Source organism: Triticum urartu, chromosome 4A, assembly GCF_056163025.1.
Source record: "Triticum urartu cultivar PI428250 chromosome 4A, HENAU_Tu73, whole genome shotgun sequence".
NCBI classification, from domain to species: Eukaryota; Viridiplantae; Streptophyta; class Magnoliopsida; order Poales; family Poaceae; genus Triticum; species Triticum urartu.
The window spans coordinates 613,524,796-613,596,089 of NC_141876.1; the positions used below are offsets into that span (position 1 = coordinate 613,524,796).

Below are 71,294 nucleotides of genomic sequence, written 5' to 3' on the forward strand. Positions count from 1 at the left end.
AGGAGAGCATCTGCAGGATCTTCAGGCAGGGGGGCTGGGCAATCGAGTTGCTCCGTTGTCTTTATCCAGTCCTATTAATGGCATGGAAGCTTAGATCCCGTACATTATTTAACTGGGGCAAATAAATACCCTGTGAGATATAAAAACTTACCGGATTGGCATGGCACTTTGAGCTGAGTCCGTGGTCCTCGGTGAGGGAAGGAGGTACCTCGGCGCCCTTGAACAGCACCCTCCAAACGTCCTCGTGCATCATGTCGTAGAGCTCTCACAGCGTCTGGTGCTTGGCCGGGTTGAACTCCCACAAATTGAATGCCCGTCGTTGACACGGGAGAATCCGGCGGGAGAGCATGACCTGGACCACGTTGACGAGCTTGATTTTCTTGCTCATCATGTTCCTGATGCAGGTCTGGAGTCTGATCAGCTCTACCAGGGAACCCCAGGACATGCCCTTCTCTTTCCAGGAAGTGAGCCGCGTGGGGATTCCGGATTGAAATTTGGGGCCGCCGCCCAGTTGGTGTCGCGCGGCTCAGTGATGTGGAACCACCCCGATTGCCACCCCTTTATGGTCTCCACATAGGAGCTTTCGAGCCAGGTGACGTTAGGCATTTTTCCCACCATGGCGCCTCCGCACTCTGCTTGCTGGCCGACCACCACCTTCGGTTTAACATTGAAGGTCTTCAGCCACAGGCCGAAGTGGGGCCTGATGCGGAGGAAGGCCTCGCACACGACGATAAACGGCGAGATGTTGAGGATGAAATTGGCGGCCAAATCATGAAAATTCAGCCCGTAGTAGAACGTAAGCCCGCGGACAAACGGGTGGAGGGGAAATCCCAGTCCGCGGATGAAGTGGGTAAAAAAAACTACCCTCTCATGGGGTTCGCATGTAGGGATGATCTGCCCTGCATCTGCCAGCCGGTGCGCGATATCTGCAGCTAGATATCCGGCTTCCCGTAACTTTGTGATGTTCTCCTCCGTGACGGAGGAGACCATCCACTTGCCTCCCGCTCCGGACATGCTTGGAGTGGTTTGAGGAGAAAGACGCAAACTTGGGCGCTGGAGCTTGAGTGCGTGAGAATGGATAAGCAAGGAGGAATAAGGCATGGGTAAAAAGAGTGAATCCGTGTCCCTTTATAAGGGCGGAAGAGGCGATGCGCCTCCCCACTTGCCTGGTAAAATCACTTATTCCCCAAGCACCGTAATTGATGGCGCGGTTGGGTTACCCACGTCCGTATTGATGAGAATCCCGTAATAAGGGGACACGATCTCTGCTTTGACAAGGCGTGTCAAGAAAACCGCCTCGCGATATGTGCGGTGCTGGTTGAGAAAAACGATTCGAATAATGACCGGGCCATGACATGATGTCATGCTGTCAAAACGTGTCAGCAGATTAGATTTGTGGAAATATTATTCTCTCTACGGTGGTATGTGGAACTTGTTTTGCAGAGCCGGACACTATCCTTGTGTTCAAGATCTTCTATGGAGTATTCGGAGGAGGAACCCGCCTTGCAATGCCAAAGACAAAACTGCGCGCCGGATTCATTGTCATTGAAGCCTCGTTCAGGGGATACTGAGGGAGTCCTGGATTAGGGGGTCTCCGGACTGCCGGACTATATCATTTGGCCGGATGTTGGACTATGAAGATACAAGATTGAAGACTTCGTCCCGTGTCCGGATGGGACTTTCCTTGGCGTGGAAGGCAGACTTGGCAATATGGATATGTAGATCTCCTCCCTTGTAACCGACTCTGTGTAACCCTAGCCCCCTCCGGTGTCTATATAAACCGGAGGGTTTAGTCCGTAGGACAACATACAATCATACCATAGGCTAGCTTCTAGGGCTTAGCCTCTACGATCTCGTGGTAGATCAACTCTTGTAATACTCATATCACCAAGATCAATCAAGCAGGACGTAGGGTTTTACCTCCATCGAGAGGGCCAGGACCTGGGTAAACATCGTGTCTCATGCCTCCTGTTACCATCCACCTTAGACGCACAGTTCAGGATCCCCTACCCGAGATCCGCCGGTTTTGACACCGACAACTTTCCTTAGTGATAAGCTTTACGACAGTCTTATAGATATGGCGTTGAAAGCTATGTGCCTAAACATGGTGCACCATCAAAACGATGTCCATGTATCATAATGGAAAACTTGGACATATGTCACGAAACCTTCATTAAATATGAACACCAGATATCTCAAGTGGCACTAATACTTGCATTTTAATCACATTCCCATCATAAGATAAATTGCTCAATTTTCTTGCTTACTCAACTATCGTTGCTCTGTTATCTCCATTTGATATCGTATTAGCAGTTCCCATCGAAGCGAGGACCACAAAGTTGCTGGAGCCCAAAATACGAGTATTTAGAGGAAAAGCAATATTTTGTAGTGAGGAAAAATAATACAAAAAAGGAACTTTTGGAAAATGGGTCATTAGCTGTCGGGATATAGTTTTGGCTTTTCGAGAATGAGTTAATATACTAAGAAGGTAAGCTTTTAAACTTTCTTGATAAAATAGGTATCAACTTCTAGGATTTTTTTTTTGAACATTCAACTTTTCCTGACTAGCATCGTGGGCTTTGGATATGTGCTTCCTCGGCTACTAGAAAATGAGGCATTAAACTTTTAGAATGTGAGATTTAGGGAGGTACCAACTTTGAGAAAAATGGAATTTTCAACTTTCAGGATATGGATTTTGAACTTTTTGAAAATGCGTTGTTATACTTTTATGCGCTAATTTTGGGCTTTCATTTAGAAAAGTATGTATCAACTTTCAGAACAAAATGATAGAATCGTTCAGAATATAAGTCGTCAGCTTTCAGGATATCATTCCTAAAGTTTCCAAAAACGAGTTATAAAATTTTGGATTTTGAGCTTTTGGGATTTGTTTAAAAAAATGAGATTTTGATTTTGTGGGAAAATTTATGGATTTGCGATCTTATGTCCCAGAAAACTTTCTATTTATATAATATAAGCTTTTATGTTTTTGGCAAAATTTGTGATTTTCCAGATTATATGAGCTAGTGAATTACGAGTCACTTGGCTACCTTTTCAGAAAAAAACTTCCAACTTTCGGTGCGGAGGGGGCGAAAAATATATATGAAATGTTGGCTTCTTTACAAATAATATAGTGTTTTGCCTTTTTATGATATATATAAACCGAGCTCTTAGAAAATGAGGTATTAATTATCAAAGTCTGTGCTATTGGACTTTAATTAATAATGAGATTTTAACTTCCAAAAAGTTAGGAAAAAGTAACTTTCAGCTTCCAGAAATGGCTTTCAGGATAAAATCGCCATTATATTTGAGAATATGTTATCTAGGACATTATTAAAGAAAATTAGCTTTTGAATTTCAGTGAAAAACAAATAGGAAGATTTCATCTTTTGCTCACCAAATTTTGTATATGTTTTTATAGTTCATTGTAAACGAAATCTGAATTTATTTTAGGATTTCAGCGATGCACATGTGGCATCTTTTTTAATCTCAAGGACATGCCGACTTAGTCTCTCAGAAATACTTATAGGGTTAGGGTATGCGTGCGTGAATCCATAGAGGTGAGTGTATGTGTGTATGTGAGTGTCTGCCTCTATGTTGTTTTTTGTTAAAAAAAAACATTCAAGATGTGCGGGAAAGAAAGAAGTTGTTTGCTTTTGTAAAACATAATATGGGCTTTAACCTTCTAAAAAAATTGTCTACTAGGATTTTGGAAAAGGGGCCATGCATGCGGCGTGTGGCCTGGCATCCAGCAGCCGACCACGGTGCATGCAGCTCCTGGCACGATGCATGCATCTCCTGGGGCTATGCAGCAGGCCGCGGTGCATGCAGCTGGCGCCCAGCAGCAGGCCGCGATGCATGCATCTCCTGGCACCGCGGTGCACTTCCTCGGCGACGCAGCAACAGCGCACGGCTTGGCCTTGCTGCCCTCGCTGGCGTATGTCGCCGCCCCATTGCCGACGTCCCCCGATCAGTCCATTGTCGCCCCGTCGCTGGCACCTTCCGGCGCGGCTCCCTGCACGCTCGTTCTCACATACGGGGCGTACGGGGTTCCGTCCGTCTCTAGGTCTTCTGAGTACTGGTGAAAGTCGTTCGCGGGCCAGCACTTGCTCACTGGGCAGCATTCTGTCGGCGCTTAACACGTGCAGCATCTGTTAGCGGGCTCGCAGGGTCTTTCGGCGTACTATCCGGCCGGCCCTGTATTGCAGTTGCCGTCGGGGCTGCATCGCAGTTGCCGTATGGCGAGTACCCACCGCTGCAGCTGAGCGGCGGTTACGGCTTCCCCATGACATCTCCGCCCCGTTCGCCGGCCCTGCTGCCGGCGCACTGGGACCCGGTGCTTCCCACTGGACTGCATGCCGCTCCTGCACCGCACAACTTGACTGGAGATGGTGATTGGTACATGGACACCGGTGTCACGACTCATATGTTTGCTCACCCTGATAATCTTGCCTCTTTCACTTCCGTCACCACCGACCGCCGCATTATTATCGGCGACGGTTCCACACTCCCTATCACACATGTCGGGCACACTTCTTTCCTTCCAATTCCATGCATATTACTTTGTCTAACATACTTGTGTCACCTCATCTTATTAAAAACCTTATTTCTGTTCGTCGTTTAACTCGTGAAAATTCTGTTACCGTTGAATTCGATGAGCTTGGATTTTGTGTCAAGGACGCTCGAATCAGGATGGTACTTCACCGATGTGACAGCCTCGACAAGCTCTATCTGGTGCATTCGTCGTCCACCTCCACCACCGCACCGGTTGCTCTCTCCGCCGGCGTCGATCTCTGGCACGCTCGTTTGGGTCATCCCAACCCCGTCACCCTTCGTCATATTCTTAAGAGTTTCAGTTTCATTTGCCATAAGATAGAGGATCACACCTGTCATGTATGTCGTCTTGGCAAACATGTTCGCCTCCCGTTTAATACCTCCACCACCATCGCGTCTTTTTCTTTTCAGTTGATTCATGGCGATGTGTGGACCTCTCCGGTTCCTAGTAATTCGGGCTATTTATATTATCTGGTTATTCTTGATGACTATTCTCATTATGTGTGGACTTTTTCTTTGCGCAGAAAATCGGATGCACTCTCCACCTTGACATATTTTTACTCCTATGGCAGCACGCAGTTTGGGCGTCCCATCCTTACTCTTCCGATTGACAATGGAAAAGAGTTCGACAACCTTGCTGTCCGCATTTTTCTGTCGCATCACGGCACAGTTTTTCGTCTCACATGTCCGTATACTTCCCAGCAGAACGGTCGAGCCGAACGCGTCCTTCGCACTCTGAACAATTGCGTTCGCACGCTCCTGTTCCATGCTAACGTGCCGCCTCGTTTATGGCCGGACGCACTCGCTACTGCTTCACTTCTCCGTAACCTTCGCCCTTACCGCCCACGGTGGAACTATGCACCTCACATCTTCTCTTCGAACGCCCCCATCTTATGATGGCTTGCGTATTTTTGGGTGCCTTTTCTATGCTAGCATTGCCGACTCCGCTCCTCACAAACTCGCATCTCGTTCTGTCGCTTGCATCTTCATCGGCTATCCGTCCAACTCCAAGGGATATCGATGCTACTATCCCGTCTCCCATCGTGTGTTCATTTCCCAGCACGTTTACTTTGATGAGCATGTGTTTCCGTTTCACCAGGTACCCCCGGCTGCTCCTCCCACCACTGGTGATGCGAGCTCCTCGGCGCCTCTCACAGGACACTCGCACGCCTCTCTTGGCCCGCCCCTGGCTTTGAGGCGCGCCCCCCGCATGCGGCGCCTCCTCCAGCCGCGGCGTTGGCACCCCTGGCGCCCCTGACGTTGGCGCCCGCGGCGCCCTCGGCCTCCACGGCACCCCTGGCGCCCCCCCCCCCGGGCCCCTTCGGCGCCCCTGGCGCCTGTGGCCGGTCTGGTCACCCGCGCCCGTACGGGCGTCTTTCGCCCAATCTCGTGCTACGCCTCGGATGACTACGTCTATGCGGCGTCCACCTCTGAGACGTCGCCGTTGCCATCCTCCGTTCGACCCGCTCTTTGTGACCCGCTCTGGATGGCTGTGATGCAAGAGGAGTTTGACGCCCTGCTGCGCAACCAGGCGTGGCAGCTTGTTCCGCGTCCCCGGCACGCGAACGTGATTACCGGGAAGTGGGTCTTTAAACACAAGCTCCGTCCTGATGGTACCCTTGATCGCTACAAAGCGCGCTGGGTCGTTCGTGGCTTTCGACAGTGTAATGGCATCGACTTGACCGACAGCTTCCTTCCGGTCGTCAAGCCCGGCACGATACGCACGGTTCTCCACCTTGCGGTCTCCTGTGCTTGGCCGGTGCACCAGATGGATGTCTCCAATGCCTTCCTCCATGGTCACCTCGAGGAGCAGGTCTTCTGCCAGCAGTCCACTGGGTTTGTTGACCCGACGCTTCCCGACCACGTGTGCCTGCTTTCGCGGTCCCTGTACGGACTCAAGCAGGCTCCGCGCGCTTGGTACCAGCGCATCGCGGCGTTTCTCCACCAGCTTGGGTTCCGCTCTTCCCGCTCGGACGCCTCGCTCTTCATCTATCATCAGGGCTCTGACACGGCCTACTTGCTGCTCTATGTCGACGACATCATCTTGACGGCACGTACGGCTGGTCTCCTCAGTCAGCTCACGGCTCGTCTTTGCGATGAGTTCGCCATCAAGGACTTGGGTCCTTTGCACTACTTCCTCGGTGTTGAGGTGGTGCGCCGCCCGGATGGCTTCTTCCTTCATTAGCGAAAGTACGCTCACGAGCTCCTGGAGTGCGCCGGCATGCTTAACTGCAAGCCCGCCGCTACGCCTGTTGATACGAAGGCCAAGCTTTCTGCCATGGATGATTCTTCTGCTTCGGATGCTGCTTTCTATCGGTCTATCGTTGGTGCTCTCCAGTACCTCACCCTGACTCGACCGGAGATCCAGTATGCTGTGCAACAGGTTTGTCTTCATATGCATGCTCCTCGAGATGTTCACTGGGCTACCGTCAAGCAGATTCTCCGCTATATCTGTGGCGCTATGGATCTTGGCGTCACGCTTCACGCCTCCGCCGACACCGCCCTCACCGCCTACTCCGATGCAGACTGGGCGGGCTGCCCTGACACTCGTCTCTCCACTTCGGACTATTGTGTCGACATTGGACCCTCACTTATCTCATGGTCGTCCAAGCGGCAGCCTACTGTCTCTCGTTCCAGTGCTGAGTCTGAGTATCATGTGGTGGCCAACGCCGTCGCCGAGTCTTCGTGGCTTTGCCAGCTGCTTCAAGAGCTCTCTTGTCCTATTGATCATGCCACGGTGATCTACTGCGATAACGTCTCGGCGGTCTATCTCTCCACTAACCCGGTACATCATCGACGGACCAAGCATATTGAGTTGTATATTCATTTTTTTCGGGAACAGGTAGCCCTTGGCCATATTCGTGCTTTACACATCCCTATTTCCCAACAATTTGTAGATATCATGACCAAGGGCTTGCCTACGGCGTCATTTGAGGAGTTTCGGTCCAGTCTTTGCGTCAGTCGCGGTGCCGCTTCGACTGCGGCGGGGGGGGGGGGGGGTGTTGAGGATATTATTTGTGCGTGTATATTGTCTTTTGTGCATTAGGCCCACCTATCTAGTTTATTGTATAGATTGAGGTAGAGGCCCCACATTGTCCTCATATATACCGTGCACATTGCACTGAATCAATAAATTGTGCAATCCATACATCTTCAGCTGGAACTCATTGCCAAACCTACCCCTGCCGGCAGTGCATCGTTGCCCCGTTCGTAAAAGCGTCGATTGTCACTCGTAGCAGGCCGCCATCGCAGTATCGGCGACCCGTTGATGCTCTATCGCATCTCCGTCGTTGCATAGTGCGGTCCAGTAGTTCGGTGGTGCATCGTAGCATCGCATATCCGGTGACACCTCGTGACAAGTGTGATGCTGCAAATCCCCATTGCAACACCAGAAATGATCCGTCCGTCAGGCCGGTGAAGTTCCATTGTAGCATTTACAATGTTCTAGCCATCTGACGATGTTCCATTGCAGCTAGCACCGATGATGCTCCATTGCAGCATCGGCTATGCTCCCGGCAGTTCGGCGATTTTCCATAATAGCAACACTATCAAAGATCTGCCCCATCCGCTTTCAACAAAAGATATATGCCCGCAAAACTTTGTGAATACAAACCACTAGCTTCCGTGAGTTGCCGTCTACTACACTTTCAACTTCGGAGTTGTGCGGGAAAAAAATTAGTTGTTGCCTTTCATAAAAAATAATATGGGCTTTCACCTTTGATAATGAACAAAATTATCGAACGGGCTTTTGGAAAACGAGGTATTAATTAGTACACCATCCATTCCCATATGTAATACGTATTTGTTTTTTGCTAGAACTCACAATGTAGTGCCCGTGAGCTAAAAGACATTACCCTTAACTGTTTACGGGAGGTGCAGCCACATTCACATGCATGTGTACAAAGTGTGTGCATGCAAAGTTACTATGGTCCAAAAGTATTGAACTAGAGGGAGTGGTATAACTTTTCCCAAATGATAACGCCCACACGTGTGGCAAAAAGTAACATGGCCCAAAAGCCTCCATTACTATCCATTTTCCACATCAAAACAGATGACATCAGCAATTTTTTTTAATTTTTGGCTTAAAATGTTTTATCTCTTAATGAAAAATCAAATTAAAAATCCATTTTCACCATTAAATCCGGCTTGACGAGATCTTCAAAACTAGATCACATGTTGATATGTTTTGACGAATTTTTTTAGTCCAAAAGTTGCCATGATGTTTACACTGTAGTTGCCATAGTGTTTACACTAAAGTTGCCATGTGGCAATTTCAGTTTATAGATCATGGCAATTTTAGTATTTTGACCATGGCAATCCAGTACTTTGACCATGGAAATTACTTTTTGTATGAACCATGGCAATTCTAAGTGCATGTATCATGGCAATTTCATTTTATGGTTCATGACAAGTCTAGTTTCTTAATTCCCCATTTTATAATATGTCAAAATTTACTTTTAAAGGTAGGAGCAAAATAGCTAAAACATATCATGGCAATTCATGTGCAATAGACATGGCAACTTTTAACACCCCCCCCCCCCCTCCCCTAAAAAAAGTCGTTGAAACATATTGATATGAGATATAGTTTTGAAGATCTCGTCGCGATGGATTTAGTGGTGAAAACGGATCTTCAATCAGATTTTTCATTTAAGAGATAAAACATTTTAAAAACTGGAAATCCAAAAAGATTCACGCATGCATGTGTAGTGACGTGGCGCAATCTGTGTGTTATAGGACGTGTGGGCGATATTACTCCTACCGCACGTGTGGGCATTATCAGCGTCCTATTTTTAGGAGTCTTAGGGCTTGAAAATCGGTTGAGATCATCGACGTCAATGGGCGAGGAAGAGTTTTTTTGAACATCAGTACATACACAAGCGCTCATATACATGCGCATACACTCACCCCTATGAACGCACACACGCACATCCTACCCCTATGAGCACCTCCGAAAGACTAAGCCGACATATCAAATTGAGATTTACAAAGTCACTGTAGGCGCCTCGTCGTCGACGGGAACGTCTCCTCCCACTGAATGCGCATCGCCGGAAATTCTGAAATAAATCCAGAAATAAATGCGACCACCAGGATTTGAACCCTGATGGGCTGGGCATACCACAGTCCCTCTAACCATCAAATCACAGGTTGGTTCACATGTCGAGAAAGAGTTGTACTACGATCAAGACTGCTAGTACTCTCTCCGTCTAGATATGTAAGGGGGTGTTTGTTTCCAGGGACTTTTTTCTGTAGGGACTAGAAAAAGTCCCTCTTAGAGACTTTTTTATCAAACGGGAGGGACTTTTTAGGGACTAAATTAGGCATTTGGGACTAAATGAAGAAGACTCTTAAGGAAAGTCTTTTTGGGACTTTTTGAGACTTTTCCAACAATGCCCCTTCATGCACCCATTGGCCCGCCACCCCATGGTGTTGTTTGATTGTCATTTTTCAATATATTAGGGGTAACATGGTCATTTAATAACCTCTATGAAGGGACTAGGGACTTTTTAGTCCCTAGAAACAAACACGAATGACTTTTTAGGGACTAAGGACTTTTTAGTTGGGACTAGAAAAAGTCCTAAAACTAGAGAACCAAACACCACCTTAGGAGTATCAGTGCAACCTAGATGGCTTTAGATTGGGCAAAGAAGAGCAGCGGGACAAGGTAAACTTTCAATCAGAGCGCTGTTACAAAGAGAAATAAATCAGCATTTAACCGCTAGTTATTAGGATGCCTTTTCAGCTCTACATGCAGGCCCGCCTAATTGCATGCGAAACCGCTCTTGCCTAATCAACGCACAGGCTCGTTGCATGCAGGGGTTTTCACGGGGTAGGAACGAGGGAATTGAGGGGGAAGAGAACCCTCGTGAACGAGGCTGGGAGGGCATCAAAGAGAATTTAATGTTCCACGCCAATGTTTTGGAAAAATTTGAATTTTGTAAGATGATTTACACATCTACTAGACGGAGAGAGTACTAGTAGTACAAGGACTCCTTTGTTATTTATTTAGCTGACGGATTCCTTTCCTTCGATACATATATAGTAGTACTAGTATATATAATTAGGCTTATATGATTATACTTATCTATATTTATACCAATATAAAAAGACCCAAAGAGGCAGATCTAACTGATCTCGGCCATCGAACCAAGTCAATTCAACGACCTAGACTGCTCCAATGGCGAGCGTTAAACGTGTTTAACGTGTAATTAATAGCATGCCAAATATTACACTAATCACAAAATTAACACACAAATAATTGCATACCTAATATCCGCGTGCAATTAATATATTGCCTAAATATTAACGTGCATTGCACGTGCGCATTTACTAGTGAAAAAAGAAAAAAAACAACTTAATTTCCAGACACCACGTCCGATCGAATCTCGGAACCCTCGCCGCGGCCGCAGCTAGCCATGGCGAACAAGGAAAAGTGCGTGCGTGATCCAGCAAATTAGATCGTCCCTTTCCTTGTTTCCGATACGGGTTTTAGCCAGCAAGCTATATATATGTACACCCGCGTGTGAGTCTTCGTTCCTTCTCGTTCTCCCGAAAAGAAAAGAAAAAAACAGAGCCTTCGCTCGTTAGTTTCCGATCCATACACACCACGATCGATTGAATCTCGACCGGAACCCTCGCCGTCACGAGCCGTGGCGGGCCTATGGCGAACAAGGACCTCACCTTCCCACAGGTGGTCTTCAACCCCTCGACTCCGACCTACCGCCGGCACACTATCGCCTGGACTTCCACCTCGAACCCGCTGCTGCTCTTGGACGACGAGCCGCCGCTTCTCGATGAGCTGGACACCCCGACCGAATCTCTACCTCGCCGAGGCGGAACCGTCGCCGCCGCCGCAGCAGCCATGGTGAACAGATACCTCCCCTTCTTCCAAGGGGTGGTACTCAACCCGTCCACGCCGACCCACCACCCTGTCCCCGGGAACGGGAACGTCGCCGCCAACTTGGACGACGAGCCGCCGCTTCTAGAGGAGCTCGACATCGACACGGGTCTCATCTGGCGGAAGGCGGTCTCCATCCTCCACCCCCTCCGCTCCGTGGACCCGTCCCTCCACGCGGACGCCGACCTCTCCGGCCCCGTGCTGATCCTACTATCCTTGGCCCTCTTCCAGCTCATGGCCGGGAAGCTCCACTTCGGGATCGTCCTCGGCTGGGCCACCGCCGCGTCCTTCTTCCTCTACTTCATCTCCTCCATGCTGCTCTCGCCGGGACGAGGAGGCCGTGGCGACCTCAGCCTCTACAGGTGCGCCAGCCAGTTAGGCTACTGCATGCTCTCCATGACCATCTTCTCGGCGGTGTCTCTGTTCCTGCCGCGGGGCGGCGGGCTCATCTTCGCGGTGGGCATGGGGTTCGTGCTGTGGTCCACCAGGGTCTGCAGCAGGCTGCTGGTAGCTTCCGGCGGCCATGGCGATGAGCATCGGGGGCTCATTGCCTACCCGTGCTTCCTCGTCTTCATGCTCTTCTCCCTGCTTGTCATCTTTTGATGCTGTTTTTGGTTGGTATTATGCAAGAACATCATGATGATTATTATTATTATTATCCGATAATTGTTGTTCTTCAGGCGGCCGTTATTCAATTTGTTCCCTCTATTTGTGTGTAGGGGCTTGCTTCGGTAGACCACCCCCCCCCCCCCCCCCCCAACAAAACGTAGAAGGGTAGAATGGGCATACGGAAGAAACGTATGCCCACCTCGTATTGTACGGCTCTGCCGGGCATACGTATACGCGGTTGAAAAAAAAACTACCCATCTGGTCGCCCGCCCGCAAAAACTACCCACGATCTAGGCCCGCCCCCATCTTCTCGCCCGCCCATCTGGTTGCCCGCCCGCCGATCACGGTAGTTCCAAAGTGGCCGATCGCCGCCGCTGCGGATCGCCGCCGTCCGAACCCCGTCCGAGGCCACCCTCGCCATCCCAACGTCGCCTGTCGCCGTCCCAACGTCGCCCGTCGCCGCATCTCACCGTCGTCCGACGACGCGGACGTGAAGGGCCCGACGTCTGACACCGCCCTCGCCGCCCGAACCCCGTCCGACACCGCCCTCGCCGTCGTAACGTCGTCCGTCGCTGCATCTCACTGTCGTCGTCCTACGCCGGGGACGTGAAGGGCCCGACGTCTGACGCCGCCTCCGCAGCACTGTCGTCGAACGCCGGCGACGTCTACACCGCGGGCCAAGGTTTGTCATCTAAACCTAGCGGGCATGGGGCGGGCATGATGGATAGAAGTGAGGGCTAGTTCATGCATGTACTGATTTAGGGTTTAGGGTTCATCAAAACCTCCCGCCGCAGCGCCTCCTCTACGGACTAGGGCATGATTTACAGAACTAGCGTTGCTTTGGGCATGATGCATTGTACTAAACCTAACACACGATGTTTTGCAGTTCTGTGAGTTTGGCGTGTTGACATGGACAAAGAGTCAGCATTCGGGAGGGACGAGAATGGTACTGATAAGGTGACTAAGACCGATAACGATAATTTGAACGAAGATGATGACAGCAGCGACAACGATTCCGTCTCGTCATATGATATCTTACCTCCGAAAGATTTTGATAATAATGAACATGGCGCAAAGAGCGACAACGTAAGTGGCGTATATTTTGTTTTTATTTTTGAATTTGCAAAGTATGGCATGGCTAACTATATATTTTGTGTACAAATTTACAGGAAGATGTGGATGTTGACAATGTGCAATATAGTTGGCAGGAATCATTTGCAGATAACTTGAGCCAGGTTGGTTGTTAGATGTTGTACATCGATCAATAGTATGATTTAAATGATAGTAATTGACATATATATTTTCAAATGAATGTTGTAGGAGGAGTCAGATGGTCCTGTACTTGATGACGATGAGGGAAAGATTGATATTGAGGAGGCTCAAAGGGAGCAGAAGATGCTTGAGACACATTGGAAGGTCATGGCTATGACCTTTCGGTCGCAAGGGGATGCATACATATTCTACAACAATCACGCCAGAGAGCACGGGTTTAGTATCAGGAAACAGAAGGTGAAACGAGGTGCTTCGGGAATAATACGGTACCGGCGGTTTCTTTGCTCCAGAGCAGGGAGAAGGCAGAGCAAGTTCATAACCATGGAGGGCCGCAAGCGCAGGCTTAGACCGGAGACTCGTTGCGACTGCGGTGCACATATGGTGGTGAAGCTGGACAGAGAACGTGGTGTTTGGTTCGTCGCATCATTCGTGGATGATCACAACCACGCGATGGCTCGGCCCGACGAGGTTTGTTTTTTGTGGTCACACAGACGGATTGGAGATGGCCAGAGGGCGGAGATATTGGCGATGGAAGCAGCCGGGATAAGAAAGCATATTATAATGGACAACTTCATCAGCAGATATGGTTCGTACGATAAGTGCGGGCTTATCAGGAGGGACATTTACAATCTTTGTTGCAGAGAAAAAACGAAGCTCATTGCAAAGGGAGATGCAGAGACGGCAGTTGGCATTATGAGGAGCAGGAAGGAGAAGGACCCTGAGTTTTTTTGAGTATATGCGTGACAAGGAAGGGCGATTGAAGAGTATGTTCTGGTGCGATGCACAGTTGCGGAGGGACTATCAGGACTACGGAGATGTGGTCGTGTTTGATAGCACGTATAAGATGAACAGATATGGTATGCCGTTCGTCCCCTTTGTCGGAGTTAACAACCACCGTTGCACCACAGTGTTTGGTTGTGCCATCATTGCTGACGAGACGGAAGGGACATACGTGTGGCTGCTGCAGACATTTATGAAGGCAAACTATCAGGTGAAGCCAAAGTCAATAATCACAGACGGTGACGCTGCAATGATCCGGGCTATTCGGACTGTCCATTCAGATGTTTTCCATCGTCTTTGCTCCTGGCATATCGAGAAAAATATGCAAAGGCACCTGCATTACAAGTCACTGGATGAGTTCAGATCGCTCCTGTACTATGCCACCTCTCAAGCGAACTTTGAACAGAGATGGAAAGCTTTCTATGATAAGTGGAAGACGGATAGAACCGAAGAGTGGCTTGACAGGATGTACAGGAAGAGGAGACTTTGGATAGCTTCATATCTTTCCGATGGTTTTTTCCTTGGTATGCGAAGTAACCAGAGGAGTGAAAGCCTCAACTCCCGCCTTCACCTTCACCTGGACTACGGTATGACAATTGTTGATTTGGTGGTGCATTATGAGAACTGTATAGTTCGCCTGCGTGAGAACGAGGCGTACGATGACTGCGAGGCATTCCAGAAGGAACCACCGTCGGTTACTGAATGTAAGGCCCTTGAGGAGCATGCCGCCAAAGTATTCACACCTGCTAATTTCTACATCCTGCAAGATGATTTGCATAAGATGGGTCAGCTGGAGATATTTGAGACGCTCGTGGGAATTGGGCGTCAAACATTCATGGTGACATGGAAGGATAACCACAAGTTCAGGTACAATGTTGTTTATGAACCAGGTAACTCAAAACAAACTATTACATGCAGTTGTCTTATGATGGTTCGGAAAGGGCTGCCATGCAAACACATTCTGTTTGTTCTCCATCATCTAAACTTAACTGAAATACCAAAGTGTTGTGTCATGCATCGGTTGTCCAAACATGCGAGAGATGGGTTGCCTGTGCAGCGGAAGAGTGATATGTTTGGATGGGGTTGGTCAGGGCCATTGGAGAGAGAACGGTATAGTGCAATAACCATTAAAACCGCAGAAGCTGCTCATGTTGCAGCAAATGATCCCTTCTTGTACGACGAGTTGATGAAGTGTCTGGACAACATAATAGTGCAGAAAAAGATTTCAGAGGAGGAACTTATAGGAAGTAGAAGGTATGCTATGCTGAAGAAGGAGGCAAGTCAGGCGCAACAAGTTGAGCCTGGTATTGGTGATCCTCAGAAAGTTTCGACGAAGGGTGCACCTAAGAAGGGGCGATCGAAGGGGGGCCCCAACGTTACAAAGAATGGTAGGCCAAAAGATTTTACAGAGAAGAAAAGTGGTCCTTTGTGCAGTCTGTGTGGTCTCCCAGGTCATAACAAGGCTACATGCAATAAGAACGAGAAGTGAGTTGCAACCTTTTTATTTTTGTTATGTTGCTACTTTGATTTTACCAACTATATTTGCTCACCCATTTCTTTATGTTTTGTTCAGGAACTGGGCGTAGAGACGCAGCTTGGTTTGTAGGAAGAATAAAAGTGATCGCACGAGTCATGTCTGAATAACCTATGCTATTTTTATTCGCACATGTGTGCCAGGAAACTTGATTTGTACTGTTACGTGATGATTTGTACTGTTATGTCTGAATAACCTATGCTATTTTTATTCTCACATGTGTGCCAGAAAACTTGATTTGTACTGTTATGTGATGATTTGTACTGTTTCTATATGAAGTTTCAAAATTCTGTTTATTTGTACTGTTTGGAAATTATGTTTATTTGTACTGTTTGGAAATTATGTTTATTTGTACTGTTTCTATATGATTCCTAGGTGCATGCATGCAAAGATTGCGTACATTTTTTTAAATGAGTATATTTGTTCTGCACTTCCGTAAAAGTAAAATAATATTTTTTAAAAATATTCAGAAAAAAATATGCCCAACCACCATAGCCGGGCCCATAGTGGGGAACAAATCATACACCCAAATCAAGCCCGAAAGGGGCGACTCGGGCGGCTGATAGAGCCCACTAATGGGCCCGGCAACGGGGTCCGACGGGGCTGCGGGCAGTGTGATAAGAGAGGAGTTCGAAAGAGGGAGCGGAGGCAGCTATTTAAGTCGCTCCTCGCGCCCCTCCGCTTCCGAGGTGGGACTAAACTGGCGTGAGTTCGGCAGCGCGCGGGGGAGGGGAGTGGGCGTGGGCCGTGGGAGGGGGCGAGTGGCGCCCTACCTCTATGGGCCGAACTAGGCCGGCCGGTGACAGCGCCGAAAACGGCCTCATGAGCCCTGCGGCGGCCGCGTGCACTGAGGAAGGGGAGTGGGCGTGGGCCGGGGGAGGGGCCGAGTGGCGGCGTGCCTTCATTGGGCTGAACTGGGCCGGCCCGAGACAGTGCAAAATAGGCCTCCTGAGCCTTGCAGCGACCACGTGCAGTGTGGGGCACGATGGGGACGCCATTTTTAGTCCCACCTCGGAAGCCGGGGGGCGCGAGGAGCGGCTTAAATAGTTGCCTCCGCCCCCTCCACCGAGCTCCTCTCTTACGAAAGTGCAGAACAAATATACTCATATAAAAAAATATCATCACCCACAATGATGCAAATAAGAGTGTCACCGACAATGATGCAAATAAAAGTGACATTGAAAAATAGATATTGTAGCAAATACCGACCACGGCACATTTATTTAGTTGCGGAACATGCTAAACCATGACACATTACAATATAGAGATGATGTCTTAATATGAAAATTGTATTACAATATAGAGATGATGTCTTAATATGAAAATTGTATCAAGTACCGACAACGGCACGTTTATTTAGTGAAGATAATAGCCAACACCCCATCCTCCGACTCATTTCTTCTCCATGATCTTGAGGATCTTCTCTTTCACTACTTCCTTCGTGTTGCATTCTGAAAAAAGTATTTCAGCTAGAATGCGTCCCCTTGAAGCATTAACCTCATCTTGATCGAACTCAAATGTCCAATCATCTCCGTCCCAGCTTTGAACGCATTTCACCACGAAAAGACCACAAGAGACTCTGCAAGAAACCACAAGTCAATTATTGATGGATCATACAAGTACATACTAATTCAACATTTGCAACATACCTGTCTGTTTGTGATGGCATATCGTACTCCCTTATTGGCCAGGAAGATACGTCAGGATGTTTCGTTCCAATAAGAGCATTCACCTCGTTTGTATCATTAGCTATTTCTGCCCTCTGAAATAAAAATGAAAAATCCATATGAAGTACGTTTCGAATAACTATATATTGTTTTATGTATCGTTGTAAGCTTACCAGCTTAGCAATCTTTGCAAGAACTCTTTTGTTGCATTTACCAGTAGAGTTTAAAACTTGAAACTCTTTTTTCTTGTTGTGCATAAGAACTGTTATCCAATGACTTTCGTCCACATGAAAAGGAAAGTATGCCTACAACAAAGTTTATTCATGTTGGTGTACACACAGATGTATTACGAATGATCATACTAAACTGAAGTACCTTATCTTTGATGAAATACTCTTCAGTAACTCTAGACACCATTTTAGTTTGGTTTGTGAAATGATCCATAAAATGCCTCTTAGAGTTGTTAACCTTTCCATCACCACGAAGAATAAGCCAGTGGGACACCCAAGATGATAATATGTGACGGTCAGCACGAGGATTATGGGTCTGCATATGGTTGCAATAACTATTGATGACCTACAAAATAACATAACAGCAATACGCCTATTAGATAATTTATGTAAATGACATGTACAACTTAATAACTTAGTGCTAATACTTACACCGCCATGCAACCACTTTTTTGAAATGATGGCTTCAAGCATATCAGGTGTACATGTTTCCCTACCAATTCCCATCATGTGCACAACAGTTTTTCTGCAAAGCTTCTCCGACTCTGCCAGTGTCCGGATATAAACCTTCGCGGCCTCTATGTGATCCTCATTAATGTAATCAGTACTAATCATAGCAGCTCTTATACCAAATAGACCTAAAATAGTAAGAAACAATGAGTTAATAAAGTGTGCATGCAAGGACAGAAGTATGTTGCAAGAATAAATTACCTAGCACTTACTTTTCTTTGCACGTTTACGTCCACCGTTCTGAAGAAAAGGTGAAAGACAATATTTTGACCGTTTCCTCTTGCGTTTCCCATCATTCTCCTTTTCATCATTCTCCTTTTCATCATTCTCCTTTTCATCATTCTCCTTCCCATCATTCTCCTCAGTGCCATTTTCTTTCGCATTTTTAATACGGGTGTTCAGACTATCCATACTAAATTCCTCAGATTTATCGGCGCTAGACCCGTCTGACACTTCATTCATATTCTTGGGGGTTGAAGTAATAGCTGGAAAGTCATTCGTGTCTACCGTCGCAAGAGATGGGTTGGGAGAATTACCATTATCCTCAATAACGAAGGGGTCGCCTTCATCTCCTATACCAGGTGTGTTGTGATGCACACCTTTCTCACGCGCCAATTTATTCCCGTTCCCAGTGGTGAAGGATGCGTCCACCCTGTTGTCCATATCTTCTTTTGTAGGAGTTGATTGTACATCTGGCCAATATTTTGATGGACCATACTTCCCCACCCAGTCTTCACTATGCTCCACATACTCAATGTCATCATCAGACCCCTTGTTTGGCTTGAAGACAAGACCTTTCTTCTCCAGCTTCTCCACTACTATCTGCAATGACACATTAATTGCATTAACTACATGCATAAATTATGAATAATCCAATGTAAACTGAAGTACACATCACTCATATTACCTCAGCACATTTTTGAGGGAGAAGTCTAATTTCTTTTTGCATATCTTTGATGCATTTCATCACCTGATCTAATGTACTATCCCTGCTCGATGAAGCCTCATCTCTATTATCTTTCTTTTTGTGGGCACGATCTTCCTGCTCTAATTCTTGCTGTAATTCTTCCTCCGCCTTTCTTCCTTGTTGAGCAATTAATGTCTGCCTGTACTTCTCACTTATCACGTCATCAATCTGTAACAGGTAAAATCAATTAAAATTTCTCAACATATAAATAGTAACTTAAGTGCATGTAGTACGAAATAGTAACACATAAATAGTAACTTACCGTCCCATTACCACGGCCGTATGCCGTGTCGTACGCGTCACGCTTCTTAGCCTCATCTTCTGACCAATTAAGCATCAATGGATACTCATTAGCTAATGGATCAAATGCCTCATCATCCAGTGGCTGCACTTTCTCCCAAGACATGTACTGCATGAACATGAAGTATATTAGCAAAAAAAATTCACAAACTATAGTTCGAAAGAAACAAATATAACATAAGATTTAGCTGTAGGAGCGCAAGGTTTCCGATCGGCCAAGTAAATTTTGTAAGATCTGATAAGGTCTTTGTGATGCCTTCCACGCAAACGCGTAACGTAAATGCATTCCAATTATATGCTTTGATGGCCTCCACATCGTGCACTAACTTGTAATAAGCATTAGGAACTTCTATCGTGGACTGCGGTGCAAGAACCGTGCGTAGAAGAACCAGAACAATTCTACGGAGGAAATCATCATCGTATGTGCCACTGGCAACGATGTTCTCAATCAGGTCGTCTATCATCATTTCCCCCGTATTGGAATCTAAAAAGCGACTAGGCACCTTCACCTTCGCCTTTAACCCCCCTTTTCCTAGCGCTTTCATGGCATCTTTGCCCTTGTTCTGTAGCCCGAAAATGTCAAACACATCTTCGGTGCGCAATGATATCGCACCATTTTTTGATGGCATGATGAACCTTTTTCTGTCCAACGAATACGATTTAATAATGAACTTGAGCAAACATTTGCGCATGAGCACACTAGGTATCATCAGCATTTTTCCAAGACTAGTGCTTGCAAAACGCTTTTTCTGCCTAGAGTTTAGTTTGTTGACCAACAGACACCACTTCTCAACCGAAAAAAAATCTCTCCGTACTCCACCGTCGCTACGAATAGGAGCAAAAAAAATGTTAGCTACTTTATATGGGCACATGATAAACATGATGAATGCATAGTACCTCGTGCCATGGGATCAGGGTCGGCCCTGGGGGACGACGGCGCGGTGGCGTTGGTGGCAGATGGCGTCGGTCGCAACCTGTAAATAATTTTAAAGTTTTTTTAGAAACACTATGATTTCTGAAAAAATCTTTGGTATGTAATACTTTGAGGTGTTTGGACTAGAACAGGTACGTGTGGTTTAAGATGCCATACTATTTTTTATACCATGGTTTTTCTGCTGTATATACCTAGAAAAACTGAATTAGAATCAGCTGTCATGCATGCATAATTATGACCAAAACTATAGCAAAACTACACTATAGCCAAACACTTAGGTGGTTTTCACAGAACTAAGAAACACTATGGTATATACAGTGCATGTATCAGCCACTCATGCATGCATGTATTTACGCAGTATTTAGTGCACTAACTTAATGAGTGGCACATGCAGCACGCTCTCAATCAACTAACAAACTCTAACTACACACTCTACTGATCTAGGACAAAAAATTCTACAATCAAGGTTATACATGATAAAGCACATGAAACATAAAAGTAAGTCGGAATCTGTGTTCACCAACTTGGGGCATCGGCGTTACGTGGCAACGGGGGCGACGGCGTCGGCCGCAGATGGCGTCGGGGCAGATCGTGTTGGGGCAGTCGCTCTGTGGTGCGTCGGCGTGAGCTGGCGTCGGTGGCAGATGGCCTCAGGGCCGTCGCGGGCGTTGGGGCGGCGTCGGCGTGACTTGGCGTCGGGGGCGGCGGCGGCCGTAGATGGCGTCGGGGGAGGCGATCGTGGAGGCGGCGTGAGGCGGCGTCGGGGGCGGATGACGTCGGGGGAGGCGATCGTGGAGGCGGTGTGAGGTGGCGTCGGGGGCGGCGTTTGCCCTAGATGGCGTCGGGAGAGGCGCTCGTGGAGGCGGCGTGGACTGGAGATCGTGGAGGCGTGGAGGGGCTTTGACCCCCGATAGATATGCATGTATGCGGGCTTATCCATTTTTTTTCTAAGAACCCATTCATTAGTTTTTTTCCCAATCATTAGCTGCATCTTTTTTTTAAAACAACCATTATCGTAAATACATTGATTGATAGATAATTTTTTTTGACTCCGCCAAATGGCACGAAACTTTTTCCACACGTTGGCATCACCCTCGACAGCACCCACGCCAGTTTGCATATTTTTCCGACGCTCGATGCATTTCCTAGGATTTTCCCTGTGTTAATGCCGTAAAACACTGGCCGGACGTGACGCAATGTTCGTTTTGTGTCCGTTTGCGTTCCAACCTTGCGTGGGGCCCTACGTAGGCCGTGCCCGCATATCCGCCCACTTTGGTGCAATTGCATGCATGCGATCACGTACCCCCAGTGCAACGAGCTTCTTTTCTGTCTACCGGAGGGGGGTTCCCGACTACTTTTTTTTTGACTCCGCCAAATGGCACGAAACTTTTTCCGCACGTTGGCATCACCCTCGACAACACCCACGCCAGTTTGCATATTTTTCCGACGCTCGATGCATTTCCTAGGATTTTCCCTGTGTTAATGCCATAAAACACTGGCCGGACATGATGCAACGTTTGTTTTGTGTCCGTTTGCGTTCCAACCTTGCGTGGGGCCCTACGTAGGCCGTGCCCGCATGTCGGCCCACTTTGGTGCAATTGCATGCATGTGATCACGTACCCCAGTGCAACGAGCTTCTTTTCGGTCTACCGGAGGGGGTTCCCGACTACTTTTTTTCTTTGACTCCGCCAAATGGCACGAAACTTTTTCCGCACGTTGGCATCACCCTCGACAGCACCCATGCCAGTTTGCATATTTTTCCGACGCTCGATGCATTTCCTAGGATTTTCCCTGTGTTAATGTCATAAAACACTGGCCGGACGTGACGCAACGTTCGTTTTGTGTCCGTTTGCGTTCCAACCTTGCGTGGGGCCCTACGTAGGCCGTGCCCGCATATCCGCCCACTTTGGTGCAATTGCATGCATGCGATCACGTACCCCCAGTGCAACGAGCTTCTTTTCGGTCTACCGGAGGGGGGTTCCCGACTACTTTTTTTTGCTTTTACTCCGCCGAATGGCACGAGACTTTTTCCACACGTTGGCATCACCGTCGACAGCACCCACGCCGATTTGCATATTTTTTCGACGCTCGATGCATTTCCTAGGATTTTCCCGATGAAAATGCCCTAAAACACTGCCCGGACGTGACGCGACGTTCGTTTGGTGTCCGTTTTCGTTCGACCTTGCGTGGGCCCCTACGTAGGCGTGCCCACATGTACGCACACTTTGATGCAATTGCATGCATGCGATCACGTGGACCTTGTGCAACGAGCCCGGTTTCGGTCTACCAGAGGGGCGGTTCCCAACTACGATTTTTATTTTACTCCGCCGAATGGCACGAGACTTTTTCCACACGTTGGCATCATCGTCGCCAGCACCCACGCTGATTTGCATATTTTTCCGATGCTCGATGCATTTCCTAGGATTTTCCCGGTGAAAATGCCCTAAAACACTGCCCGGACGTGACGCGACGTTCGTTTTGTGTCCGTTTTTGTTACATCGGGAGCACGCACGACAATTTTCGCTACTTTTTGGCAGCCAATGCTTTTTTTATGGTTTTCCCGGCGAAATAACCCTAAAACACTGCGCGTTACTCCGTATTTTCTCAAACAAGCGTCTGGTGCCCTCCATTCTGGGTTCACCGATTTCTTTCATATTGCTATTTCATTTTTTCCTCTTTTGTAATTTTTGATGCACCATTTTTTTTAAAAAAATCAACTTGTTTCTACTGTTGTTTTTTAAGATTACGTCAACTTTTGTAAAATTCAAAAAATGTTTCAAAAATTCAGTTAACTTTCATAATATTCTATGATTTAATTTACAGCGAAACACCTTTTGAATGTTTTATGAAAAACTTCTTAGCTTTTTTTCTAACTTTTTTTACAAAACTGTTTACGTTATCAACTTTTTCTAGATTATTGCTTGTGTATTCTTTTGCAAATTTGATTATTACTTTTTTCATTAAAATTTTATGATTTTTTTAACAGGCGAAAGCGTTCTTAAACCTGGAATTTCTTTTTTTTCACCCAAATATTTCAACAACTCATAATAGTCAAACAAACAAACTTCATTCAAACTTAATTATATCATACATAGTTTCTTAACATAATAAAAAAAACACAAAATAAACCCTAAACTACGTCGTCGTCATCCGATACGACATCGATGACCACGCCCATTCCGCCGCCACCTTCGCCGCCACCGTTGCTGCTATCGCTGCTCATGTCGTCCAGAAACGCGAGGTCGTCGTCCTCCTCCTCAGCCGCCGCAGCAGACTTGCGGAGAGTCTCCATCAAGCCCGGAGTGTCCTCCGGGTCCTCCGGGTCTCTCAGCTCCGGCGGCGGCACGAGGCCGTCCTCCGTTGACGCGACGATGGCGAGGAGCAAACCCGGAGAGTCGTCGGGGTCCCCTTCCTGACGTAGCGCCTGCACCTCCGTCGGAATCTCCACGGCCGGAGCAGGCGGGGGAGGGGCCACCGGCGCGGGAGTGGGAGGTGGGGCAGGGGCAGGGGCGCCCGTCGCCGGTGGGGGAGGGAGGACCAGCCGCCCGGCGCGACAGTCGCGGAGGACGTCGTGCCAGTACCGGCCACTCCAGAATCGCCAGCGACCGAGCCGGTTCCACCTCCCACCGGCCTGGTTGACGACATCATCGTGGGGTGCGGCGGGGCCAGGCATGGCGTAGCCGGCGGCGCTGATGTGCCACGAGCCCGGAAGGCGGCTGGACGGCGGCACGAGGATGTTGTACCGCACCAACTCCATCGCCTCCGAGATCCCGATGTTCGATGGCCACCATCCGCGAGAGCTGCCGGCGCCGGACATGGCGAGCGCGGTGGGGGCAAGGGTTGAGGGAGCGGGTTCGGGGGTCGGTGGCGAGAGGGAAATGTCGAGGGGGTGGGGGAGCGGGTTCGGGGTTGTGCGACGAGGTATGCGGCCGGCCCGCGGTTTTTATAGCACAAGGGGATGTGGGGGGGGGGGGCGGCGGCCCCGTCATAATGGGGCGACGGGACGCGACGGCGGGGGCGGCAGGCCTACGCAGCCGCGCCGGTGGTAAATGGCGGCCAGGCGACGCGACGGTGGGGGCGACAGCCGCTTTGACCGCACGTGCGGATCCGCGCCGGTGCTTACAGCGGCCAGGAGACACGATGGGCCGGCAGGCGCGCAGGGCGCGGTTTGACCGCGCATGCGCATCCGCGCCGGAGATTATGGCGGTCAGGCGACACGACGGGGCCGGCAGGCAAGCAATTAGGGCCGCTGTTAATTGCGGTCAGGCGACGGGACGCGACTGCGGGGGCGGCAGGCGCGCAGTTACGCCGTAATTGACGGGGGGGCGTGGGGTGGGGTGGGCGCGCGCGCGACGGGACGACGGGTGGACTCTGCGTGCGCGCGTGATGACTGGTCGGGGAAAAAATCTGTATTCGTATACGTACACGTTTCAGGCGGGACAGCGGGCGGACGGCCTCTTTTCAAATTATGCCCATCATGCCCTTCGTTATGAAGGGGTACGAGACAATCTTGACCGTCCTTGTGTTGGAGGGGGTCTACCGAAGCGGAAGTGTTGTGTGTATAGGCTGCAGATCCATGCTCAGAAATCTTTTGCCATGTGGAGTGTACAATTGCCTTTGATCAGTCATTGGAGAGGTTTTGCTGTGATTCTACAAAACTATTGATGATCTACTCCGCTGGTTGTAATGACCTACTGGTTGCTATCCTTTATTAATTGTTCCGGTCCAATGGTACGGCACTGTATAGATCTAATTGGTAAAGAAATGAAAAGGCAAAATCAGGAGTTCATGCTAGTCAAAATATGTAAACAATCAGGTCTCGCTGATGTGTTGATGTGATATAGCAACTTTCAAAAGAGTACACCTCCGATCCGTTAAACTGCCTGCTTACCACGACTAGTTGTCTGTCAGAGAACATCTTCAAAGAGACCCTAAGAGCATCTCCAACAACTGCCTTACTTTAGGGCAAAAAAAGTTGGAAGTAAAAACATTTGGGCATGAAAACTGTTTTTTTTTGGGCATCAGAAAGCGCCATCTCCAACAGCTGCCCTAAAATAGGGCATCTACTGACCCGAACTGAACCTACTGTCAATTCGGAACTTAACAGCCGAAACTGAAGTACAGATTACCCTGCTCTTCTCCATCCAATAAGTAAGCACTAAGCACTACTCTCTATTTCGTCCAAATATTTTGGTTGGCTGATAACTTATTTGAGCTAATTTTTAACTAATTTGTGCTAGGGATTAATCATTTGATATACGTAGATGTTGCTTTGCAGTATACATATTTCACATCTGACATGCTATGTGTTTTGTTCTAGCACCAAGAGTTCTCTTGTGTGACTTGGAACAGAGTACTCGTTTGTGTGTATAAAAAGATGTTTAAACAAAGTGGATGCTTTCTGCATCGTCCTCGTCCGGCTGTGTCCCTTTTGCATGTGACCCTGGCCCGCCTGTCATCCTCTCTCCTCTCTCTCTCTCTCACGTGGCCCACCATGCCCACCTACCATCACCACTCTCCACCTTTTCCTTACTCTTCTCCTCCCCATGTCGATGCACACCACTGTGCTACAGGCATGGGCGAGCGCGGCGCGCGGCTTCGCGCGGGCACGGGAGAGCGGTGTGCGGCGCGGCTGCGAGCTAGGCGCGCGCGCAGGAGGCGGTGTGCGCGGGGACGACTACGGGCGTGGAGAGGTGAGGCAACCACGGGCGAGGTGGTGGGCGGCGGGGCGCGGCTTCGTGCGGCGTTGGGCGTCGAGGCGGGATGGGCCGACGGCTGTGGGGGAGTGCGGGGAGCGCGCGCGGGCGGGGGCGAGCCCGTGCGCGACGGCAGGCGGGACCGAGCCGCGGCGAGGTGGCCGCGCGCGGGGCGAGGCGGCCGCTAGCGGGGCTCGGCGCTGGCGGGGCGCGGCGCGGCGGGCTCGAGCGGGCGGGGCGAGCGCGCACGGCGGCAGGCGGGGGCGCGCGGGCAATGGTGAGCGCGCGGGGCGAGGCGTGGCGAGGCGCTGGCGGGGCGGGGCGTAGCGGGCTCGAGCGGGCGGGGCTAGGCTCGGCTGCTGCTGCAGCAGCAGCACGGAGCAGGCGCGGGCGCGGGATGAAGTCGTGGTGCGGCCCGGCGGCAAGCGCGGTGGGCGGGCAGGGCGAGCTTGGCAGTGTACCGGCAGAGCCAGAGCGCGAGCTCGTGGGCGGGTGACAGGCGCGGCCGAGACGGACATTTTGGGATTGGTTGGTGTGTTGGGCGCCTCCAACTATACCCGGACGTGCATGTCCGTTTTCCCACCCATTGCCACCAAAACGGATAGAATTCGGACAAAACGGACGTCCGTTTGGGGTCATGCGGTGGGGTTGGCCTCACCCCTGCGATGGACCCTCCCAACCGCATCGCTCCCTGGCACTTTAAACGGTGGGTCCATGACAGCCAGGTGCTCGACTGGCACAACGGTCGCGTCCTCGTCCAAATGCTAGAGCGGGAGCGGTCCAGGGTCATCGTGTGCGACCCCTTGAAGGGCCAGCAGCACCACCTTCCTGCCGTTCCTTCGGGGGTAGTAGACATTTCAACGGGGCGGTGCTCTGCACAGCAGGCAGTGATCGGGGCCATGTGCATGGCCACTGCCATTCTAACCCCTTCAAAGTTGTCCTGCTGTGTATGTTGTCAGTGTCAAAACCGGCGGATCTCGGGTAGGGGGTCCCGAACTGTGCGTTTAAGGAGGATGGTAACAGGAGGCAGGGAACACGATGTTTTACCCAGGTTCGGGCCCTCTTGATGGAGGTAAAACCCTACGTCCTGCTTGATTTATTCTTGATGATATGAGTATTACAAGAGTTGATCTACCACGAGATCGGAGAGGCTAAACCCTAGAAGCTAGCCTATGGTATGATTGTATGTTGTCCTACGGACTAAAACCCTCCGGTTTATATAGACACCGGAAAGGGCTAGGGTTACACAAGGTCAGCTACAAAGAAGGAGATATCCATATCCGTACTGCCTAGTTTGCCTTCCACGCCAAGTAGAGTCCCATCCGGACACGAGACGAAGTCTTCAATCTTGTATCTTCATAGTCCACCAGCCCGACCAAAGGATATAGTCCGGCTGTCCGGAGACCCCCTAATGCAGGACTCCCTCAATAGCCCCTGAACCAGGCTTCAGTGACGATGAGTCTGGCGCGCAGTATTGTCTTCGGCATTGCAAGGCGGGTTCCTCCTCCGAATACACCACGGAAGAATTTGAATACAAGGATAGTGTCCGACCCTGCAAAATAAGTTCCACATGCCACCGTAGAGAGAATAATATTTCCACAAGTCTAATCTGCTGACTCGTTTTGGCAACATGTTCGCGCGGGGCCGGATACTTGGCTGCGAACATCGCGCACCGGCTGCCCGCTGCGGGGCAGATCATTCCTACCCCTGAACCTCATGAGAGGGTAGTCTTCCTCCACCACTTCCTCCGCGGACTAGGGTTTCCCCTCCATCCATTCGTCTGTGGTCTCATGTTCTACTACGGGCTGGACTTCCATGATCTGGCCCCGAACTTCGTTCTCAACATTTCGGCGTTCATCTCGTGTGTGAGGCTTTCCTCTGCATCCGTCCCCACTTTGGCATGTGGCTAAAGACCTTTAATATCAAGCCAAAGGTGGTGGGCGGCCAACAAGCAAAATGCGGAGGAGCCATGGTGGGCAAAATGCCCAACGTTATATGGCTTGAAGGCTCCTTCGTGGAGACCATAAAGGGGTGGCAATCGGCGTGGTTCTGCATCACCGAGCCGCGCGACGCCAAATGGGTGGCCGCCCCCAAGTTTCGATTTGGAATCCCCACGCGGCTCACTTCCTGGAAAAGACAAGGGCCTGTCCTGGGGTCCTTCGGTGGAGCTGGACGGACTCCAGAAATGTATCCGAAATATGGCAGGCAAGAAGCTCAAGCTTGTCAACATAGTCCAGGTCATGCTCATCCGCCGGATCCTCTCGTGTCAACAACGGGATTTCAACTAGTGGGAGTTTGACCCGGCCCAGCACCAGACTCTGAGCGAGCTCTTCGACACGACGCACAAGGACGTCTGGAAGGTGTTGTTCAAGGGCGCCGAGGTCCCTCCCTCCCTCACCGAGGACCGCGGGCTAAGCGTGAAGCGCCGAGCGCATTCGGTGAGTTCCATACATCCGGTAGGATATTTTATTTCCCCTAGCTTAATCATGTGCGGGGTCTGATCTTCATACCTTTGACAGGACTGGGTGGAGACGTCGGGGCAGATTAACTGTACGGCCCCTCTGCCCGAGGACACTGCAGACGCTCTCCTTACGGAGATGCTGACTCCAGCCCCTTATAAGGTGCCGGAGAAGACCAAGAAGGCCAAGGGAACCCGAAAGAGTTCCCGACGCCCGGTGTTATCGGACTCATCATCCGATAACTCTGCGACACACTCCTCCCCCGAAGACGAGGAGGAGGAAGAAGAAGATGCTCCCCCTTCAGTTGGGGGAGACAAGAAAAGGAAGGCCGCCCCAACCGGGGTGGCGAAGGGTCCAAGAAGGGAAGGAATCTCCTTCCGGACTATTCCACCACCGGCGCCGAAGGAGAAGACGAGTGGCTGCTCAGGTCCAAGCCCCTGGCGAAGTCGTAAGTATTCGGATGCCAGAATAACTCATAGCATACCTTTGTCGCACTGCCTCTCCTAACGCCGAATTATGACTATGCAGACCGCCGCGAGCCCGTATCGATGTATCGTCGGACGGCTCCCTGGGCTCGTCGGATATGGATAGCGATCCACTTCTGACCGCCACCTCCCCTTGCCCTACGGACAACGCCGAGGTATTGCCTCAAGAGGCACTGGGCCGAGGGAGACAGTCCCGGAGGCGCCTCAAGGCGACCTTCCGGACTCCGGGAGCAGAGGGAGCAATGCTCCCGAGGGCTCCTAGTTCGGCCCTGAGCCAAACACCGCGCTGGAACCCCCAGTGGTTCTGGACTCGGGCAGGCGGCCTCCTTCCAAAAGGGGAAAAACGCCTGTGCAGCTGACCTCTGTCCATCCAGAGGCACCGAACAATCTGCTGGGAGCGCTTCGCAGCGCTTCCATCGACGAAGAGCACCGCACTATTATGAGTGCGGTGGTCCAAAAGGTTCAGTCTGCCAAGAGCGGACTGACTGAAGCCTATTCCAGCCTTCTAACAGGCTTTGAGGTAAGTTTTTGGAATATAGGAAAAATATTACCGCATAGACAGTAGCCCCTGATGCTCTGTTCGGTGTTCAAAAAGAAAAGCCGAACAGAGGATCAAACAATATCGCAGGAGTCTAATATAAGTATGTATGTATGCGTATGCAGGCTTCGTTGTTGGCCTCTGCCGCACTTACTGCGGAGGTCGCCGAACTGAAGGAGGACCTTAAAGGGTCCAAGGACGAGCTCGGCCTTGCCAAGAGGCAGCTCGAGGAGAACAAAGGTAAGTAGTACCTTGTCTATGGATATATATAAAAAGAATGCGATTGCAAAATGGCAGGATCATCGTAAATTTGCCAGGGGCCACGACCGAGGTGGCGACCCTGAAGCAAGCGCTATCCAAGGCCGAAAACGAAGCGACCAAGGAGCGCACCGAGCGGGAAAGGCATGAGGCATGGGTGGGCGAGGTGCAGCAAGAGCTCCACACTCTCGTGACAAAGCTAGAGGCGTTGGAGCTTGATTTGAAGACGCGAGAGTCCGAGCTTGCCGCGGCCCTCGAGAGCGCAAAGAGTGCCAAGGCCGAAGCCCAAAAGGCCCTCCAGGAGATTGATGCGATGAAGAAGATAGCGGCGGGTAAGGCATTCTATATGCAAAGTAAGCATGTGAAAGTGAATTACTTGTTACTTACCCGAATCCGGAGCTCTCCAGGAGCATTCGCAGATTTGCCCCGCAGCGTGTCGGATGCCGCACAGTTTTACCAGGCCGAGGAGGGAATCTCAACGAAGAAGTTGTTCTGGTCTCAGTATACTGGGACCGAACACCCGATGCCTTTGAGCGACCAGCTGAAGCAACTTGTCGAGCTGCACAAGGCGGCCGAACATGCCATGAGGGGCTTTATAGTCCGGATGTGGCCTGGGGATGCCCTTCCCAACAGCTACTTCGGCCTGGTGAGGCGGCTTGTGGATGCCTGCCCACGGCTTGAAGTCATCAAGCGGTCCGTCTGCATCGAAGGTGCATGCCGGACTTTCGCCCGTGTGAAGGTGCAATGGGCCAAGATGGACGCCGTGAAGATGGTGAAGGAAGGGCCGCTGCAGGGCAAGGAGCATCGCCACCCCGAGATGTACTATGAGGGTGTCCTGAAGGGCGCTCGTCTCGTAGCGGACGAGTGTACGAAAGATATAATATTCGAGTAAACTCGCTCGTGCAATCCTGTATTTATGAAAACTTGTTCATATGCGCTGTGCAACGCTTGTTTGAATTTAAAATATTACCTTCTGTTCGGTTGTTTATCAAATCTGAGAGATGGCTAGTCGTCGGCTTCTGCCCCCACGCCACGAGTGCTGGGGTGTTCGAGATAAACCTGAACACTATTGTTCCCATTGTTGGGTCCTTCGAGGGAGGTGCTCAGCACAACGAACAAGGCAATCGGACTATAATGCGTTATCACTCTCACTTAGCCATAGAATTCTATAATTTTAAATTTCGGCGAAGCCCCTAGTATTCGGAAGGCCAAATTCGGGGCACGATACACGCCTTAAGCCGGATAGGGCCGACTCCTCGCTCTAAGCGGCATAAGTCTTTAGGGACTCGAAAACCTCTCGAATAGCGACCAGTCTCTCGCCTTATCATGACAGTTAGTTTTAGCTTTCTCTACTGAGGTTCTTAGCCCAGCAGATTCGGAGCTAATGCATATATATAAAGGAAGAATGCAATAATAGTCTTAATGCTATGCATTTTTTATTCAAAAATGTGCGTTAAAGCAGAATGATACAAGTAGTGTGATAAGCAAAAAGTAGGACTGTTTGACATGTCCCTTCCAAGGGCAAGCTAAGGAATAGTATTAAAACAAATATTTCACTCGTTATCGTAATCCACCTGGGAGTTCCGTGGTGTGACGTAGCTTTCTGCCTCCTTGGTTGCTGCATCATGTGTTCGACAATCACGCTATCGGACAGGGTTTCCGGAGATTAAAGTCCTGAAAGAGAAAAATAACAAAGCAGAAAGCCCCTAGTGCGGTTTAAGCCGCGACTTGGGGCGTGCCGCCGTCGTGCCCCCCTCCCCTCCTGTGCCCATGGTATTTTTAATGCGTAATTATGTACGCGTGGCACGGATTTCGCCATTTGGCTGGGGCCGGGGTGGGGGCCGCATTGCTATGCGAGCTCGGGACGTGCCAGGCGGTCCGGTTGCCGATTACTCCGGGCGCGCTTGAAGTTGTCCGGGTCCTTAATTGCCGAACTAGTGGATTACCTTAAGAGGCTGCCTTGCGCTTCTGCTGCGAGGGCCGCAGTGTGCTCCCCCATGCGGAGAGAGCGCTCTGTGTTTCCATTGACTGTGATGACCCCCCGAGGCCCTGGCATCTTGAGCTTGAGATATGCATAATGCGGTACCGCATTGAATCTTGCAAATGCGGTTCGCCCGAGCAGTGCATGGTAGCCACTGCAGAACGGGACTATGTCGAAGATTAACTCTTCGCTTCGGAAGTTATCCGGAGATCCGAAGACCACTTCCAGTGTGACTGAGCCTGTGCAACGGGCCTCTACACCTGGTATGACGCCTTTAAAGGTCGTTTTAGTGGGTTTGATCCTTGAGGGGTCTATACCCATTTTGCGCACTGTGTCCTGATAAAGCAGGTTCAGGCTGTTGCCGCCGTCCATTAGGACTCGAGTGAGGTGAAATCCGTCAATGATTGGGTCTAGGACCAGTGCGGGGAATCCGCCATGACGGATGCTAGTGGGGTGGTCCCTGCGATTGAAGGTGATCGGAGAGGAGGACCATGGGTTGAACTTGGGGGCGACTGGCTCCAACGCATATACGTCCCTGAGCGCATGCTTCCGCTCCCTCTTGGGGATGTTGGTTGCGTATATCATGTTCACCGTCCGCACTTGTGGGGGGAACCTCTTCTGTCCTCTGGTGTTCGGCTGCCGGGGCTCCTCCTCGTCATCGCTATGTGACCCCTTATCTTTGTTTTTGGCATTTAACTTGCCGGCCTGCTTGAACACCCAACAGTCCCTGTTGGTGTGGTTGGCTGGCTTGTCAGGGGTGCCCTTTATTTAACACGAGCGATCGAGTATACGGTCCAAACTGGACGGGCCTAGAGTGCTTCTTTTGAATGTCTTTTTCCGCTGACCAGGTTTAGGGCCTTTGAATCTGGCATTGACTGTCGTATCCTCGGTATTGTCGCTGTTACTGCGGCACTTATGCTTGTTGCGACGTGACCTGCCATTGCCGTCCTTGGTATCCGAAGTACCATGGTTCGTTGATATGTTATTACTACGAGCCAGCCAGTTGTCTTCTCCCGCGCAAAAGCGGGTCATGAGTGTCGTGAGGGCTGCCATAGATTTCGGCTTTTCCTGACCAAGGTGCCGGGCTAGCCACTCGTCGCGGATGTTGTGCTTGAAAGCTGCTAGGGCCTCTGCATCCGAACAGTCGACGATTTGATTTTTCTTTGTTAGGAACCGTGTCCAGAATGGCCTGGCCGATTCCTCTGGCTTCTGAATTATGTGGCTTAAGTCATCGGCGTCTGGTGGTCGTACATAAGTGCCCTAAAAGTTGTTGAGGAATGCGGCTTCCAGATCTTCCCAACAGCCAATGGACTCTGCTGGCAAGCTGTTGAGCCAATGTCGAGCTGGTCCTTTGAGTTTGAGTGGGAGGTATTTGATGGCGTGTAGGTCATCACCGCGGGCCATGTGAATGTGCAGGAGGAAATCCTCGATCCACACCGCAGGATCTGTTGTGTCGTCGTATGATTCTATATTTACGGGTTTAAAACCCTCTGGGATTTGATGATCCATTACTTCGTCTGTGAAGCATAAGGGGTGTGTGGTGCCTCTGTACTGGGCTATATCGCGCCGCAGCTCGAATGAGTCTTGTCCGCTGTGTTCGGCCCGGCCGGACTTGCTTTTGCTATATCCGACGTGACGATTATCGTCTCGCATAGTGGCGCGCCCTCTTGATGCGTAGATCGATCTTGCATTTTTTGCTTTGTCCTCCAATACATCTCTCAGGTCTGGCATATTTTATTGGGGAACGTAGTAATTTCAAAAAAAATCCTATGCACATGCAAGATCATGGTGATGCATAGCAACGAGAGGGGAGAGTGTTGTCTACGTACCCTCATAGACCATTCGTGGAAGCGTTATATCAACGCGGTTGATGTAGTCGTACGTCTTCACGTCCGACCGATCCAAGTACCGAAAGCACGACACCTCCGAGTTCTGCACACGTTCGGCTCGGTGACGTCCTCGCCTTCTCGATCCAGCAAGAGGGGCGAAGTAGTAGATGAGTTCCGGCAGCACAACGGCGTTGTGACGGTGTTGGTGAAGAACAATCTCCGTAGGGCTTCGCCTAAGCACTACGAAAACTATGATGGAGGATAAACTAGAGGGGACGGGGTTGCCGGCACACGGCTTGGTGTTTCTTGATCTGTCTTTGGTGCTAGCCCTACCCCTCTATTTATATGTTGAGCCCTGGGGTCGAAACTTGGAGTAAAAGCCTCCTCAAAGTCAGTTTCACCCGAAAGGCAAGAGTCCTTCTCGGACTCCAGGGCTAGACGCCAGGGTTCCTGGCATCTAGCCTCTGGTCTCCGCAAAACTTCCTTTTGCACCTTTGGCCCAGATAAAGTGTTCTCGTGCCCAAACATTTCGGGAAACATCCGGAACCCCTTCCGGTGAATTCCGGAACCCTTCCAAAGATCAAACACTACTATCCACATATCAATCTTTACTTCCGGACCATTCCGGAGTTCCTCATCATATCTGTGATCTCATCCAAAACTCCGAACAACATTCGGTCACCAACATACATAACTCATAGTACTATATCGTCAACAAACGTTAAGCGTGCGGACCCTACGGGTTTGAGAACTATGTAGACATGAACGAGACACCTCTCTTGTCAATAACCAATAGCGGGACCTGGATGCCCATATTGGCTCCTACATATTCTACGAAGATCTTTATCGGTCAGACCGCATAACAACATACGTTGTTCCCTTTGTCATCGGTATGTTACTTGCCCGAGATTCGATCGTCGGTCTCTCAATACCTAGTTCAATCTCGTTACCGGCAAGTCTCTTTACTCGTTCCGTAATACATCATCCCGCAACTAACTCATTAGTTGCAATGCTTGCAAGGCTTATAGTGACGTTCATTACCGAGTGGGCCCAGAGATACCTCTCCGATAATCGGAGTGACAAATCCTAATCTCGAAATATGCCAACCCAACAAGTACCTTTGGAGACACCTGTAGGGCACCTTTATAATCACCCAGTTATGTTGTGACGCTTGGTGGCACACAAAGTGTTCCTCCGGTAAATGGGAGTTGCATAATCTCATAGTCATAGGAACATGTATAAGTCATGAAGAAAGCAATAGCAACAAACTAAACGATCAAGTGCTAAGCTAACGGAATGGGTCAAGTCAATCACATCATTCTCCTAATGATGTGATCCCATTAATCAAATGACAACTCATGTCTATGGTTAGGAAACATAACCATCTTTGATCAACGAGCTAGTCAAGTAGAGGCATACTAGTGACACTCTGTTTGTCTATGTATTCACACATGTATTATGTTTCCGGTTAATACAATTCTAGCATGAATAATAAACATTTATCATGATATAAGGAAATAAATAATAACTTTATTATTGCCTCTAGGGCATATTTCCTTCAGTCTCCCACTTGCACTAGAGTCAATAATCTAGTTCACATCACCATGTGATTTAACATCAATAGTTCACATCACCATGTGATTAACACCCATAGTTCACATCGACATGTGACCAACACTGTCGGTGTCAGAACCGGCGGATCTCGGGTAGGGGGTCCCGAACTGTGCGTCTAGGCTGGATGGTAACAGGAGGCAAGGGACACGAAGTTTTACCCAGGTTCGGGCCCTCTCGATGGAGGTAAAACCCTACGTCCTGCTTGATTAATATTGATGATATGGGTAGTACAAGAGTAGATCTACCACGAGATCGAGGAGGCTAAACCCTAGAAGCTAGCCTATGGTATGATTGTTGATGTGTATGTTGTCCTACGGACTAAAACCCTCCGGTTTATATAGACACTGGATAGGGTTAGGGTTACATAGAGTCGGTTACAATGGTAGGAGATCTAAATATCCGCATCGCCAAGCTTGCCTTCCACGCCAAGGAAAGTCCCTTCCGGACACGGGACGGAGTCTTCAATCTTGTATCTTCATAGTACAGGAGTCCGGCTGAAGGTATAGTTCGGCCATCCGGACAGCCCCTAATCCAGGACTCCCTCAGTAGCCCCTGAACCAGGCTTCAATGATGATGAGTCCGGCGCGCAGATTGTCTTTGGCATTGCAAGGCGGGTTCCTCCTCCAAGTACTTCATAGAAGATTTCGAACACAAAGATAGTGTCCGGCTCTGCAAAATAAGTTTCCACATATTGCCATAGAGAGAATAATATTTACACAAATCTAATCTGCTGACGTATTCTGTAGTGTGACATCACACCACGGCCAAGCTTTTATTCGAACCGTTTTACTGTCCCATCTAAGTGCGTTATGCGAGGCGGTTTCCTTGGCACGTCTTGTTAAAGCAAAGATCGTGTCCCCTTATTCCGGGATTCTCATCAATACGGGCGTGGGTAACCCAACCGCTTCTAGGATCCTAGATTATAGGCAAGCCCAAGCAGACACGGGGAGGACGCTTGATATTCACCCTCTTTATAAAGGGACCAGGCTTTTATTTTTCCCTCCCGTGCTCAATCGAATCTTCCCCCACCTCAAGCTCAAGCGCCCGAAGTTCAGGTCAGGTGCTCCGAACCTTCAGTCATGTCCGGATCTAGCCTTCAAGGCCGATGGGTGCCTTCCTCCGTCATGGAAGAAGACATCAAAACGTTGAGGGAGGCCAAATATCTGATCGCCAAGATTTTGCATCGGCTGCCTCCCCGAGGGCAGGTCGTCCCTACCCCCGAACCCAACGAGAACGTCGTGTTCGTTTCCCACTTCCTCCGAGGTCTAGGCCTTGCTATGGATCCTTTCGTCAGGGGTTTGATGTTTTATTACGGGCTAGACTTCCATGATCTAGCTCCGGACTCCTTTCTTCAAATCACGACATTTATTGTCGTGTGTGAGGCATTCCTCCGGGTTACCCCTCACTTTGGCTTGTGGCTCAAGACCTTTGAAGTGAAGCCGAAGATGGTCGAGGGGCAACATGCAGCGTGTGGAGGTGCCTCAGTATGCAAGATGACGGGAGCTCCGTGGCCCAAAGGTTCCATCCCGGAGGTGTCTGAATTGTGGCAACAGGAGTGGTTCTATATCACGGCTCCTCGAAGCGCCAAGTGGGCGGCCGCCCCTGTTTTCTGCTCGGGCCCTCCACCACAACTGATGTCATGGATCAACAGGGGTCTGAGCTGGGGTCCAGCCAAGGACGTGCCTATACTGCAAAGCCGCATTCGAGATCTCTTCAATGGAGATTTTAGTTTGGTTGCGGTAGCACAAGTTATGCTGGTTCGCCAAGTCCAACCTTGCAAACGCCGCCCCCTTCGCTTGTGGGAGTTCAATCCCGAGGGACCATGTGTCATTCAAATTGTCCTCGGTTTGACGCATGAGGAGATGTACAAGTCATTCTTCGGACCTCAGGTAGAGTGTCCGGAAATCACCGAGGACGTGGGCCTGAGTAGTACCCACACCGCCGAACAGGTAAGGAATCTTCCGGCCGAACATACTGTCTCTCATTTGTTACGAAGTTATTTCTGAGAATTCGCTTTCTGATCAGGACTGGCTAGCGAAGGCAAAGTTGATTCGGTGTTCGGCCCCCCTCCCCGAGGGTTTGGAAAATCCGGTCCTGGAAAAGATGCTCCAGATCGTGCCTTGCCCGGAGCCCTTGAAGGAAGATACCGCGGAGGACAGTAAGGGCGGACGCGGGCCCCCAACGCTGCCCATTCTAACCGAGGGAGTGGGCGTCTCCATGAAGGAAGACGACCGGAAGAGGAAAAGGACCGCGCCCGGGGATTCGGAAGCCGAAGCTTCCAAATGGGAGAAGAAGTCTCCCACCGAGAGTCCTACCTTGCGGGGTGCTGTTGCCGCACAAAGTCCGCGGGGGGATCAATTCTCCCACAAGTCATAAGTGACCCGGAATACTTTAACAGTACAGATATGTCATCTTTTTCTTCTAAGAAAATAACCACTTCATATATCTTTAGCAGTTCGGGCCTTAGCCCCTCTCAAATGAGCTCATCTTCAGGGGATCTTCTTCCAGTGATGATGGGGAGCGAAACGCCTCCTCCGGACTACTCCGCTCCAGAAGCGGGTGACCCTGAAGTTTCGTCGCGGAGGGCCTCTCCGAGTCCGGTGAGGCCAGAAGATAATCCCACTGACCCCCGAAGCTCCCAGTGTCCGGCTCCCGAAGAGAGCAGACAAAAGAGTCCGGCACCGTCTAGTGTGCGATCGGATGTTCTGAGGGAGTTGGTGGGGCGAGCGGCCATCTCAGATGAACACCGTGTGCTGATGAATACGGTGATGGAGAGAATATCATCCGCCGAAAGCGGATTGCATGAAGCTTTTATGAGTCTACTGACTGGCTTTGAGGTACGTAAAAGAATGTATGATAGTCCTGCACATGCTAGGTGTGCTCTGTGTAGATAGTAGCCCCTGAGACTCTGGTTGTCGTTGGAAACAACGACGAACAGAGGATCAAATTCCCAGGTAATAACCATACCGCCTCTATGTGCAGGTGATGGAAGCTCCGGTGGCTAGCCGGACTAGGGAGTTTGCCCATTTAGAACGGCAGTTGGATGCGGCAGACACCGACATCGAGCTTGTTAACAAAAGGCTTGACGAGGCACAGGGTAAGTGTCTATATCTGGTAAACGTCACATAGGAAGAGCAGCATAATGCCAGTATCTTTAATATGTTGTGACTGCAGATGGAGCTGCCACTGTTGAAGCCTTGCGGGCAGAACTTGCCCGAGCCAAGGAACAAGTGAGGTTGGTTAATGCGGCTGCTCTGAAGGCGGCCGAAGAGTTGCAAGCCAAGAAGGCCGCACATGGCAAAAGCCGAGATAAGATGGCCAAGATGGCCATAGAATTAAAAGCCACCGCCAACCGTTGCCGGGTTCTTGAAAAGGAAAACCAGGCTAAAGCATCGGACCTTGAGAAGGCTGCTGTGACGAGAAAAGACCTTTGCTCTGCTATGAGGGCAAAGAAGGAGGAGCTGCGGAAAGCCAGGGATATTGTCGCTGGGAAATCCTTTATGTTGCGGAGGAAGTTCGGAGATCCACGGTATGCCCCTCTGGATCGGTTGTGGAGCTCGGAGGATGTGTATATGGATTTGGTGGCGAGCGCTGCCGATGCGGCCAAGTACTTCCAGGGTCAAACGGACCATGGAGTAGACCAGCTATTTTGGAGACAATTCCATACTCCCGAGCGTCCACTTTCATTGACTGACCAATTAGCCGAATGGGCCGAACTAAATAGGTTGTCCGGACTCGCCATGAGGTCCGTTGTGGATCAGCTATGGCCGGAAAGGTCGAAACCGAACAACTATTTCAGCTTGGTGCAGCAGCTCCTGGACGTGGTGCCGCGCATTAATGCGATGAAGAGGTCGGCGTGCATAGAGGGCGCACGGATGGCCTTTGCCCATGTCAAGCCATACTGGGCGGAGATGGATGCTACCAATGTTGCAGCGCGGGATTCGGCCATAGGTCGAAAGGCTGCTGAGCACTACTTTGAAGAAGTTTTGGAGGGTGCCCGTTTGGTAGAGACCAAGTGCTCAAAAAATATTATGTTTGAGTGATATGTAATCTCATTGTAAGCGAAGTGCTTTTATAGAGTTTTATAAGGCAATTTTTATACTTTTGCCTGAAAGTAATATGATGCCTCCTGGGCAGCCGTTTTTGTATACGTGTGTATAACCTGAAAGATTGCAGTCGTCGGCTTCAACCCCCACGCATATAATGCGGAGGTGCTAGCAAAAACACGCCTTCACACTTAACCCAACGTCTTGGTCCTATTAAGGAGGTGATAGCGGAGCGAGCGAGGCAACCGGACTATAATGCTTTAACACTTTCACTTAGCCATAGGAGTTTGATAGTGGGGCTACGAGATAGCCCCTGGTGGCTCCGCACTCTCCCGATCTTGGGGTGCGTACATGCCTGGCCGGAAAACGGCCCTTCATTAAGGCGGAGGAATTCTATCATTCCCACAGGTCATCGAGTGGTTGACCAGTCTCGCGCTATATCATGACAGTCAGTTTTTGGCTTTCTCTACTGAGGTGCTCGTCCGGATGAACTAGGGCACAATCGCAGTAGTTCTCCTGGTGCTACCTTAGCCGCACTACAAGAAATATGTCAACTTATGACCTTCTGTCAGTGACCTCGAAGAATTGGTCATAAATTTATGACCATTTTAGATGAATTGGTCAAAAGCTGTTCAGGGGGCTCCAAACCCTAAACCATTGCGACCATTTTGGTCAAAAAGGTCGTAATTTCCTTACACGAAATGGTCACAAAGCAAACAGTGCTAGTCCGCTGCCTTATTTCTAGTTGTTAATGACCAATATAGATGGTCATAGCCTTGTAGATTGTGGTGGGTTGTGATGACTAGGCGCCATCTCATCAGTTTTGCCTATGTGTCATGTCCATGTGGCAGTTTTTGCCCTAGGTTGTGAAGCAACCTATATTTCTATCATTCCCAAAATTCCCAAAAAAATCACATAAATTCTTTGGGGCATATCTTCATCAAATATGTTAAAATCCTTCCTTGCCTAGTTCAAAACTAATTCAACAATATTCATTTTCCTATTTTGTTCACAACAACACTTTATGAAGGAAGTGCTATTTATATATTCTTGATTGCCCTCAGAATTTTTGGGCACTCTTTCCTATCCAAATTATTACCGCATAACAAAATTCAGCTCCATTTGCCTAGCAAATCTTCCTCGGCAAATTTCCAAAGTTTTTGTCCACCTAGAAGCATTGTGAAGGAAGTACCTTTTTTATATCTCTAAATGACATGAAATTCATATAGTTCCTTCATATGCCCAAATTATCAACCTCCTCAAAATTGCAGCTCAGTCAAATCATCTATGTGAGCCCAGGTTTAATTTATATTTTATGGCCAAATTGGCATGTTGCAAAGCAAGTGTTATATAGACCCCTCCTATTACCCTCAAACTTTTCGGGCACTCTTACATACCCAAATCATTGCCACATGATAATATTCAGCTCAAGTTTCCTAGTAAATCTTTCTCGGGAAATTTCCAAAGTTTCTACCTCGAGAGAAGCTTTGTGAAGTAAGTACTAGCTAGGCTTACCCAAATGATCTGAAAATTTACCAGCGCATGACCATACCTAAGTAACTTACCTACACCAATTTTGAGATCATTTCATTCATCCAATCTCTCTCACTAGTTTTCCCAAGTTTCTGTCCATAGAAGAGCATTGTGAAGGAAGTACTTCTTTGGCATATCCAAATGGTATCAATTTTCTACAATGCTTTCCTATGCCCAAATAACCATCCTCCACAAAATTTCAGCTCACTCCATTCATTATTTTGAGCCCAGCTTCAACATTCATATTTTTGTCCAGCGTGGTACTTTGCAAAGCAAGTACCACCTAGGATCCTCCTTTTGAGCTAAAAATTTGTGAAGACATTCTCCTTAGTAGATGATCATCCTTAGCCAAAACTCACGCTCATTGGCCATGTGCATTTCCCATACCGCTAATCAAACACTTGGCTGCTAATTCATGTTTGAGCATCGATCGGTCTCTTCGTGAGAATCTTATGTTGTAATTTTCTTCCTAGCACCAACCTAGGGAGTGCCTAACCCACTAGACATGCCTAGGCCACCCAGAACACATGACAACATTACGGTCACGCGGTGACCACGCGACGGGCATGCGAGTTTACGCGCTCTAGAGTTGGGGCCCTCGGCCACCGCCCAAACCTCGACGTATCGCCAACAAACCATGTATTTATGATTAAATAGGTCCTTATGTAACTAGAAATGATTTTTGGAAAAAATAAATAGCAAACTATGAGGCAGCTATAGTTCAAATTTGCCCGGCTTCCAGCTGAATCGACGGAAATTTGTCTTTTTCACGAGAGGTGGATCAAAAAAATTTACACCAAACCATTTTGTCAATTGTGCATTAAATATGGCCTAGTATTTTATAAAAATGATTTGGTCCAATTTTGCAACAATTATTTGGTAGTTCCTTCACAAAAAAACCTCCTTTCGGGCACTCAGAAAATGGAAAATGTGTTTTCCGTGCAAAGAAAATGAAAACTCCCTTAGGCAACATTGTTTGTAATTCCAATATGCACCCTTGTGCACAATATGAGATCATTTGAACAAACTATGCCAAGAATGTGGCCATAAGATTGATTATTTGGCTTGAAAGCCATTGATCTCCACACGTGATAGCTCGTTTCTGAGAACACTTTTTTAAAATAATTGCCGTATTACAAGTTTATTATTTTTTCTAGGAACTTGGCCACATATAATGACACAATGCGAAGGTTTCCCAATTTTTTGATTTTTTTTGAATTTTTTATGCCCATTTCAAAATGCGGTCAAAACGGCGAGAATGACCGTTCCTAGCTAGTCGTTGAATCTTGGAATTTTTTTGGTGTTTCTCTGATTAAATAGATACTTATGTACCTAGAAATGATTTTTGGAAAAAATAAAGAGCAAACTATGAGGCAGCTACAGTTCAAATTTGACTCGCTTCCAGCTGAATCGGCGGGAATTTGTCTTTTTCACCAGAGGTGGATAAAAACTTTTTACACCCAACCATTTGGTCAATTATGCATTAAATATGGCCTAGTATTTTATAAAAATGATTTGGTCCAATTTTGCAACAATTATTTGGGAGGTCCTTCACAAAAAACCTTCTTTTGGGCACTCAAAAAATGGAAAATGGTTCTTTCGTCCAAAGAAAAAGAAAACTTCCTTAGGCAACATTGTTTGTCATTCCAATATGCACCCTTGTGCACAATATGAGATCATTTGAACAAACTATGCCATGAATGTGGCCATAAGATTGATCATTTGGCTCGAAAGCCATGAATCTTCACGCATGATAGCTCATTTCTGAGAACACTTTTTTAAAATAATTGTCGAATTGCAATTTTATTATTTTTCCTGGGAACTTGGCCACATATAATGACACAATGCGAAGGTTTACAAATTTTTTGATTTTTTTTGAATTTTTTATGCCCGTTTCAAAATGCGGTCAAAACGGCGAGAATGACCGTTCCTTGCTAGTGGTTGAATCTTGGAATTTTTTTGGTGTTTCTCTGATTAAATAGATACTTATGTACCTAGAAATGATTTTTGGAAAAAATAAAGAGCAAACTATAAGGTAGCTACAGTTCAAATTTGACCCGCTTCCAACTGAATCGGCGGGAATTTGTCTTTTTCACGAGAGGTGGATCAAAACTTTTTACACCCAACCATTTGGTCAAATGTGCATTAAATATGGACTAGTATTTTAGAAAAATGATTTGGTACAATTTTGCAAGAAACACATGGTAGGTCCTTCACAAAAAAAACACATTTTGGTCACTCAGAAAATGAAAAATGGTTCTTTTGAGCAAAGAAAATGAAAACCTCCCAAATCAACATTGTTTCTCATGCCTAAATACACACATGTACAAAATATTGGTTTATTTGAACTAAATATAAGAGGTTAAATGTTTGCCTGAATAAGAGGGTACAAACTATAAGAGAAAAAACAAAAAATGCTTAATTTTGATTGGTGGAACCAGCTGTGGCATGGATCAGTGACATGGCAAACATCTGTCCATCCATCCATCCATCCGTCCATCCACCCCTCCGCTCTCTCAGCTAACCCTAGCGCTCGCAGATCCCTTCCCTCGCCGCCACCCTCCCCTCCCCTCGCAGATCCATCCTTCCCCTCCCTCCTTTCCCTCCGGCAAGATCGCTGTGCTTTACTCCTCCCTCCTTCCCCTCCGGCAAGATCCCACATCCATCGATCCATCCTCAACCGGAACCCCTCTCCCGATGCCAGATCCAATCCTCCTCCCTCCCTCCTCGCCCCGGCTCCCTGCTCCCCTTCCCTTCCAGATCGCCGCCACCACCTCCCTCCTCCTCCCTCGCCCCGGTTCCCTGCTCCGCCGAGGCCGCCGCCGGGAGATCCGACTTCGCCGACGGGAATGGGGCCGGATCTGAAGGAAATATGCCCTAGAGACAATAATAAAGTTATTATTTATTTCCTTATAATCATGATAAATGTTTATTATTCATGCTAGAATCGTATTAACCGGAAACATAATACATGTGTGAATACATAGACAAACAAAGTGTCACTAGTATGCCTCTACTTAACTAGCTCGTTAATCAAAGATGGTTATGTTTCCTAACCATGAACAATGAGTTGTTATTTGATTAACGGGATCACATCATTAAGAGAATGATCTGATTGACATGACCCATTCCATTAGCTTAGCACCCGATCGTTTAGTATGTTGCTATTGCTTTCTTCATGACTTATACATGTTCCCATAACTATGAGATTATGCAACTCCCGTTTATCGGAGGAACACTTTGGGTACTACCAAACGTCACAACATAACTGGGTGATTATAAAGGAGTACTACAGGTGTCTCCAAAGGTACATGTTGGGTTGGCGTATTTCAAGATTAGGTTTTGTCACTTCGATTGTCGGAGAGGTATCTCTGGGCCCTCTCGGTAATGCACATCACATAAGCCTTGCAAGCATTGCAACTAATGAGTTAGTTGCGGGATGATGTATTACAGAACGAGTAAAGAGACTTGCCAGTAAAGATATTGAACTAGGTATTGGATACCGACGATCGAATCTCGGGCAAGTAACATACCGATGACAAAGGGAACAACGTATGTTGTTATGCGGTCTGACCGATAAAGATCTTCGTAGAATATGTAGGAGCCAATATGGGCATCCAGGTCCCACTATTGGTTATTGACCGGAGACGTGTCTCGGTCATGTCTACATTGTTCTCGAACCCGTAGGGTCCGCACGCTTAAGGTTACGATGACAGTTATATTATGAGTTTATGCATTTTGATGTACCGAAGGTTGTTCGGAGTCCCGGATGTGATCACGGACATGACGAGGAGTCTCGAAATGGTCGAGACGTAAAGATTGATATATTGGAAGCCTATGTTTGGATATCGGAAGTGTTCCGGGTGAAATCGGGATTTTACCGGAGTACCGGGAGGTTACCGGAACCCCCCGGGAGCTAAATGGGCCATGATGGGCCTTAGCGGAAAAGAGAAGAGGCAGACCTACATGGGCTGCGCGCATCCCCCTTCCCCTAGTCCTATTAGGACTAGGAGAGGTGGCCGGCCCCCTCTCTCTCTTTTCCCCCTCCGCGAATCCTATTCCAACTAGGATTGGGGGGGGGGGGAATCCTACTCCCAGAGGGAGTAGGACTCTCCTGGCGCGCCTCCTATGGCCGGCCAGCCTCCCCCCTCTAATCCTATATATACTGAGGCAGAGGCACCCCAGAAACACACAAATTGATCCACGTGATCTATTCCTTAGCCGTGTGTGGTGACCCCAGCCACCATATTCCTCGATAATACTGTAGCGGAGTTTAGGCGAAGCCCTGCTACTGTAGTGCATCAAGATCGTCACCACCCGTCGTGCTGACGGAACTCTTCCCCGACACTTTGCTGGATCGGAGTCCGGGGATCGTCATCGAGCTGAACGTGTGCTCGAACTCGGAGGTGCCGTAGTTTCGGTGCTTGATCGGTTGGATCGCGAAGACGTACGACTACTTCCTCTACGTTGTGTCAAAGCTTCCGCAGTCAGTCTGCGTGGGTACGTAGACAACACTCTCCCCTCTCGTTGCTATGCATCACATGATCTTGCGTGTGCGTAGGAAATTTTTTGAAATTACTACGAAACCCAACAGGATCCGCCACGCCCGAGCGCTCCATCCTCGTCGATAGGGATGACTACATCCTGGCCTCGGCGCTTCCGGCAGCGGCGGCTCATCTCCTTCCTCGGGCACCACAACTTCAACCGCACCGTGGATGTGTAAGCACGCAGTCGTGTCTCCCCCTCCCCCCTTCAAACCTGCCTCTGCGAATGCATCTCTTGATCCGGGAAACGCACGCGCGCGCGCAGGTTGGTGACCCAGACGGACGTGTTCCTGTGCCTGAAGCACCTGGCCGAGCTGGTGGACGTGGGCTCCTGGGACAAGGCCATTGACTACCTCTCCCGCTTCCTGCCCTCCGACCGCCCGCTGGGCGTCCACGGCCGCGCCCTCTTCCACTACCTCCGCGTGCACAAGGCCATCGACGACGTGCTCGCCGGAGCCCCGGAGGCGCGCTCCGTCACCACCGCCCTTGACCAGTGCATCATCCGCCGCCCCACCAAGAGCCATGCCGTCACCAGGCTCCGCACCATCTTGTCTCCGATCGACCCGGGGCTTGTCGAATCCTCCTCCCCCACTGCCTCAAGGTACGGCGATTCCTTCCCCTCTCCTCCCTGTATCGTCTAGATCCGCATTTCTGTGGTGCTCTGTGATAGTTGGGCGTCTAGTATTGTGGAATTTGGCTCCGATCTGTGGTTAGATCGGTGAAGATTTGGCGAGTTCGTAAGGATTTCACGGGTACTAATTTGTAATTAATGGGTGGATGTGCTCGTGCACAGGATGGATGGTCGAAATCTATGCATGTTTTATGTACTAGTCCGTCAGTTCCTGCTCATAGATTCCCCCAACTAGCTTGTGTGCCATGTAAAAAATTATATCTAGACGTGATCTTTCTAATAGGCTTAGGATTGTAGATTGGTTTTAACCGGAAGATAGGTTTCTTTTCTCAGATGATAAGCATGGCCCCCAGTTATATGGGGATCCGTGAGATAATTGATGATTTAGATGTGCCAGAACCTATTTGCTCGCTAGCATCTCTATGATGAAGAAAATATGCTCCTGCCGTTTGTTGAGTCTCTGGATTGATGTATAAGCCTATCTATTGTCGTGTAGATATTGTGTTTATTTTGTAATTTGTACTGAAGGGTTAGGCCTACCGTCTTCCAGGCGAATTCCTGATGCCGCATGGTTTCATCGGTTAATCTATGCATGTTTTATCTATTACAGCTAGTCTATTCTGGTTTGATAGCTCTTTATGATCCAATTCAATAGTAGCTTGTCTGTGATTATCTTCTTCTCCGCACGCGTATGCTGCCTGATCTGTCGCTCTTGATCAGATTTTTGTTGTACCATTGAAATAGCAAATACACGTATGTTAGTGTCATATGTGCTTGATTTATTACCACGAAGCTAGGTTTCACTTAGCTAATACAAGCATTTCAGGCAGCTATGTGGAATCAGAATCCCTAGATCAATGAAGTACTGCTGCATATCAATAAGAAGTACGTAGGGCTATTTGACCGACTCACTTACTAGCCGTAGTAGCCAGTGCTTAGCTCTGTATGGTGGTCATTGCTTCGTTGAATTGCTTGGTGTTGCTGTAGCCGTAGTAGCCAGTGCTACTGTTTCCACAATCGATGCTTACTAAAAGATCATGACTAGTACTGTGACATATGCTCGATGACTAAAAATATGTTCATTTATAAGATTTTTTCAGTAAAGTGGAACTTCTTAAATATTGCATGCTGAAGTAAACTTAAATGAAATGTGCAGCGCAGTACATTACCAGAAGCAGACTGGCCATGGACTCAATCATTCTTTGTGATTACAGTTTGACTGTATCTCCAGCATTGACAAATACCATTGCTTGTTCAATTTTATACTGGAGTTGCTTGTTCAAATACCATCTATGTTCTGCTGATGGTTCTCACTCTGTTTGGTAACAGACTCTGCTTTAGGAAAGTCTCACAGTACAGTACTACTAGTAGATAAGATACTCCTTAAACTTTGGATCAAGTAAACTGTCTCATATATTTTATGCTCCTCAAACTTCACAGTACAGTACTACATTGTTATGCTCCTCAAACTTCACAGTACAGCACTACATTGTTATGCTCCTGTTATCTCAACTCTTATAGTATGATGAATCAAGTAAACTAAAAGCACCACCCTGTTCTGTCTGTGCAGACTGACCTCCGCTTCCAGAGCCATGCGGTGCTGGCCCTTCAGGAGGCTGCAGAGGCCTACCTGGTGGGTCTCTTCGAGGATCCGTGGCGAGAGGGCTTAAGGTGCTTGCTTTGCCTGTGGGAATGGTGTCCTGAGACGAGTGGAGGAAGCGGTGTCCGAGGCCAGGGAGCTTTCCTCTCCAGGTCCGTCTCCCGAATCATGGTGCAATTTCTAGCACTGATCAGTGCCCCGCGATTGAAGCTAGCTGTTTTACTGCCTTGTGCCATTGAGCAACTTGTGCTTGGTTTCAGTTGCCATGAAAAAGAAAATCTTGCTTCCATTTTATCAGTGCTGATTCATTAGTCATATTTTGTGTCTATTAAGTCACGTAAAAATCACATAACTTTATCAGTGCCTAACATTATATTTAAGCTATACTTTGTTGTAAGTTCTTGCTTATATTAGTGTCATTCATTTCTGTTCTAATTAATGTGGAACCGAGAATGAACATTTTTCTCTCTTTTTAGACTGCTAGATTGTACAAGTTGAACAATCTGCTCTAGTTTAAACAAGTTGGGATCCATCAATACAATAGGACTTAGTTTACATTTCATCTTGCTTGTAATCAATATCCTCACTTCTAATTTACCTCAAGTTTACCGTTTACCGAAAGTTTCAAATTCTTATGTTGGTTTATGTTCTATTTGTAGGTTATGAGATGTGCTGCTGGAGACATGCCGTTAGCAAACTGGAAGTGATGCAACCAAATCTAATTGGAAGCATGGCCTTCTTGTAGGTTTGCACATAAGTGGAACTTGTAGTGTATAAGTAGTCGCTGGAGCTGTGATGGTGATCTTTCTTTTGACTGGCTGTCGTTTGTTATAGATGACAATCTTTTAGTTGCTGCTTCAAATGATGTAACTGCAAGAAATGATGTATGATTGTACAGTGAAACAAATGTTGCTTTGATAGCAAAATTGAAAAAAACTGAATTGTTTCTCTGTTGTCCAGTCCTTTGAATTAGTGGGCTGAAAATATTGATGGGCTAGAAGAGGCCTTAGCCCAAACAATATTGGACAAAAAATGAAAGGAAAAACATCTTAAAAAATTTAAAAAATTAAATGGACCGCAGAAAGGCCGAGGCCCAGAAAAATGGAAGAAGCTCAGAAAACAAAAAAGGCCAAATTGTTGGGCCAGGCCCATGTACTTAGCGAAAATTAACAATATATATATATATTAAAAAGGCTGAATTAATGGGCTCGGCCCATCTAAAGCACCGAAATGGACTGGGCCGATTCTAATTTTTGACCTTTTCAATTGGTCGCAATTTTGCAACGTCAGATTGCCACGTCGGATCCGACATGGCCTGGGGAGAGAGCTAGCGACCAAAACAGAAGGTCATAGGATCAACGACCTTTTGTTAAAGGTCGCTATAGTCAGTTTACGACGCCCAGCTTTTGACCTTATGTTTTTGGTCACAAAAAGGTCATAAATGGAAATTTGTGACCATTCAGTGACCAATAGTGGTGGTCATAAGTTGACATATTTCTTGTAGTGCCGGTAAAGCGGAACATAAGGCACCAAAACACAGGAGCCGGGTAAACCCAACATTTGACCAAAGACAATGATTCGGAGCTGATGCATATAGGGCCAAACTCGCGACGCCGAACACTCCCTAAGGTATTCGGTCTTTGTGGTATAAACCGGGCCTAAATAATGGCCTTTGTAAGAAGCCCCGTGTGTCCAGGTACGTGCATTGTTCTGGCATGGCCACATGCCAAGACGTCAGCATCCTTCACAACGGTGGATATGTATCAACAAGAGACAGTAAAAAAGGTTTACGCAGGGTCTTAATCTAAAAAGAATCCTTTAAGCGGGTCCCAGCTGCATGTCCGCGCCTGTGTCTCCGTTGTGCCGTATCCTGGACGGGTGTAGCACGATGATCGTCTGTAAAAGAGAGGAAGTTAGGTGAAAAAGTTGTCGTGCAAAAAGATAGTTTTCTAAAGAAACCATGTATAATTGAAGATGATAAGAAATTGCCACTTGTCTGCGCGTGTTGAGCCCCTTGTATTGACAAATAGGGGTGTGATCACTTATTCGGTGTAAATAGCGGCGCCGGACTCGATCGCTGGTCTAGACGCCTTTAATGTTTGGCTGCCAAGGTAGCCTCACTCTCTTCGACGCGCAGAGAGCGCTTGATATCTCCGTGCACTGTAATGATGCCACGTGGACCGGGCATCTTGAGTGTGAGGGAGGCGTAGTGTGGTATTGCATTAAAGCGAGCGAAAGCTTCTTGTCCGAGCAGTGCTTGATAGCCACTTTGAAACGGAGCGATGTGGAAAGTTAAATGCTCGCGACGGAAGTTATCGGGGGAGCCGAATGTAACTTGTAATGAGAGGGAGCCCATACAACGAGCCCCTGGGCCTGGCGTTACTCCTTTAAAGGTAGTATTGCTATGGAGAATTTGTGTTGGGTCTAACCCCATCCCGCGGATTGTATCCTGATATATTAGGTTTAGGCTACTGCCGCCGTCCATCAAGACTTGTGTGAAGTGATATCCGTCAATTACTGGGTCTAATACCAGGGCAGCCCATCCTGCGTGCCGGATACTTGCTGAGTAATTGTGATGGTCGAAAGTGATCGGTTGAGATGACCAGTGGCAGGACTTCGCGGGGTCAGGCACTTCGGTATGTTTTCCTGGGAGTGTCGTTTTGTTTTTCCCCTGATCACGTGTAACACGTGTACTATTTTGACTTCCGGTGGAAATTTCTTTGGTTCCGCCGTGTCTTGTTTGGGAGGCTCGTCCTCATCTTCACTTGGTGTATCTTCCCCCTTGTGTACAGCGTTGAGCTTGCCGGACTGCTTGAAGACCCAACATTCTCTGTGGGTATGATTAGCGGGTTTACCAGGGGTATTATGGATCTGGCATACTTGGTCCAGAATTTTGTTGAGGCTGGATAATTCGTCCCTGGTGCCTTTAATGGGCGGCTTTTGACCTGGCCGAGAGCTTTTAAATCTGACATTTACTGTCATGCCCTTCGTGTTATCTTCTTTAATCCGGCGTTTGCTATTGCTGTTGCGTCGTGATTTCCTGTTTCCATCTCTAACTTTGGATGTACTAGGGTCGCTGGTGCTGCATCTGCTAGCCAGCTGTCCTCACCCACGCAAAAGTGGGTCATGAGGTTTGTTAATGCAGCCATCGTTCTCGGCTTATTTTGGCCGAGGTGTCTGGCGAGCCATTCGTCACGGACGCTATGCTTGAAAGCTGCCAAGGCTTCGGCGTCCCGACAGTCGACAATCTGGTTCTTTTTAGTAAGAAACATGTTCCAAAGCTTTCGGGCTGACTCTCCGGGCTGTTGAGTTATATGACTCAAATCATCCGCATCTGGAGGTCGGACATAAGTCCCTTGAAAATTTGCCCGAAAGGCGTCTTCGAGCTCTTCCCAACTTCCAATGGAGCTTTCGGGGAGGCCTTTGAGACAGTGACGAGCTGGCCCTTTGAGCTTGAGAGGTAAGTACTTGATGGCGTGGAGATCGTCTCCTCGAGCCATATGGATGTGAAGGATGTAGTCCTCAATCCAGACTCTGGGCTCTGTTGTTCCGTCGTATGCCTCTATGTTTACGGGTTTAAATCCCTCTGGAAATTCATGGTCCAGCACCTCATCGGTGAAACACAGGGGGTGTGCGGCACCCCTGTAGCTGGGTGTACCGCGTTGTTCGGGTGTTTGTTGTGTTGCGTTGTACGCTGGGGCGCGCTTGCGTCGCCGCTTTGACTGCTTTTTGAGGGAACAAGCCTTCGGTGCGTCCTTCCGTTCCTCGTCGTCATCTTTTGGTGCGTCCACCATGTATACGTCATATGACGAGGTGGCTTTCCAGGGCCTAGTAGGTGCTGGTTCTTCATCATCTCCTTCATCGGCGTCCATACCGTCGATGTCTTCGGAGTCGAAGTCGAGCATGTCGGTTAAGTCGTCGATAGTGCCTACAAAGTGGGTGGTGGGTGGGCTTTGAATTTCTTCATCGTCTGAATCCCAACCTTGCTGGCCGTAGTCCAGCCAGGGCTCTCCTGATAAAGAAAGAGACTTCAGTGACTTCAGAATATCGCCAAAAGGCGAGTGCTGAAAGATGTTCGCGGCAGTAAACTCCATGATCGGCGCCCAATCGGATTCGATTGGCCGGGGCGCGGAGGGTTCGGAGTCCGGAAAGGAGTCCGGCTCCTTGGAGTCACGAGTCTCACGGAGTGCAGGGCTGGTGTTCAGCTCAATCGCCGTTGGGATCGCAGCCCCCGAGGTGGCGTCCAACCGCCCATCCTCGATCGGCGCAGTTGGCTCCGAATTAAGGATCGGAGCCGATGCGGGTGCGGCCTCCAGGGCACTGTTCGGCGGCAGAGCTAGATCATGAAATTCATGGTCCAGCACCTCATCGGTGAAACACAGGGGGTGTGCGGCACCCCTGTAGCTGGGTGTACCGCGTTGTTCGGGTGTTTGTTGTGTTGCGTTGTACGCTGGGGCGCGCTTGCGTCGCCGCTTTGACTGCTTTTTGAGGGAACAAGCCTTCGGTGCGTCCTTCCGTTCCTCGTCGTCATCTTTTGGTGCGTCCACCATGTATACGTCATATGACGAGGTGGCTTTCCAGGGCCTAGTAGGTGCTGGTTCTTCATCATCTCCTTCATCAGCGTCCATACCGTTGATGTCTTCGGAGTCGAAGTCGAGCATGTCGGTTAAGTCGTCGATAGTGCCTACAAAGTGGGTGGTGGGTGGGCTTTGAATTTCTTCATCGTCCGAATCCCAACCTTGCTGGCCGTAGTCCAGCCAGGGCTCTCCTAATAAAGAAAGAGACTTCAGTGACTTCAGAATATCGCCAAAAGGCGAGTGCTGAAAGATGTTCGCGGCAGTAAACTCCATGATCGGCGCGGAGGGTTCGGAGTCCGGAAAGGAGTCCGGCTCCTTGGAGTCACGAGTCTCACGGAGTGCGGGGCTGGTGTTCGGCTCAATCGCCGTTGGGATCACAGCCCCCGAGGCGGCGTCCAACCGCCCATCCTCAATCGGCGCAGTTGGCTCCGAATTAAGGATCGGAGCCGATGCGGGTGCGGCCTCCAGGGCACTGTTCGGCGGCAGAGCTAGATCATGCTCGTCGGGACAGTGTGGCGCGCTCGGCAGTGGCTCGAATCCGTCGAGGATCAAGTCCCCGTGGATGTCAGTCATGTAGTTTAAACTTCCAAATCTGACCTGACGGCCAGGGGCGTAGCTTTCGATCTGCTCCAGGTGGCCAAGTGAATTGGCCCGCAGTGCGAAGCCGTCGAAGACGAAGATCTGTCCGGGGAGGAAGGTCTCAGCCTCGACTGCATCGCTATCGATGATCGTAGGAGCCATCGAGCCTGACGGCGACGACACAGAGGAACTCTCAATGAAAGCACCAATGTCGGTGTCAAAACCGGCGGATCTCAGGTAGGGGGTCCCGAACTATGCGTCTAGGCTGGATGGTAACAGGAGGCAAGGGACACGAAGTTTTACCCAGGTTCAGGCCCTCTCGATGGAGGTAAAACCCTACGTCCTGCTTGATTAATATTGATGATATGGGTAGTACAAGAGTAGATCTACCACGAGATCGAGGAGGCTAAACCCTAGAAGCTAGCCTATGGTAAGATTGTTGATGTGTATGTTGTCCTACGGACTAAAACCCTCCGGTTTATATAGACACCGGATAGGGTTAGGGTTACATATAGTCGGTTACAATGGTAGGAGAGCTAAATATCCGCATCGCCAAGCTTGCCTTCCACGCCAAGGAAAGTCCCTTCCAGACATGGGACGGAGTCTTCAATCTTGTATCTTCATAGTCCAGGAGTCCGGCTGAAGGTATAGTTCGGCCATCCGGACACCCCCTAATCCAGGACTCCCTCAAACACCCAAAGGGTTTACTAGAGTCAATAATCTAGTTCACATCGCTATGTGATTAACACCCAAAGAGTACTGAGGTGTGATCATGTTTTGCTTGTGAGAGAAGTTTAGTCAACTGGTCTGCCACATTCAGATCCGTAAGTATTTTGCAAATTTCTATGTCAACAATGCTCTGCATGGAGCTACTCTAGCTAATTACTCCCACTTTCAATATGTATCCAGATTGAGACTTAGAGTCATCTGGATCAGTGTCAAAACTTGCATCGACGTAACCCTTTATGACGAACCTTTTGTCACCTCCATAATCGAGAAACATATCCTTATTCCACTAAGGATAATTTTGACCAATGTCCAGTGATCTACTCCTAGATCACTATTGTACTCCCTTGCCAAACTCAGGGCAGGGTATACAATAGGTCTGGTACACAGCATGGCATACTTTATAGAACCTATGGCTGAGGCATAGGGAATGACTTTCATTCTCTCTCTATCTTCTGCCGTGGTCAGGTTTTGAGTCTTACTCAACTTCACACCTTTGTAACACAGGCAAGAACTCCTTCTTTGACTGTTCCATTTTGAACTACTTCAAAATCTTGTCAAGGTATGTACTCATTGAAAAACTTATCAAGCGTCTTGATCTATCTCTATAGATCTTGATGCTCAATATGTAAGCAGCTTCACTGAGGTCTTTCTTTGAAAAACTCCTTTCAAACATTCCTTTATGCTTTGCAGAAAAATTCTACATTATCTCCGATCAACAATATGTCTTTCACATATACTTATCAGAAATAATGTAGTGCTACCACTCACTTTCTTGTAAATACAGGATTCACTGCAAGTCTGTATAAAACTATATGCTTTGATCAACTTATCAAAGCGTATATTCCAACTCCGAGATGCTTGCACCAGTCCATAGATGGATCGCTGGAGCTTGCATATTTTGTTAGTACCTTTAGGATTGACAAAACCTCCTGGTTGCATCATATACAACTACTCTTTAATAAATCCATTAAGGAATGCAGTTTTGTTTATCCATTTGCCAGATTTCATAAAATGCGGCAATTGCTAACGTGATTCGGACAGACTTAAGCATAGATACGAGTGAGAAACTCTCATCGTAGTCAACACCTTGAACTTGTCGAAAACCTTTTTGCAACAATTCTAGCTTTGTAGATAGTAACACTACTATTAGCGTCCGTCTTCCTCTTGAAGATCCATTTATTTTTATGGCTTGCCGATCATCGGGCAAATCCATCAAAGTCCATACTTTGTTCTCATATATGGATCATATCTCAGATTTCATGGCCTCAAACCATTTCGCGGAATCTGGGCTCATCATCGCTTCCTCATAGTTCGCAAGTTCGTCATGGTCTAGTAACATGACTTCCAGAACAGGATTACTGTACCACTCTGGTGCGGATCTCACTCTGGATTACCTACGAGATTCGGTAGTAACTTGATCTGAAGTTACATGATCATCATCATTAGCTTCCTCACTAATTGGTGTAGTAGTCACAGGAACAGATTTCTGTGATGAACTACTTTCCAATAAGGGAGCAGGTACAGTTACCTCATCAAGTTCTACTTTCCTCCCACTCACTTCTTTCAAGAAAAACTCCTTTTCTAGAAAGGATCCATTCAAAGCAACGGATATATTGCCTTCGGATCTGTGATAGAAGGTGTACCCAACATTTTCTTTTGGGTATCCTATGAAGACGCACTTCTCCGATTTGGGTTAGAGCTTACACTAGTAGAAAAGGGGGCTTTGGTCCAGGCCGGGTAAGCCCATTAGTCCCGGTTCAGTCCGGAACCGGGACCAATGGGTGCATTTATCCCGGTTCGTGCGGCTAAGGCATTAGTCCCGGTTCACCTGGGCCCTTCAGTCCCGGTTCGTGCCACGAACCGGGACTAAAGGGTGCGATACCCATTAGTACCGGTTGGTGGCACCAATCGGTACTAAAGGTTAGACCTTTAGTCCCGGTTGGTGCCACCAACCGGGACTAATGGGCTTTGAGGCATTAGTACCGGTTCATGGCACGAGCCGGTACTAAAGGTCCCATTTTCAAACTCTCCCCGCCCCCTGTGGACCGCCTTTTCAGTTTGCGAAAAAACAAAAGAAAATGATGGAAATGTCAAAAAATTAAAATAAAATAAGTTTCCCATGTGATATGTGGTCTAGTTGTTGGGAAAATTTACAAATATGAATTTCGACTTTATTTACAAAATCTCTCTGGAATTTGTAAAATGGGCATAACTTTTGCATACGAACTCGGATTAAAAAGTTTTTTATATGAAAAATCATCTACTCGAATAGTTACATCCGATGGAAGATACCATGGAGGACAGTAAGGGCGGACGCGGGCCCCCAACGCTGCCCATTCTAACCGAGGGAGCGGGCGTCTCCATGAAGGAAGACGACCGGAAGAGGAAAAGGACTGCGCCCGGGGATTCGGAAGCCAAAGCTTCCAAATGGGAGAAGAAGTCTCCCACCGAGGGTCCTACCTTTGGGGGTGTTGTTGCCGCACAAAGTCCGCGGGGGGGTCAATTCTCCCACGAGTCGTAAGTGACGCGGAATACTTTAACAGTACAGATATGTCATCTTTTTCTTCTGAGAAAATAACCACTGCATATATCTTTAGCAGTTCGGGCCTTAGCCCCTCTCAAATGAGCTCATCTTCAGGGGATCTTCTTCCAGAGATGATGGAGAGCGAAACGCCTCCTCCGGACTCCTCCGCTCCGGAAGCGGGCGACCCTGAAGTGTCGTCGCGGAGGGCCTCTCCGAGTCCGGCGAGGCCAGAAGATAATCCCACTGACCCCCGAAGCTCCCAGTGTCCGGCTCCCGTAGAGAGCAGACAAAAGAGTCCGGCACCGTCTAGTGTGCGATCGGATGTTCTGAGAGAGTTGGTGGGGCGAGTGGCCATCTCAGATGAACACGGTGTGCTGATGAATACGGTGATGGAGAGAATCGTCCGCCGAAAGCGGATTGCATGAATCTTTTATGAGTCTACTGAGAGGCTTTGAGGTACGTAAAAGAATGTATGATAGTCCTACGCATGCTAGGTGTGCCCTGTGTAGATAGTAGCCCCTGAGACTCTGGTTGTCGTCGGAAACGACGACGAACAGAGGATCAAATTCCCAGGTAATAACCATAACGCCTCTATGTGCAGGTGATGGAAGCTCCGGTGGCTAGCCGGACTAGCGAGTTTGCCCATTTAGAACGGCAGACGCCGACATCGAGCTTGTTAACAAAAGGCTTGACGAGGCTAATGGGCTTTGAAGCATTAGTACCGGTTCATGGCACGAACCGGTACTAAAGGTCCAATTTTCAAACTCCCCCCCAATGGACCGCCTTTTCAGTTTTAGAAAAAACAAAAGAAAATGATGGAAATGTCAATAAAATAAAATAAAATAAGTTTCCCATGTGATATGTGGTGTAGTTGTTGGGAAAATTTACAAATATGAATTTCGACTTTATTTACAAAATCTCTCTGGAATTTGTAAAATGGGCATAACTTTTGCATACGAACTCGGATTAAAAAGTTTTTTATATGAAAAATCATCTACTCGAAAAGTTACATCCGATGGAAGATACCGCGGAGGACAGTAAGGGCGGACGCGGGCCCCCAACGCTGCCCATTCTAACCGAGAGAGCGGGCGTCTCCATGAAGGAAGATGACCGGAAGAGGAAAAGGACCGCGCCCGGGGATTCGGAAGCCGAAGCTTCCAAATGGGAGAAGAAGTCTCCCACCGAGGGTCCTACCTTTGGGGGTGCTGTTGCCGCACAAAGTCCGCGGGGGGATCAATTCTCCCACGAGTCGTAAGTGACGCGGAATACTTTAACAGTACAGATATGTCATCTTTTTCTTCTGAGAAAATAACCACTTCATATATCTTTAGCAGTCCGGGCCTTAGCCCCTCTCAAATGAGCTCATCTTCAGGGGATCTTCTTCCAGAGATGATGGAGAGCGAAACGCCTCCTCCGGACTCCTCCGCTCCGGAAGCGGGCGACCCTGAAGTGTCGTCGCGGAGGGCCTCTTCGAGTCCGGTGAGGCCAAAAGATAATCCCACTGACCCCCGAAGCTCCCAGTGTCCGGCTCCCGAAGAGAGCAAACAAAAGAGTCCGACACCGTTTTGTGTGCGATCGGATGTTCTGAGGGAGTTGGTGGGGCGAGCGGCCATCTCAGATGAACACCGTGTGCTGATGAATACGGTGATGGAGAGAATATCGTCCGCCGAAAGCGGATTGCATGAAGCTTTTATGAGTCTACTGACTGGCTTTGAGGTACGTAAAAGAATGTATGATAGTCCTGCACATGCTAGGTGTGCCCTGTGTAGATAGTAGCCCCTGAAACTCTAGTTGTCGTCTGAAACGACGACGAACAGAGGATCAAACTAGCGAGTTTGCCCATTTAGAACGGCAGTTGGATGCGGCAGACGCCGACATCGAGCTTGTTAACAAAAGGCTTGACGAGGCTAATGGGCTTTGAGGCATTAGTACCGGTTCATGGCACGAGCCGGTACTAAAGGTCCCATTTTCAAACTCCCCCCCCCCCCATGGACCGCCTTTTCAGTTTTAGGAAAAAAAAAGAAAATGATGGAAATGTCAAAAAAAATAAAATAAAATAAGTTTCCCATGGGATATGTGGTCTAGTTGATGGGAAAATTTACAAATATGAATTTCGACTTTATTTACAAAATCTCTCTGGAATTTGTAAAATGGGCATAACTTTTGCATACGAACTCGGATTAAAAAGTTTTTTATATGAAAAATCATCTACTTGAAAAGTTACATCCGATGGAAGATACCGCGGAGGACAGTAAGGGCGGACGCGGGCCCCCAATGCTGCCCATTCTAACCGGGGGAGCGGGCGTCTCCATGAAGGAAGACGACCGGAAGAGGAAAAGGACCGCGCCTGGGCATTCGGAATCCGAAGCTTCCAAATGGGAGAAGAAGTCTCCCACCGAGGGTCCTACCTTTGGGGGTGTTGTTGCTGCACAAAGTCCGCGGGGGGGTCAATTCTCCCACGAGTCGTAAGTGACACGGAATACTTTAACGGTACAGATATGTCATCTTTTTCTTCTGAGAAAATAACCACTGCATATATATTTAGCAGTTCGGGCCTTAGCCCCTCTCAAATGAGCTCATCTTCAGGGGATCTTCTTCCAGAGATAATGGAGAGCGAAACGCCTCCTCCGGACTCCTCCACTCCGGAAGCGGGCGACCCTGAAGTGTCATCGCGGAGGGCCTCTCCGAGTCTGGCTAGGCCAGAAGATAATCCCACTGACCCCCGAAGCTCCCAGTGTCCGGCTCCCGAAGAGAGCAGACAAAAGAGTCTGGCACCGTCTAGTGTGCGATCGGATGTTCTGAGGGAGTTGGTGGGGCAAGCGGCCATCTCAGATGAACACCGTGTGCTGATGAATACGGTGATGGAGAGAATATCGTCCGCCGAAAGCGGATTGCATGAAGCTTTTATGAGTCTACTGACAGGCTTTGAGGTACGTAAAAGAATGTATGATAGTCCTGCACAAGCTAGGTGTGCCCTGTGTAGATAGTAGCCCCGGAGACTCTGGTCGTCGTCGGAAACGACGACGAACAGAGGATCAAATTCCCAGGTAAAAACCATACCGCCTCTATGTGCAGGTGATGGAAGCTCCGGTGGCTAGCCGGACTAGCGAGTTTGCCCATTTAGAACGGCAGTTGGATGCGGCAGACGCCGACATCGAGCTTGTTAACAAAAGGCTTGACGAGGCTAATGGGCTTTGAGGCATTAGTACCGGTTGATGGCACGAACCGATACTAAAGGTCCCATTTTGCAACCCCCCCCCCCCCCCCCGTGGACCGCCTTTTCAGTTTTAGAAAAAACAAAAGAAAATGATGGAAATGTCAAAAAAAAAAAAAAAAATAAGTTTCCCATGTGATATGTGGTCTAGTTGTTGGGAAAATTTACAAATATGAATTTCGACTTTATTTACAAAATCTCTCTAGAATTTGTAAAATGGGCATAACTTTTGCATACGAACTCGGATTAAAAAAAATTTTATATAAAAATCATCTACTCGAAAAGTTACATCCGATGGAAGATACCGCGGAGGACAGTAAGGGCGGACGCGGGCCCCCAACGCTGCCCATTCTAACCGAGGGAGCGGGCGTCTCCATGAAGGAAGACGACCGGAAGAGGAAAAGGACCGCGCCCGGGGATTCGGAAGCGAAGGTTCCAAATGGGAGAAGAAGTCTCCCACCGAGGGTCCTACCTTTGGGGGTGCTGTTGCCGCACAAAGTCCGCGGGGGGGTCAATTCTCCCACGAGTCGTAAGTGACACGGAATACTTTAAAAGTACAGATATGTCATCTTTTTCTTCTGGGAAAATAACCACTGCATATATCTTTAGTAGTTCGGGCCTTAGCCCCTCTCAAATGAGCTCATCTTCAGGGGATCTTCTTCCAGAGATGATGGAGAGCGAAACGCCTCCTCCGGACTCCTCCGCTCCGGAAGCGGGCGACCCTGAAGTGTCGTCGCGGAGGGCCTCTCCGAGTCCGGCGAGGCCAGAAGATAATCCCACTGACCCCCGAAGCTCCAAGTGTCCGGCTCCCGAAGAGAGCAGACAAAAGAGTCCGGCACCGTCTAGTGTGCGATCAGATGTTCTGAGGGAGTTGGTGGGGCTAGTGGCCATCTCAGATGAACACCGTGTGCTGATGAATAAGGTGATGGAGAGAATATCGTCCGCCGAAAGCGGATTGCATGAAGCTTTTATGAGTCTACTGACAGGCTTTGTGCTACGTAAAAGAATGTATGATAGTCATGCACATGCTAGGTGTGCCCTGTGTAGATAGTAGCCCCGGAGACTCTGGTTGTCGTCGGAAACGACGACGAACAGAGGATCAAATTCCCAGGTAATAACCATACCGCCTCTATGTGCAGGTGATGGAAGCTCCGGTGGCTAGCCGGACTAGCGAGTTTGCCCATTTAGAATGGCAGTTGGATGCGGCAGACGCCGACATCGAGGTTGTCAACAAAAGGCTTGACGAGGCTAATGGGCTTTGAGGCATTAGTACCGGTTGATGGCACGAACCGGTACTAAAGGTCCCATTTTGAAACTCCCCCCCCCCCTCCGTGGACCGCCTTTTCAGTTTTAGAAAAAAGAAAAGAAAATGATGGAAATGTCAAAAAAATAAAATAAAATAAGTTTCCCATGTGATATGTGGTCTAGTTGTTGGGAAAATTTACAAATATGAATTTTGACTTTATTTACAAAATCTCTCTAGAATTTGTAAAATGGGCATAACTTTTGCATACGAACTCGGATTAAAAAGTTTTTTATATGAAAAATCATCTACTCGAATAGTTACATCCGATGGAAGATACCGCGGAGGACAGTAAGGGCGAACGCGGGCCCCCAACGCTGCCCATTCTAACCGAGGGAGCGGGCGTCTCCATGAAGGAAGATGACCGGAGAAGGAAAAGGACCGCGCCCGGGGATTCGGAAGCCGAAGCTTCCAAATGGGAGAAGAAGTCTCCCACCGAGGGTCCTACCTTTGGGGGTGTTGTTGCCGCACAAAGTCCGCGGGGGGGTCAATTCTCCCACGAGTCGTAAGTGACGCGGAATACTTTAACAGTACAGATATGTCATCTTTTTCTTCTGAGAAAATAACCACTGCATATATCTTTAGCAGTTCGGGCCTTAGCCCCTCTCAAATGAGCTCATCTTCAGGGGATCTTCTTCCAGAGATGATGGAGAGCGAAACGCCTCCTCCGGACTCCTCCGCTCCGGAAGCGGGCGACCCTGAAGTGTCGTCGCGGAGGGCCTCTCCGAGTCCGGCGAGGCCAGAAGATAATCCCACTGACCCCCGAAGCTCCCAGTGTCCGGCTCCCGTAGAGAGCAGACAAAAGAGTCCGGCACCGTCTAGTGTGCGATCGGATGTTCTGAGAGAGTTGGTGGGGCGAGTGGCCATCTCAGATGAACACGGTGTGCTGATGAATACGGTGATGGAGAGAATCGTCCGCCGAAAGCGGATTGCATGAATCTTTTATGAGTCTACTGAGAGGCTTTGAGGTACGTAAAAGAATGTATGATAGTCCTACGCATGCTAGGTGTGCCCTGTGTAGATAGTAGCCCCTGAGACTCTGGTTGTCGTCGGAAACGACGACGAACAGAGGATCAAATTCCCAGGTAATAACCATAACGCCTCTATGTGCAGGTGATGGAAGCTCCGGTGGCTAGCCGGACTAGCGAGTTTGCCCATTTAGAACGGCAGACGCCGACATCGAGCTTGTTAACAAAAGGCTTGACGAGGCTAATGGGCTTTGAGGCATTAGTACCGGTTCATGGCACGAACCGGTACTAAAGGTCCCATTTTCAAATTCCCCCCCCCCCCCCCCCCCCGTGGACCACCTTTTCAGTTTTAGAAAAAACAAAAGAAAATGATGGAAATGTCAAAAAATTAAAATAAAATAAGTTTCCCATGTGATATGTGGTCTAGTTGTTGGGAAAATTTACAAATATGAATTTCGACTTTATTTACAAAATCTCTCTGGAATTTGCAAAATGGGCATAACTTTTGCATACGAACTCGGATTAAAAAGTTTTTTATATGGAAAATCATCTACTCGAAAAGTTACATCCGATGGAAGATACCTCGGAGGACAGTAAGGGCGGACGCGGGCCCCCAACGCTGCCCATTCTAACCGAGGGAGCGGGCGTCTCCATGAAGGAAGACGACCGGAAGAGGAAAAGGACCGCGCCCGGGGATTCGGAAGCCGAACCTTCCAAATGGGAGAAGAAGTCTCCCACCGAGGGTCCTACCTTTGGGGGTGCTGTTGCCGCACAAAGTCCGCGGGGGGGTCAATTCTCCCATGAGTCATAAGTGACGCGGAAAACTTTAACAGTACAGATATGTCATCTTTTTCTTCTGAGAAAATAACCACTGCATATATCTTTAGCAGTTCGGGCCTTAGCCCCTCTCAAATGAGGTCATTTTCAGGGCATCTTCTTCCAGAGATGATGGAGAGCAAAACGCCTCCTCCGGACTCCTCCGCTCCGGAAGCGGGCGACCCTGAAGTGTCGTCGTGAAGGGCCTCTCCGAGTCCGGCGAGGCCAGAAGATAATCCCACTGACCCTCGAAGCTCCCTGTGTCCGGCTCCCGAAGAGAGCAGACAAAAGAGTCCCGCACCGTCTAGTTTGCGATCGGATGTTCTGAGGGAGTTGGTGGGGCGAGCGGCCATCTCAGATGAACACCGTGTGCTGATGAATACGGTGATGGAGAGAATATCGTCCGCCGAAAGCGGATTGCATGAAGCTTTTATGAGTCTACTAGGAGGCTTTAAGGTACGTAAAAGAATGTATGATAGTCCTGCACATGCTAGGTGTGCCCTGTGTAGATAGTAGCCCCTGAGACTCTGGTTGTCGTCGGAAACGACGACGAGCAGAGAATCAAATTCCCAGCTAATAACCATACCGCCTCTATGTGCAGGTGATGGAAACTCCGTTGGCTAGCCGGACTAGCGAGTTTGCCCATTTAGAATGGCAGTTGGATGCGGCAGACGCCGACATCGAGCTTGTTAACAAAAGGCTTGACGAGGCTAATGGGCTTTGAGGCATTAGTACCGGTTGATGGCACGAACCGGTACTAAAGGTCCCATTTTCAAACTCTCCACCCCCCCCCCCATGGACCGCCTTTTCAGTTTTAGAAAAAAGAAAAGAAAATGATGGAAATGTCAAAAAAATAAAATAAAATAAGTTTCCCATGTGATATGTGGTCTAGTTGTTGGGAAAATTTACAAATATGAATTTCGACTTTATTTACAAAATCTCTCTGGAATTTGTAAAATGGGCATAACTTTTGCATACGAACTCGGATTAAAAAGTTTTTTATATGAAAAATCATCTACTTGAAAAGTTACATCCGATGGAAGATACCGCGAAGGACAGTAAGGGCGGACACGGGCCCCCAACGCTGCCCATTCTAACCGAGGGAGCGGGCGTCTCCATGAAGGAAGACGACCGGAAGAGGAAAAGGACCGCGCCCGGGGATTCGGAAGCTGGAGCTTCCAAATGGGAGAAGAAGTCTCCCACCGAGGGTCCTACCTTGGGGGGTGTTGTTGCCGCACAAAGTCCACGGGGGGATCAATTCTCCCACGAGTCGTAAGTGCCCCGGAATACTTTAACAATACAGATATGTCATCTTTTTCTTCTGAGAAAATAACCACTACATATATCTTTAGCAGTTCGGGCCTTAGCCCCTCTCAAATGAGCTCATCTTCAGAGGATCTTCTTCCAGAGATGATGGAGAGCGAAACGCCTCCTCCGGACTCCTCCGCTCCAGAAGTGGGCGACCCTGAAGTGTCGTCGCGGAGGGCCTCTCCGAGTCTGGTGAGGCCAGAAGATAATCCCACTAACCCCCGAAGCTCCCAGTGTCCGGCTCCAGAAGAGCGCAGACAAAAGAGTCCGGCACCGTCTAGTGTGCGATCGGATGTTCTGAGGGAGTTGGTGAGGCCTGTTTGCAAATTTGTATAATCCTCAAATTCCAAAAGGAAAAAAAGTTATGCTCAAATTTTAGTTTTTTAATATTTTCATTAAATCTGGTCAAATTATGGTCAAACTACTTATTCAAGAAGTATTAGTGTTACTAAATAATTATTCAAGAATATTAGTGTTATTAAATAATTATTTCAGTTTTTTTGAATTTTGGTCAAATCTGATCAAACTATGGTCAAACTGTGTTCAAACAATGGTCAAACTACTTATTCAAGAAATATTAGTGTTACTAAAAAATTATTGTTTTTTAGATCAATAGTTTCAAATTCAAACAGTGAAATGTGTGACTTCATGCTCAAGCTAAACTCCTGAGGGTTAATAGGATTGACATCTTACTATTGTCAGGAAAACAACGAGTGCAGACTTGGAAACGAGGGAGAATAGAACCCGGAAGTTAAGCGTGCTCAGGCTGGGGGAGTGGGAGGATGGGTGACCGTCCGGGAAGTTAGATGATTTGGAATGATGAGGGGTGATTAGAGATTAAATTGAGCAGTGATGAGGGGTGATTAGAGATTAGAGGTTAAAATAATTCAGAAATTTGAAAATAAAAAATTCAAAAAAAATCAAAAAAAATTCAAAAAAAATTCAAAAAATTTCCTTTAGTACCGCTTGGTGTTACCAACCGGGACTAAAGGTGGACCGGCCACGTGGAGGGCCTTTAGTCCCGGTTCTGGTTTGAACCGGGACTAAAGGGTCAGGGCATTAGTACCGACCCTTTAGTCCCGGTTCAAGAACCGGGAAAAGGCCCTTACGAACCGGGACTAAAGGCCCTTTTTCTACTAGTGTTATCAGGTTGAAACTTTTTCACATAAGCATTGCAACCTCAAACTTTAAGAAACGACAGCTTAGGTTTCTTGCCAAACCATAGTTCATACGTTGTCGTCTCAACGGATTTAGATGGTGCCCTATTTAATGTGAATGCAGTTGTCTCTAATGCATAACCCCAAAACGATAGTGGTAGATCGGTAAGAGACATCATAGATCGCACCATATCTAATAAAGTATGGTTATGACGGTCGGACACACCATTACACTGTGGTGTTCCAGGTGGCATGAGTAGTGAAACTATTTCACATTGTTTTAACTGAAGGCCAAACTCTTAACTCAAATATTTTACCTCTGCGATCATATTGTAGAAACTTTTATTTTCTTGTTACGATGATTCTCCACTTCACTCTGAAATTCTTTGAACTTTTCAAATGTTTCAGACTTGTGTTTCATTAAGTAGATATACCCATATCCGCTCAAATCATCTGTGAAGGTCAGAAAATAACGACACTTGCCTTGAGCCTTAACACTCATCGGACCGCATACATCAGTATGTATTATTTCCAATAAGTCAGTTGCTCGCTCCATTGTTCCGGAGAACGGAGTCTTAGTCATCTTGCCCATGAGGCATGGTTCGCAAGCATCAACTGATTCATAATCAAGTGATTCCAAAAGCCCATCAGCATGGATTTTCTTCATGCGCTTTACACCAATATGACCTAAACGGCAGTGCCACAAATAAATTGCACCATCATTATTAACTTTGCATCTTTTGGTTTCAATATTATGAATATGTGTATCACTACGATCGAGATCCAACGAACCATTTTCATTGGGTGTGTAACCATATAAGGTTTTATTCATGTAAATAGAACAACAATTTATTCTCTTACTTAAATGAATAACCGTATTGCAATAAACATGATCAAATCATATTCATGCTCAACGCAAACACCAAATAACACTTATTTAGGTTCAACACTAATCCCAAAATTATAGGGAGTGTGCGATGATGATCATATCAATCTTGGAACCACTTCCAACACACATCGTCACTTCACCCTTAACTAGTCTATGTTCATTCTGCAACTCCCGTTTCGAGTTACTACTCTTAGCAACTAAACCAGTATCAAATACCGAGGGGTTGCTACGAACACTAGTAAAATACACATCAATAATCCGTATATCAAATATACCTTTGTTCACTTTGCCATCCTTTCTTATCCACCAAATACTTGGGGCAGTTCCGCTTCCAGTGACCAGTCCCTTTGCAGTAGAAGCACTTAGTCTCAGGCTTAGGACCAGACTTGGGCTTCTTCACTTGAGCAGCAACTTGCTTGCCGTTCTTCTTGAAGTTCCCCTTCTTCCCTTTGCCCTTTTCTTGAAACTAGTGGTCTTGTCTACCATCAACACTTGATATTTTTCTTGATTTCTACCTTCGTCGATTTCAGCATTATGAAGAGCTTGGGAATCGTTTCCGTTATCCCTTGCATATCATAGTTCATCACGAAGTTCTACTAACTTGGTGATGGTGACTAGAGAATTCTGTCAATCACTATTTTATCTGGAATATTAACTCCCACTTGATTCAAGCGATTGTAGTACCCAGACAATCTGAGCACATGCTCACTGTTTGAGCTATTCTCCTCCATCTTTTAGCTATAGAACTTGTTGGAGACTTCATATCTCTCAACTCGGGTATTTGCTTGAAATATTAACTTCAACTCCTGGAACATCTCATATGGTCCATGACGTTCAAAACGTCTTTGAAGTCCCGATTCTAAGCCATTTAAGCATGGTGCACTAAACTATCAAGTAGTCATCATATTGAGCTAGCCAAATGTTCATAACACTGCATCTGCTCCTGCAATAGGTTTGTCACCTAGCGGTGCATCAAAGACATATTTCTTCTGTGCAGCAATGAGGATAAACCTCAGATCACAGATCCAATCCGCATCATTGCTACTATCATCTTTCAACTTAGTTTTCTCTAGGAACACATATAAAACATAGGGAAGCAATAACGCGAGCTATAGATCTACAACATAGATATGCAAATACTATCAGGACTAAGTTCATGATAAATTAAAGTTCAATTAATCATATTACTTAAGAACTCCCACTTAGAAAGACATCCCTCTAATCTTCTAAGTGATCACGTGATCCAAATCAACTAAACCATAACCGATCATCACGTGAAATGGAGTAATTTTCAATGGTGAACATCACTATGTTGATCATATCTACTATATGATTCACGCTCAACCTTTCGGTCTCAGTGTTCCGAGGCCATATCTGCATATGCTAGGCTCGTCAAGTTTAACCTGAGTATTCTGCGTGTGCAAAAACTGGCTTGCACCCGTTGTAGATGGACGTAGAGCTTATCACACCCGATCATCACGTGGTGTCTGGGAACGACGAACTTTGGCAACGGTGCATATTCAGGGAGAACACTTTTATCTTGAAATTTAGTGAGAGATCATCTTATAATGCTACCGTCAATCAAAGCAAGATAAGATGCATAAAAGATAAACATCACATGCAATCAATATAAGTGATATGATATGGCCATCATTATCTTGTGCTTGTGATCTCCATCTCCGAAGCACCTTCATGATCACCATCGTCACCGGCGCGACACCTTGATCTCCATCATAGCATCGTTGTCGTCTCACCAATCTTATGCTTCCACGACTATCGCTACCGCTTAGTGATAAAGTAAAGCATTACAGGGCGATTGCATTGCATACAATAAAGCGACAACCATATGGCTCCTGCCAGTTGCCGATAACTCGGTTACAAAACATGATCATCTCATATAATAAAATTTAGCATCATGTCTTGATCATATCACATCACAACATGCCATGCAAAAACAAGTTAGACGTCCTCTACTTTGTTGTTGCAAGTTTTACGTGGCTGCTACAGGCTTAAGCAAGAACCGTGCTTACCTACGCATCAAAACCACAACGATAGTTTGTCAAGTTGGTGCTGTTTTAACCTTTGCAAGGACTGGGCGTAGCCACACTTGGTTCAACTAAAGTTGGAGAAACTGACACCCGCCAGAAACCTGTGTGCAAAGCACGTCGGTAGAACCAGTCTCGCCTAAGTGTACGCGTAATGTCGGTCTGGGCCGCTTCATCCAACAATACCGCCGAACCAAAGTATGACATGCTGGTAAGCAGTATGACTTATATCGCCCACAACTCACTTGTGTTCTACTCGTGCACAACATCAACGCATAAAACCTAGGCTCGGATGCCACTGTTGGGGAACATAGTAATTTCAAAAAAAAAATCCTACGCACACGCAAGATCATGGTGATGCATAGCAACGCGAGGGGAAAGTGTTTTCTACGTACCCTCGTAGACCGTTCGCGGAAGAGTTAAATCAACGCGGTTGATGTAGTCGTACGTCTTCACGTCCGACCGATCCAAGTACCGAAAGCACGGCACCTCCGAGTTCTGCACACGTTCGGCTCAGTGACGTCCTCGCCTTCTCGATCCAGCAAGAGGGGCGAAGTAGTAGATGAGTTCCGGCAGCACGACGGCGTGGTGACGGTGTTGGTGAAGAACAATCTCCGCAGGGCTTCGCCTAAGCACTACGAAAACTATGACGGAGGATAAACTAGAGGGGATGGGGTTGCCGGCACACGGCTTGGTGTTTCTTGATCTGTCTTTGGTGCTAGCCCTACCTCCCTATTTATATGTTGAGCCCTGGGGTCGAAACTTGGAGTAAAAGCCTCCTCAAAGTCGGTTTCACCCGAAAGGCAAGAGTCCTTCTCGGACTCCAGGGCTAGACGCCAGGGTTCCCGGCGTCTACCCCCTAGACGCCAGGGTTCCTGGCGTCTAGCCTCTGGTCTCCGCAAAACTTCCTTTTGCACTTTCCAAAAGCCTCGTGGGCTTTCCCCTTTGGCCCAGATAAAGTGTTCTCGTGCCCAAACATTTCGGGAAACATCCGGAACCCCTTCCGGTGAATTCCGGAACCCTTCCGGAGATCAAACACTACTATCCACATATCAATCTTTACTTCTGGACCATTCTGGAGTTCCTCGTCATATTTGTGATCTCATCCAAAACTCCGAACAACATTCGGTCACCAACATACATAACTCATAGTACTATATCGTCAACGAACGTTAAGCGTGCGGACCCTACGGGTTCGAGAACTATGTAGACATGACTGAGACACCTCTCTTGTCAATAACCAATAGCGGGACCTGGATGCCCATATTGGCTCCTACATATTCTACGAAGATCTTTATCGGTCAGACCGCATAACAACATACGTTGTTCCCTTTGTCATCGGTATGTTACTTGCCCGAGATTCGATCGTCGGTATCTGAATACCTAGTTCAATCTCGTTACCGGCAAGTCTCTTTACTCGTTCCGTAATACATCATCCCGCAACTAACTTATTAGTTGCAATGCTTGCAAGGCTTATCGTGATGTGCATTACCGAGTGGGCCTAGAGATACCTCTCCGATAATCGGAGTGACAAATCCTAATCTCGAAATACGCCAACCCAACAAGTACCTTTGGAGACACCTGTAGAGCACCTTTATAATCACCCAGTTACGTTGTGATGTTTGGTGGCACACAAAGTGTTCCTCCGGTAAACGGGAGTTCCATAATCTCATAGTCATAGGAACATGTATAAGTCATGAAGAAAGCAATAGCAACAAACTAAACGATCAAGTGCTAAGCTAATGGAATGGGTCAAGTCAATGACATCATTCTCCTAATGATGTGATCCCGTTAATCAAATGACAACTCATGTCTATGGTTAAGAAACATAACCATCTTTGATCAATGAGCTAGTCAAGTAGAGGCATACTAGTGACACTCTATTTGTCTATGTATTCACACATGTATTATGTTTCCGGTTAATACAATTCTAGCATGAATAATAAACATTTATCATGATGTAAGGAAATAAATAATAACTTTATTATTGCCTCTAGGGCATATTTCCCTCATATTTCCCCTGCCTTTTTATTTGAATGACGTCGGAGTGCAGGCTGAGCTTTTGGCTGGAATATCTCTCTGTCGCGGCCACGAGGTAGCCGATCAGCCGCGTCATACGCCGGGGATGTAGGTTTCGGTGCTTCCTCCTCCAGTCGGGGTAGCAACCTGCACTTTGGGTAACTCTTGGAGGGGCGTTCGAGTTTATACTCCTCGGCCGCTAGGACTTCAGTCCATCTGTCAGCTAGCAGATCTTGATCAGCTTGAAGCTGCTGCTGCTTTTTCTTAAGGCTATTTGCCGTGGCTATCAGCCTGCGCTTGAAGCGCTCTTGTTCGACGGGATCCTCTGGCACGGCGAATTCGTCATCGTCGAGGCTTGCCTCGTCTTCGGAGGGAGGCATGTAATTATCATCCTCCGGCTCTCCATCTGCCGCTTTCTCAGGAGAGCTGGCTCCTCCATCCTCCTGCCCTAAATCTTGCTGGAGGGGATTGTTGTTGTCTTCGGAACTGTCCGAAGTGCTATTATCTCCGGTGCCGGTATCACCACTTTTGCCTTGGCGGGACTTAGAGCGGCGCCGCTGACGCCGGCGCTTGGGTTGCTTCTTGGAGGGGTCATCCTCCATTGTCTCGTTGCCATTGCCTTCTTTGGGTGTGTCCACCATGTATATATCGTATGACGAGGTGGCTGTCCGGTGCCCTGTGGGCAGTGATTCCTCTTCGACTCCCGTATCGTCGTCCATACCGTCGATGTCTTCGGAGTCGAAGTCGAGCATGTCGGTTAAGTCATCGACAGTGGCTACTATGTGGGTGGTGGGTGGGCAGCGAATTTCTTCGTCATCCGCATCCCAATCCTGCCAAACATAGTTCGGCCAGGACTCTCCTGACAAGGAGAGAGACCTTAATGAGTTCAGTATGTCACCAAAAGGCGAATGCTGAAAGATATCCGCGGAGGTGAACTCCATGATCGGCGCCCAGTTGGATTCGACAGGCACGGGCGCAGGCGGTTCGGAGTCCCTGGCCGGAGAAGGATTCGGCAGTTTGCCAACACAGCTCTCGTGAAGGGTAAGGTCGATATTTGGCTTGATCGCCGCTGAGGGTACAGCCTCCGTGACGGGGTCCATCCACCCATCCATGGACGGCGCAACTGGCTCGGAATTGAGGCTCGGAGCGGCTGCCGGTGCGATCTCCTGAATATGGTCCGATGATAGAGATAAATCGTACTCATCGTGACCGCGCGGCGCACAAGGCAGGGGCTCGAATCCGTCGAAGATCAAGTCTCCGCGGATGTCGGCCGTGTAGTTTAAGCTTCCAAACCTGACCTGGTGGCCAGGGGCGTAACTTTCGATCTGCTCCAGATGGCCAAGCGAGTTGGCCCGCAGTGCGAAGCCGCCGAACACAAAGATCTGTCCGGGAAGAAAAGTCTCACCCTGGACTGCGTCGCTATCGATGATCGTAGGAGCCATCAAGCCTAACGGCGACGACACAGAGGAACTCTCAATGAAAACACCAATGTCGGTGTCAAAACCGACGAATCTCGGGTAGGGGGTCCCGAACTGTGCGTCTAAGGCGGATGGTAACAGGAGACAGGGAACACGATGTTTTACCCAGGTTCGGGCCCTCTTGATGGAGGTAAAACCCTACGTCCTGCTTGATTTATTCTTGATGATATGAGTATTACAAGAGTTGATCTACCACGAGATCGGAGAGGCTAAACCCTAGAAGCT

General features: G+C 48.3%; 4 protein-coding genes across 5 annotated transcripts; 3 read left to right on the top strand and 1 right to left on the bottom strand.

The window, feature by feature from the left end:
- The first annotated feature begins 11,209 nt into the window (after positions 1–11,209).
- LOC125554442 (uncharacterized) lies at positions 11,210–12,049 on the top strand. 2 transcript variants are annotated; one of them, XM_087519965.1, is made up of 2 exons: positions 11,210–11,309; positions 11,502–12,049. In XM_087519965.1, the coding sequence occupies exons 1-2, from the start codon at positions 11,210–11,212 to the stop codon at positions 12,047–12,049; spliced, it is 648 nt and encodes a 215-aa protein (XP_087376091.1). The 2 variants fall into 2 exon arrangements, with proteins under 2 accessions (XP_087376091.1, XP_048573952.1); XM_048717995.1 differs by having other exon boundaries at positions 11,210–12,049.
- A 2,044-nt stretch (positions 12,050–14,093) lies between these two features.
- Positions 14,094–15,596, top strand: LOC147977354 (protein FAR1-RELATED SEQUENCE 5-like). Its single transcript, XM_087521137.1, has one exon. It carries the CDS (start codon positions 14,094–14,096, stop codon positions 15,594–15,596), a length of 1,503 nt encoding a protein of 500 aa, XP_087377263.1.
- A 1,437-nt stretch (positions 15,597–17,033) lies between these two features.
- On the bottom strand, positions 17,034–19,875 carry LOC125554441 (uncharacterized). Its single transcript, XM_087519966.1, has 9 exons — positions 19,509–19,875; positions 19,278–19,429; positions 18,956–19,183; positions 18,261–18,870; positions 17,971–18,176; positions 17,684–17,884; positions 17,482–17,613; positions 17,291–17,403; positions 17,034–17,220 (listed from the first exon to the last, which is right to left on the bottom strand). The coding sequence occupies exons 1-9, from the start codon at positions 19,858–19,860 to the stop codon at positions 17,034–17,036; spliced, it is 2,181 nt and encodes a 726-aa protein (XP_087376092.1). The 5' UTR covers positions 19,861–19,875.
- A 6,735-nt stretch (positions 19,876–26,610) lies between these two features.
- LOC147977355 (uncharacterized) lies at positions 26,611–48,170 on the top strand. Its single transcript, XM_087521138.1, has 6 exons — positions 26,611–26,892; positions 45,283–45,407; positions 45,498–45,782; positions 47,309–47,339; positions 47,434–47,496; positions 48,123–48,170. Exons 1-6 carry the CDS (start codon positions 26,611–26,613, stop codon positions 48,168–48,170), a joined length of 834 nt encoding a protein of 277 aa, XP_087377264.1.
- The last annotated feature ends 23,124 nt before the right edge of the window (positions 48,171–71,294 follow it).

Excerpts from the sequence above, each read along its gene's own strand:
- LOC125554442 (XM_048717995.1), top strand. The coding sequence starts at position 11,210 with ATGGCGAACAAGGACCTCACCTTCCCACAGGTGGTCTTCAACCCCTCG.
- LOC147977354 (XM_087521137.1), top strand. The coding sequence starts at position 14,094 with ATGTTCTGGTGCGATGCACAGTTGCGGAGGGACTATCAGGACTACGGA.
- LOC125554441 (XM_087519966.1), bottom strand. The coding sequence starts at position 19,860 with ATGAAAGCGCTAGGAAAAGGGGGGTTAAAGGCGAAGGTGAAGGTGCCT. Across the intron at positions 19,184-19,277 it reads ACGGCCGTGGTAATGGGACG|ATTGATGACGTGATAAGTGA; the intron begins GTAAGTTACTAT and ends TACCTGTTACAG. Across the intron at positions 17,221-17,290 it reads ATGCCATCACAAACAGACAG|AGTCTCTTGTGGTCTTTTCG; the intron begins GTATGTTGCAAA and ends GGTTTCTTGCAG.
- LOC147977355 (XM_087521138.1), top strand. The coding sequence starts at position 26,611 with ATGGACCCTCCCAACCGCATCGCTCCCTGGCACTTTAAACGGTGGGTC. Across the intron at positions 45,783-47,308 it reads ACCAGGCTCCGCACCATCTT|TACTACATTGTTATGCTCCT; the intron begins GTCTCCGATCGA and ends TTCACAGTACAG. Across the intron at positions 47,340-47,433 it reads TATGCTCCTCAAACTTCACA|ACTGACCTCCGCTTCCAGAG; the intron begins GTACAGCACTAC and ends CTGTCTGTGCAG.